This window comes from Scomber scombrus, chromosome 8, assembly GCF_963691925.1.
Source record: "Scomber scombrus chromosome 8, fScoSco1.1, whole genome shotgun sequence".
In the NCBI taxonomy this organism is placed as follows: domain Eukaryota; kingdom Metazoa; phylum Chordata; class Actinopteri; order Scombriformes; family Scombridae; genus Scomber; species Scomber scombrus.
The window spans coordinates 19,262,753-19,334,841 of record NC_084977.1 but is presented as its reverse complement, the minus strand read 5'-3'; the positions used below and the strand labels follow the sequence as shown (position 1 = coordinate 19,334,841).

The 72,089-nt window shown below is 41.1% G+C and overlaps 1 protein-coding gene across 1 annotated transcript; it reads right to left on the bottom strand.

Moving 5' to 3' along the window:
• Positions 1 to 27,771: 27,771 nt before the first annotated feature.
• On the bottom strand, positions 27,772 to 57,227 carry LOC133985218 (ephrin type-B receptor 3-like). Its single transcript, XM_062424814.1, has 16 exons — positions 57,216 to 57,227; positions 54,903 to 54,965; positions 49,772 to 50,444; positions 45,574 to 45,729; positions 44,299 to 44,634; positions 41,727 to 41,861; positions 40,947 to 41,102; positions 40,309 to 40,417; positions 38,730 to 38,782; positions 38,360 to 38,482; positions 35,959 to 36,206; positions 35,239 to 35,454; positions 34,100 to 34,249; positions 33,489 to 33,688; positions 30,169 to 30,324; positions 27,772 to 28,041 (listed from the first exon to the last, which is right to left on the bottom strand). Exons 2-16 carry the CDS (start codon positions 54,957 to 54,959, stop codon positions 27,933 to 27,935), a joined length of 2,877 nt encoding a protein of 958 aa, XP_062280798.1. The 5' UTR covers positions 54,960 to 54,965; positions 57,216 to 57,227; the 3' UTR covers positions 27,772 to 27,932.
• Between the last annotated feature and the right edge of the window lie 14,862 nt (positions 57,228 to 72,089).

Sequence of the window (72,089 nt, the reverse complement as noted above, 5' to 3'; positions counted from 1 at the left end):
GCAAGGACACATTTAATATTCAATAATTATTGCTTTCAATGTTGTGGCACAAAAGACATTTTACATGTCAATAAAATCAATGGGTCTCATGCAAGACCTACTCGTATGAACAGATTTGCTCTTAAATGGCACAGATGAGTGTTTTAAGAGAATTTGTGGCATTCACAAATTTTGGTCCGGACCTGTCGTAAAAATGTACCAAGAACAGTCAGTCTGCCATTCTTCACAGAGCAAAGAGCTCCCACGCATTTGACCTGAAATCATAACCCAGACAGAAAAAGGTTAATTCAATATTGAATTATGTTCATAAATTTCGCTATATTGTTGAGGTTGAGAAATCTTCTTCACATTTGCAGCACAGTTTATGTACTTAAAAAGGGTCATGTTTTCAACATTGAAATACAACCATTTAGTCAATATTGTCTCAAAGTGTCCACTGTCAATTTTCTTGCCTTCTTCTTTTAATTAAATGGGTGAGGAACAACTATTTAAGGGGTTTGTGGAGGATATGTATTTTTAATAAAGCACTTCCTAACTGTGATGCATACACTCTGTTTGGATTTAGACAAAAAAATAGCTATTTTTAACTGCTCAAACTTCCACCTGCCCAATGTTTTGATCATCATTCATGATCCTGTGGAAAATTTAAATATTTCTTCTAAGAAAACAATACAAAATCAACTCATAGCTGCATTATCTTCTATGCAAAATGGTCCATCCATAGAAAGTCTAATTAAGTAAAAAGCTGCCTAAAGGCTGGGTGCGGTGCTCTACTTATAATAATTTTAATGTTATCTAAACTTGAAAATGAAAATGAAAATGCCATCTGCATCTTAACCCGTTGTGCTACAATGTACAAAGGCATGGTCATTTTCCCTTTCATCTTCTCTACAGTCATAGCAGGCTTACTTTGTTTTCGATTTAAATGCCAAGTGAACCAGAAGTCACATTTACTCAAGATGAATAAAAATACTTTCCACTTGACATAAATATGCAAGTTGAAATTAACTGCTCATATGAACCAGAGAGAAACACCATAAACCCATTGCTGATGTTGAGTTTTACTATATTTACTTTTGACCACTTATCCACACTGTGTACTAAATAATCAACAGAATCTGAACCACAAAAATAATTATGCTACAAAAACAAATTTCCTGAACAACTCACACATCCCATAACATTTTAGTCAACAATGGGAACATAGGAAGAGTTCTGGATAGTGGCTCTGGCATGACAGCATCAGCAGAATGGTAAATATAGGTAATTAACTATCCTGTAAACCTGTATGAATATGATTGGATCTTAGTGAGCTTGTAACCAATGATGAGGAATAATGAAAGAGTGCATAGCTGAGCAGCAAATGCAAGCGCAGCTTCAGTGCTCTGCCTGAGAACAATGCTCCATTTGTTTTCAATATTAATACAAAAAGGTAACACTGAATGCTATGATAAGCACCATCTGTAGGATTAACCAACATTCTCTCTGGATGCTGGATGAGAACCCCCTCCTCCATTAGTGAGGTCGACTGAAAGCACATAGCTCACTCCACTGCTGCCAGTTAAAGTTGTAAAACCCAGACAGAGGGTCTCACAGCTTTCCTCACCAAATTGCCTTCAATCAGAAAACAAATTTGTGATGTAGGCTGCTTAATTATATATTGCAGGGATTGACATGTTTAATATAAGAGGAATAGCAAATACACATGATATATCCTAAGGTGGTGCACCAGGAGGGTGACTGCACCTTCTAGCCAAAGTCTCCAACTTGTTCTGCCAACCTGCTGTTAGAAAAAAAAGTCATGACTTCAAACACTACATACACACAGCATGTCAGACATTTAAGGTGTGTATTTGCCTGTAAATATATATAACTAAACTTGCAGGTTTATGATAGCGATTGTGCCAAAACATTGTACCCGTAGACTTTTACACAGCAGCTGCTGCCTTTCTCACCACCTGCAACAGAAAAGAGAAACACATGAGTACTTCTCTTACAGTGCATACAAGAAGTAAAAGAACACTATGGCTTTTGTGAAAGAGTGTGTGTTTGCGTTTGAGTTCTCCATGTACATTCCACTGTGTGATATTGTGGTGTGAACACATGTGTGTGCACACTTCTTTATCTGTTTGTTTGATTGATTATCCAGCAGCCTTTCAACACCTTTATACTTTACTATCTATCACTCATGCTTTTCTTTACACACACACACACACACACACACACACACACACACACACACACACACACACACACACACACACACACACACACACACACACACACACACACACACACAAACACACACACACACACATGCACACAGATGCATATGTACACAAGCCATATAGGGGGTGAAGGAAGCCCTGCTAACAGCATATTAGCCACCTGTGGGCCAGCCAAGTGCTGTGTAAATACCCAGGGGAGAGAGGGGATGAGCCGTGGCGCCCTGTCAGCCCTAATCTAGGAAGACACCTAATCTCCACAGTCCCCCATGGTGCCTTCTCCATCACTCCCAGATGGATAGGAATAGTACCTGAAGCACTGCTATGACAAGATCACTGCAGGGAATCCTAGAAAATTACCTGGTCCATAACAGGCCACCAAGACAAGACACGTGGATCAATTAAGATCATCAATTGGTGTCAGTTTCTCTGCTTTAGATTATGTTGTAATGAGTCTCGCTTTTGAAAAGCAACATTAATCAGTAATGTGGAAGGTCTACACATTTAGCTGTAAGGGCAGATCTTCCTTTGTTTCATGAAAAGGTGGAATACTTGTTTGCTGTTAAACCATATCAACAATCAGCATATTCCTATCACATTGTGGTGATCAAGATCAAGCGCATTTTAGCAAATGTAATACAATATTGTATCAGTGTTCTGCCCTCATTTTCACAAACAACAGTTGCATGTGCTAATATGTTTCCATGTATATGAAACATATATCATACAATAAATTGACTGGTATAGTCCTTCAGACTTGTCTGTCCGATGGTCAAATAACTTCAGAAACATCACACCAGCACCGCCAGATGTGCAATAATGTTTGTATTTCTATGATAATGTTGCCCTCTGTATGATGTACGATCAGTAAGGTCAAAAGTCCCATAATATACAATAACTTGATAATTTTGTGACACTTAGTATTAGTAGTTGGGATCAGTCTAGGCTACTGCATTGTAATTCATTTAAAGACATGATCAGGACAGTAAAATATGGATCCTACCTCTGTGTTTACAAATCTCTTCTCACGTGATGTCTTTCTAGCCAATCAGACTACTCTCACGCACAATATAACAATGTCAGCAATTATTTATTTATTTATTTTAAAAATGTGACTAGATTTGTTGGTGGTGTCAAAAAGTCATTAATCTCAAAAAATGCATGTTTTCTGAAAATGACGCCCATTTGTTTTCTTGGTTATGTGCTATAATTTTCGTCAAAATATGATAATTTTAAGGCTGGTATGATACTGTATTTCCCATCTGGCAATCCTGATTCACATGCACTTCAAGCATTAATTGACCAGCTGTGCATAGGTGAGAAAGGAGCCAGGGTTTTAACTTCTCTCACTAGCTCTTCCTTCTCATTCACTACAAAAACTATTTGTCACTTTTTTAGTAAGTAAGGAACATCTATGATCTAAGTAAGTTGAATAAATGAATGCCGGTTTTTTTTTCAGTAGCAGATGTTGAAAATTCAGCTAACATGCTCCTGTCTTACTACACTGTTCCATCAGCATGTTGCATTTAATGCCAGCATGTCGTATTTAATACGCTAAATATAATGCACCTAGTGTATGATGCATTTGGATGTATCCCATTGAGATAAAATGATAAAGATGCAGTGAAATATAAATATATGTAATATCATTTCCAGAATGCACTGCTGTCACAGCTAAGGACTCTAACTGCTGTAGGTTGTATAGTTTCCAGTTGATATCTGTCTGAAATAGGGAAATTATGCCCTTGACAGATCCTTGCATTTCTGTAAGGTAAAGGTAGTGTTAGAGCCGATAAATAATACATTCCTCTGAATCTGATCCTTGCATAGTCATGTCTCCAAAACTTATTGGCACTTCAGTTGGCTGCTACTGAAGGACATCTAAACACACCCATTTGGTTTGAACATCTGTTGAAATGACTGGCCAGAAGCAAGGACTGGAATTGGGTCTGAGCTGAATCTCTACCGAAATCCACTCATTCACACCCAAATGTTACAAATAGCATGGCTGCACTTCAAATAGCACTTGAAAGGTGATTGGGGGAGGGGAGAAAAAACAACAACCAATTTGCATTTTTCAAGTACCGCTCTGGCAGGTGGAGTGCTAATGAACAATTCTATGATGCATTAATCGGGATCTCGTTTGCACATGGCCTTCATCACAAAGTGGCACTTGAGTTTGCGTGGCTCCATCAGAAGGGCTAATGGAGACAATGGTATTAATGAGTCCAAAGCAAACAGCTCTTCTCCTGTTGAAGTTCACCAGTTGCCAATCAGGTACATAATAGCCAATTAGGTGCCTGGTTTAAATGTATCATTGTGCATCAATATCATGAAAATGGTCTTATTTGCAATGCTTAATATGCTTAAAGGGGCTAAAGAGAGTGATGAAAGGAAATTTGATAACCCTATGACTCCCATAATTATCTAATGAGGTTGCATAAGTTTGTTGTGAATAGCCCCCCTCAGGGATGACATACATACCACTTGAGGGATAATACATACATACACTGTAAGTCCTGTGTAAAAAGAAAAGAAAAACACTTTAAAAAATTTTTTTATTTTATTTTACTAAAGTCAACCAGGCCTCATTTTTACCTGGTCATTATACACTGTCGAATCTGTGATCATATTTTCATCCATCATACATAAACAAATTACATAATCTAACAGTTCAGTGCAAACATTCCTTCTCTTCCTTCCCTGTTCTCATGGGATGGTACATTGAAAATTAGACTGAACTATATCTATTCTCTGCTGGCTATGTAGGACACCTTTTAACCACTACTGAGGATTGAGATGTCAGAAAGGATTACAAGGTGAGCTGACAATGGCGATGCAAAGCAGGAGACACACACCTAGGTGTCTTGTTGCTAAACATAAAGAGAGAGAGCTGATACATGCCGACCCAGCCTTGACCTTATTCGGTAACCTCTAGTCAAGAGCCGGATGGCAGGAGGTAAAAAAGAAGGTGACTGGTAAAAAGCATGGTGACTAGTGATGTGTAATAAAATAAACTGCTCTTTGCTCTGTAGCAGATCAAGATCAGGAAAAACTAAAGGAAAGGACGTCTTTATTAGTAACAGTAAAGTCCTTCCATACAGCTAATAATTTGCTCCCACACAAAAACAACTCTGTCTATGCAGAGTATACATTCATAATAGATGCAGTTGGTTCAAAGGGTATTTTTTTACCATGGTAACCGATAAAATGTTGTATGCCTCATTTATATGACAACATTACATTCTTTTTCAGCATCACTTAAAGGGAACCCACTCTCCACAATTACTGTAGATGATCAAATTAGATGGAAATACTTATATTATCAAGTAGTTTACCCTTTACCCTGCTATAAACTTCACCCTGTTTCAAATGTTAGTGTAACAAAGAATGAAATCATTTGAAATAGTTTTAAAAAACAAATCAATTCAATTAGACAGAGTCAGTCAAAGAAATATGGTGAAAACAACCATTAAGCTTTGTAAATTTGCTTGGCAATGCAACGTTATCATTGTAATTGCACTATAGTCATTGCACGCTGCATGCATTTCCACCTCATACAGCGAACCATACATTTATGTCAGAGCCATAATATAAACACTTGACAGGGGGTAAACTCTAATGAGTCACCATGGAGAGCTGTTAACTGTGCAGTCATAAATGATTTATAGCCAGTTAACTTAGAGAATCAAAACTGTTACTATCATTTACTAGACATGTAATCTAGTTTCTAAGATCATGAATTTGTTTGTCACATTTTCTTTCCTGATCTTTTTTGTTTCATCTGTATTTCCCTGTATTTTCCTGTTTTCATCACTTTATGTACGTCATTACAGTAAAACTATTCACAGCTCTTCTCAATAGCAAGCTATATAGTGTAGTAATAAACAATTAATAAATTAGCAAACAAAATAATGATAATAATAAACTGATCATGACACCACAGAGAAAATAGGCAGTATGCATAAAAGGAACGTGACAAAACGATCCTAGGGCGATGGATACAAATTTCCCCATAAAGAATTAAAACAACATCAATGCCCCATGTGAACAGACTAGATTTTCTGCTTCACTGTCCCACCTCTCCTCTCTGTGGTAAATACTTGAATGAGATCCCAGTGTTAGTCATGTGTCCCCTCCAACTGATGCGCAGTGATATGCAAAATGGCACGGATCTACTCAAGAGACAAAAAAGGAGACAAAGAAAATGTCAAACTGAGTATGCCTGAACTGGGACTGGGGATGGAGGGGTGGGGGCATGTTGGTGCCGTGGGGAGGTTATGCTAAATGTGTGTGTCTGTGTTTGTGTTGGCTGGCAAGGGCTTAAGTGTGCAAGCAGATGTACATAAAACACTTAAGAGTATTTATGCATGTGTGTCTGTGCGTATGTGTTTGTATTTGCAATTATCAGCTTCATCAGACATTACCATGTCACATCTATCTCCCCTGTCACCAAACCAAGGCATGATACTTAATGCATGGGGGAAGGAGGTGTCTGGTGTTACTGTGGGGCCCTAAGCCGGTTAATGACGCTGGGCACCAGAAGCCCCACAGATGGCTAATCTAACCATTGTCTTCGCCACCCAGCCCCTTCGAGCAAACTCCCATCCCATTGGCCCCCCATGCAGCATGCTACTGTTTACCCCCATTCTAACCAATTCTAATCCTGTTTAGCTACATTCTCAGAACTCTGAATGGCCTTTCCCCCCTGCCCACTCCGCTCTCCTTTCTCTCCTCCCTCGCCTTTTGTTTTTTCAAATGATAAAACGGGACGGCTGGGTAAAGAAGGGCTACAGTTATCTTCAGTTGTGTAAAAGGGGAGGCTGGGCCACTGGGGAAGAGGGGTGGGGGGAATGAAAGCACAAGGGAGGGTGGGAAGACCTTGGAATGTTCAGGGTTTCTTTCAAAGCGAGTTCATGCCCCGGCTAATTAACGATTATGCTTCATAGTTCTTGCATTCACTAATATGCAGGGATGATGGATATGGTGCTGACATCTTCAGCCTCCTGATGCTGCTCCCGGAGCCTCCCTCTCTCTTTCCTCGCATCGTCTGTCACTCTAAATCCACTGTGTCAATCTGGGCCCCAATCTGGCTGACTGATACTCCCAGAATTCCTTTCCCTCTCTCTGGAGGGAGGTGTCTGAGTGTGAGGAAGGCATTGTATGTGCCATATAAAAAGACCTCATGTCTAAATCCATTCCTCCTATGTGCACATATGCATATCTAGACAACTACATGCACACACACACACACACAAACAGACACACACTAGCTGTCTGTAACCTCCAGCAAAGCGGGAATGTCACAAAGAAGCCTAGAGAGGATCAGTGGATTGGGCCTGTGTGTTCACGTTGCCCTGTCTACTAGTCTTTTCACTTTTGTTTCTATACATATCAAAGCATTTTTCAGTTCTTTTGCTCTGCCTGCTAATATGACACATTGCCATACTGATTTGAATAAGTGGATAAGGGGCACAAAAGCCCACACAGAATAGGGAATGACTTCAAACTCTTTCATCGCCCGCTGAAAAGGACATTGTTACTGTCCGACCTCACTGCCGATTTCCAGAGGCGTTTCAACAGCACAGGGAGATTACAGGCGACGAAAGAATCCACTTAACACGTTTTGTTTTGTATTTCTATCTTTTCTTCTCCTCCTATTTGCTCAGTGGTGGACATATGAAAAAGAGGAATTATACGCAAATGGGATTGCTGTCTATCTGTTGCACCCAGGTATTGGCACACTATGACTTCAAAGGCCAGAAGAGTGCTTTGAAGTGTAGCTTAAAGAGAGTGTAGAGAGACACCTGTTCTTTTCTTGTTGTAATAATTGTTCAGCACACCGATACTTAACACCCTACCGTATGACAGGCTTGGATTCTGTGAACATGACTATTGGAACTTCAAATGATACCCAATTTGAACAGGCAAATCCTCAACCACTGGCCAATGTATTGTCGTTAAATATGAGCTCAGCTATAAACAAGGTTCAACTCTTATTTACTGTTTAGATAGATTTGATGCACTGGCACATCGTTTATTCAGTGGTCATATATACTAATGTAGTGGCATCAGCCGCCTTCTGCTACCATTTTCCCTTCAAAAGCATTGTAAGAAGTAGTTCAGGTAATTAAAAAAAACTACTATCAGCCTCCAAGGCTGCTGTCCGTGCTTTTTTTTTTTTTAGGTGGGGGTTGTTTTTCATTTTACTTTTAGATGTTCAAGATGTCTTTAGGCAACTTTGTTGTTAAAAGGCTTTTCTATGTGAAGATGTTGGGAAGGTCTTGGTTATGGGGAGGGCCCAGTAAAGCGGGTCTGCCTCAGTTAATCTGCTGCCATACCTGTGACTTCTCAGCCTCGCTTGTGAAGATGAAAATAAAAAGGTATTATGTTCCTGACCTCAAGCCAACCATAAGCATTCCCCCATACCCCCTCTCCTCTCAATTTAAAACTCTCAAAGCATTTCTCACATTCCTTCTTCTATCACCTAGTGTCATCTTCTTTTCATATGGTGTATGCTTTTATCCAAAGGACCTTACAGTACTAAAAGTGCATGCATATTTAGCATGGGTGGCACGTGTTCAAATTGAAACTCTGCTGTAAATAAAACCATCTTCCCCTTTATTTCTTCTTTGCTAAACCATACAGGCGAAATCAGATAGACTTTTCCCAAAACAGTCTTCTGAATCAACTTTAAATTTGTCATGGCTAATGTGTTCCCAAACAGTTGCTGAATGAAATGATTTCACATCCAGCAGAGCAGTTTAAGCATTCAAATGGAGTCATGGCCACCATTGTTATTACTTTTATTTTAGCTCTGTTTTGTTATCAACCAAATACATAGTATAGGTCTGTAGAAGCTCAATGTGTTCAATGTGCTTGATGTGTTCACCAGATATGTCTCTGGGGATGTAGCCTATAGTGAGTTTATCCATTTTTTTTTCATTACAAATTGTATAGAAATGTATAGGAGTTGATATAATCACTGACTGACTACCACCAACAATGAACTTAGGTGATAATTATTTCTTATTTTGGCACCATAAGCAACACATTTCACATAAATGTTAAACTGTAAAAAACAACTTAAAAGTTGTTTTGTTTTTATTTATTTTTTTGTTGGTTTTTTTTAACAAAAATTACAAAAACTTGCATTTAATCAGAAAACAAGTTTTATTTCTGTTGCTGCTTTCAGATAACATTGGGGAACAAGAAATTACTCATGTCTGCCTTATAAGATTCCATTATGATATGCTCCTAGCGCTAACTCTTCAACGCATTTCCACATTTTCCTATCACACATTTGTGCTGTACATAAATGGAAATTATCAGGAGGAATCAGAATGGGTGCCAGTGGATGATAACATTAATTTTCTTAATTTTGTGACTCCTCTCCTGATAAGGCATTGACTTTGTCACATTTTTTTACACACGTTTTGTTAAACAATGATTTTTTAATGTTACCATTTTGGCAAACAGCTCTTTGCATAAACTTAAATCCATGATCAAAGTTGAAGGTAAATATACTGGAGATATTTTATTTTAACCTTCATTGAAGTTCAGTATACAATACTCTCTTTGCGACCTACCTCTGTGATTTTTAATTTAGAAGTTATGTGTATGTGTGTTTCTAATTTTTCGTGCACAGGGCATATTTATATGTTAAGACATTCTGCTCATTCAGAAATTTCATGAGACCATTCTGCCATTACCTGAGACCTGTAAAAGAGAATGGCAGGCCAGCAGCATTAGCAGCATGAACCTACAATGTGGTTTCCAAGCTGAGCAATGGGAAGCCTCCGACACAAAGAGAAGCTCTGTTTCCCTACTGATGAGCCAGCACAAACTGCCAGCCTCCTCACTGAATCATTCTCCTAGTAAATGTCCTTCACCATCGGCTTTTATGCAGCACAGCTCCCTCGCCCAGACTTCAGGCACTGTAAACGGCAAGCAGGGTCAGAGTAATTGAAATCATTAATCGTATTTTATTCCACTTTGGGGCAAAGTAAGCTTGAATTGGAAAGAGGTAGGTAATGGGTTTGGATAATGTACCAGTCTTTGAGGGAAGCGAATGAAACAATATTGAGTTGACTATTGAGTTTCAAAGGTGGAATAGTTGTAGATCATGTATTATTATGCTGTCATAATAAAACCACTGATTTATCTTTTGAAATTAGTCAGACAGACACAAAAACACACATTAACATACCACACGCGTCGGTATCTCCAAGTTAGTAAAAAGCAGAGGCAAAAAAGTAATTTGTGTATATTATATACTAATAACTGAATCACCATATTGAACATATGATCACAATCTCATCAAAATCAACAAATCATTACCATCTGTTTAACTACAGCAGTATCATATGTGTGAAGCAGACAGGGCTTAAGTGCAAAGGTGAGTGTCTGGTTGATTGCACGCGTAGAACAGAACACCTATAGGGGTGCAAGGGCACAATAAGTCCTGTAGCCCCAGCCTAATGGCATGCTGACCCCTGGTGCCACACTCCCAGTTTGGCTATGACCTTGTGATGTTACCCCACTGCTTCAGACAAGCCAACAATTTAAGCATGTGCTTGACCTGTCTTCACCCCAGACAGCTCCAGTTTCAACACTGATGTAAGAAACCTCGACTGAGGACTCATATTATGGTGGTTTACTTGTTCTCAAACAAGAATGCTCCCCCTCTACAAAAAAAAGTTTATGTCCCCAACCATAGCACAAGCTCATTATCATTTTTTCTTCTGAATGTGTGTGACGCTCAGCAAATTATATTTGTAGTTTTACAGCCATATATGTTGTAATGCTTTACTACAACAAGTATTTCAAAACATTGAACTGCAGATTCTCTGGGCTTGATTTTGACCAGCATAATGTAGGAGCTCTGGGAGTAGAAGATGCAAGAAATGGCACAATAGTGACAGCTACCTTATAGTCAGCTGTACTGTAACCCCCACAAGTCAGCCTGGCTTGGTCACATGTGTTATGCAGGTGGATAATATGATTATCTGAGGTGTGTTTCACTGCATATTGATTCTAAATGTGTTTCTTTTAGACATGTGACTAACATTTTTGCATATCTTCCTTATTTTCATTTGACCCTTTTGTTTTCTAGATGAGGGACAAAGGTATCTAACACTTTCTGTTGCCTCCACAGCACTAAAATCAGTAGATGACTCCATTTGGTCTCAAGTATTCTATATAATATTATATTGGTTTTGTTTGTTTTCTTTTTGTTTTGTTTTTTCTTTTGTTGCTGTTGTTTAATTAATAATCACTAACTGAATACAATTGGGCTATGCAATACATCCGTTTTGCAGTGTCTCTAATCTTTAATTACAACAAAACAATGGCAATGTTGCTTACAAAAAATAAACAGCTTTGCAGTGAGGTTTGGTGTGCTTTGATTAGTGGTTGGAGGAAGAGGGAGGATGTGGCTCCATCCTTCTGTTCCAAAGCAGGTTAATTGCCTCAGGACAGGGCAAAACATGCAGGTACACTGACTGTACGGCATGGCTGGGCAAGCTTTAAGTGCTAACTGGAGATAGGATTACTTCCCACCCATCATGCCAGCTGGCACACCTGCCCTGATCTAGGTGGTAAGTGGCTTAGGACAGGTTAAATTGTGTTCATTCACTGACACACAGGGGTGATAAACAGCAAAAGTAGGGGGGGGGGCCCGACGACAACAACATTTGTTTCTATGGAGCCGTTTGTTTTTTCAGTTGTTCAGACTTTTTTTTTTAATTCTGTTTTGTGGTTTGTTGTTTGTTAGATTTTTTGTATATATTTGCCAAATGGCCTATTTAAGTATTTAGGTCATGGATATTTTCCACAAACGTGTTTATTGATAGTTTCATTTTTTTTTAAATCAATTGAAAACATAAATTTTGCTCTAGCAGCCAATTTAAGAACATGGCAAAAATAAGCACTCTATCCCACCTACTTATTCTGCTCAATGTAACAACAACTCCCAGCATCCATTGCCTTGAATGGTATATGCAAAACTAGGTAGGAACTATACCTGTGCTCATATAGATCTAGGATATAATGTGTCACCTGTGTTATGTGATTTTTGTTTGTGGCAAATCTGAAGTTGTTAGTCACTGCTGTGGTTTTGTTGTATTGCACTTTCCAGAGATCACTTGTCTGTGATCTGTGGATGTGTGGGTGGTGCTAAGAAATCATCAGTTGGCTCTTGATGAGTTTTTGACTTTCTGTTTTCTTCTGCTTGTATTAAGTGTGATGGTATCTTTTCTGATGAGCTGAAAACTGCTTAAGAAATATTATGTATACTACTGTACCATATTGATGTGCATATTTTTTTACAGATTGTTCACAAAGTGCTGCTCACAGATTTGTTTTCTTTAATCCAGACTTAGCTGGTTGAAAATATCAACAGATTGATGATAAATGTTCTGATTTTCCAGATCCTCGGCCAGCAAAGTACTAAATAACCTCAAACATTTTCAAAACTCACATTAATTAAATTTAACTTTTACTGATCTTAGATGGATATAAATTATTTTTAAATTGTATTCAAAAAGACATTCAATCTTTCACAAGGTTAAATGTATTTTTATGCATGTGACTGATGAACCCCATCATATTGTAATGACTTCCCTACAAAGTAATCCGAATAGCTTTTCTTCCTAACAGCAATTATCTGACTAAACCCTTTCCAAGAGGTGTATGAACCCATTTTGTGGCCTGATTGAAAGCTATTCATCACAGCTGGCAGTATCCTCACTTCTGTATTGTGCATGTACATGTGTTACATCTCAGTCCTCAAAAAGCTTTTTAGATTTCAAATGAAAACATAAAAGACTTTGCCTGTATTACTACTCAAGCCAACTTAAAGGCCTTTTATTTTTAATGTGATAAACACTCAGTACACAGAAAAATAATACAAACTAAGTGATTTTGGATGTATTGATGGTGGCAGTGGAAATGTTAAGCTGTAGCTCTCTCTTCTTCATATACACTACTCATTCCATTCCATTCTCATTCCCAGGTCATCAAATATCGACACTTTGCATTTCATAGCACAGGGTTCCCTTTGGTATGTGTATAGTGACGCACCTAACCTGACATGCCAGATGGTTTGTTACACAGAACCATCTAAGAAGCCATCCTTGGAAACTGTTTGGAAAAGGGCAGGCCCTTTCATAAAATACTTGGCAGGTGATTGGATGAACCATCTGTCTATCACTATCAATCACAGTGATAACCTCAACCAACTTGACCCAATCAGATCAGTGGACCTTATGTGGGAAAGGGCCCAGAGGGAAACACAAAAAGTCTGAGGAACTCTGAAATCTAGCAAGCAAGTCTGTGTATTTTGCCATGTAGTCACATAAATACTTTCCAGTTCTGATTTAATTGACTTATAATTGACAACTTGACGCTTGACAAGATGGTTTCTTGTGTGATCTTGTGAATAGAGCTACATCGCAAGGAAACAATTCACCGGGCTTTCAACTAAGTCCGATGTAAACTGATAAATAATTAAAACTGATGGCCATACCATTAGCTTATTGTATTGTTGAATTATCAAGGAGACTTTTGTGTTTTTGTACTGAGAAATGTTGAGGATATTATTGAAAGAAAACCTAAACATGTGAATTGATAGTGAGGAAAATACTTCTGAACGGTGGGTCCTCAGTTCTTATGTGTCTACATTGGATTTAGGTAAAAGCCCGGTGCATCGCTGCACAGATGCCAAAGGGAACCCTATGGATCTGCATTGGGGGCAGAGGGATGTGACAAAGCATAAGTATTTGATGATCTGGGAAAGATAATGGGTTGACCATTACATACATCATGTTGTAGCCTTTACTGTACAGTACATGCTTATTGTGGTTAAGGTACATTTTACATTATGATCAACAAGCCAAAAAGAGGTTCAGCTGAAGATAAAACAGAAGCAGTTATGCCAGTATAAGCTTCACTGTAAGTACAGCAACAGCAAGCTGTATGGAAAAAAAAACTGTTTATGTGCATATATATTACCAGTAAATAAGAAACTATATAAAATAAAATGTAATCATTCAGGTGAGCATACTGTCATATTGCAATGAAATGCATGGTGTGTGGGACCAATGTGGCCAACAGCCAACATGAACAGTGTGTTGCTTATAGGCTCCATTGATAGCACGCGCACTTAATTTCCTCAGTCATGAGTTTGTGTCTGCAGGGAGGATGGAGGAGGATAACAGAGGAGCAGAGAGTTTGTGCAGGAAGCAAAATATGATTGAGGGAAGGAACAGCATGGCTTTGTATAAAACCTACAGTATGTCATGATTTCTCACCAGATCTGAACTCAATTTAGCAAACATGACCACTCTTTGACCCTCAGAGCAGGGGGCAGATGGTGGTGAGGATTAAAATGAAGGAAACAGACGAAGGAGGACATGGTGGATGAAAGAGGAAGCAACAAAAGAGGATAGTAGTGAGAAATTTGTGTCCCTTTTAGAGCCTAGCTGTGTTTTTTCAAGTTTCTATATGCTATAACAAAGACATATTACCATAATCACAGTTTGTCTCCACTATCACCAAATCGATTCAATTCCCCTCCACTGTTCTCAAAGTCCTTTGGGAAAAACATCGGTACCTGTGTGTTCAAGGTGAACCGCGTACACTCTTGTGTGCAGGCATGCATGCTTGTGCATGCGCATAATGTGTTTGTGTGTGTGTGTGTGTGTGTATGTGTGTGTGTGTGTGTGTGTGTGTGTGTGTGTGTGTGTGTGTGTGTGTGTGTGTGTGTGTGTGTGTGTGTGTGTGTGTGTGTGTGTGTGTGTGTGTGTGTGTGTGTAGAAAGAGAATGTTCACTGGCAAAGGCAATAAAAGTCTGGCAATAATCACCAGTCCAGTGAGAGGCTGTATGTCCTGAGGAAAAATCAGCTAAGCCACAGTGGTAAGTTAACAGAAAGAGAATTGAGCTTTTGACCAGAGGGTTGGCAGATCAAACTAATTTGGAAAGTCTAAACAGGAAGGTGTACGAGATGTCTGTTTCCCACTAAAACTCACCCAGTAATTACTATTTTTCTGCCCTTGAGCAAGGAGATGTGACCCCCTAAGTGCTATAAGGGGAGCAATTTAGCAGCCAGAGGCACAAAAATAATGCACGTGGGTCAGCTAATGGGTGTATAAAATTTACTACTTAAAGAAAACTGAAGACTGTAAGATGAGCTACCATTCACTTCAAAGAAACATTTCATAGACCATAAGCAGTAAGCACCAAGTAAACATTTTGGTGTCAAAGAACATATAAGCATCCATCCATTTTTGTGCTTATCCTCTAGACGGTCATGGAGGAGCCGGAGCCAATCTCAGCTGACATTGGGCAAGAGGCGGGGCACACTCTGGACAGGTCGCCAGTCAGTCACAGGGCTAATATATAAAATAGCTAGAGACAACCACTCACTCTAACATTCACACCTACAGGCAATTTAGAATAATCAATTAACCTAAAATGCCTGTTTTTGGTCTGTGGGAGGAAGACAGAGTACACAGAGAGAACCCACACAGACACAAGACCAGAGGAACATGATCTTCGTTTGTACTTACATGTTCCACTCGACAATAACACTGTCTCCATTTATTAAGACCTAAACAGACCAAAATGCATTGCAGTGCACAGTAAGTTGTCTTTTGACTAATGGATTCAACTCAAGCATTTGATGTTGGTGTCCTATGTTACTCTCTACTTGCATGTATATCCCACACCTGATTGTAATGAGTGTACATGAGCTGAGCACTGTCCCTCTCAAAATCACTACCTGTAGTAGCAGTTGTGGGTTGCAGGTTGTGGACAAGTGGTAGTAAGTTCTAAAAAAAATAATTTACTTAATCGGTTGTTTCACTAAAACACTGTGAGAGAGTCCAAATTTCCCTACAAAAGCAATGTGCTGTGTCATTAGGGAGAGGTTAGAACACTTGGAAACAAAAATCAAGGCAAAATATAAAACACCACACTTTCTTACATACTCTCCATGGAAATAAAGTGAATTGGATAATGTGTCATCTTTACATTTGATTTTGTGCTATTTAGAATATAACGTGCAGGTGCTGCTTCTTTACAGCACAGTGTGTGCCAGGAGTAGTGATAGCTATTGGATTTTGCTGTGCCTGTGCATGTCTTCCAACTGGCTGCCATGCCTCTCAGCTTACAGTATGTAATGGTTTTCATCACATCACACAAGACCACTGTAGCATGTGTGGTAGGAGGTGTGCTTGTATTGTTGTTGTCAAGCATGTCTAGATTTTTTTAAAACCTGCCGCTAATCCTTTTTTCTGCTCCCCGTCTGGCTGGGAGGGAGTTCATATGTCAACACAGCAAAACCGTCTCCTCTGAAGACACGCACAATTTTGCAGCTGAGTATGAAGACATGAAAGTAAGCATGAACAGCCAGGGGTAAAACCACACACAGTCTCAGGTGCAGACAGACACACTGTGGTCACCAATCCGGTAATAGTGCAACCATCCGAAGGATGCAAAAATCACAATCTGTGTAGTTGATACTTGAGTTGAGAGCAGATGCAGTCAAAACTGAACTGTGAGTTACTAAAAACATTGTAGTTACTAAACTCCTAACACATCACATTGACCGCTGCAAAAAGCTGCAACCACTGAATATCCTTGGCTTTGTATTTAAAGCTTCTTCTCTAATTGCACACCAATATACTGTAAACATCAAGTACAGGATTAAGGGGGTAAGGATTAAGGGTAGAATAGAAGAGCAGAACAAACAGGACATCACTGGTGTTAAATTGCTCTTTAAGCCATTTTCCCTTAAAGTCTGAAATTTCTTTCCTCTTCTTTCAACTCTTGCAATGAAGTACTAGATAATACTGCTTCACAAATTAGCACATTCTAATCTTATTATAGCAACTGAGTTTATTTGCAGCCTTTGATGTGTGGAGCATCGCTTTTATTTCACAATTTCCATGTGTTTAATATGACGGCTCTAACGATCTAGAATGTAATGAGAGGTAATTGCCGGCGCTAACTATGCCTCTATCGAAAGCCTTTATTGTTCTTTATTGGACACCATTTACACCCTGATAGTGCACTCTGCTAAATTAGGCTTGATGCAAATCTTTGTTAATGAGCGATATGTGAGCAGTGTGTGTTTAAGCTTGTCTCAATACAGCTATTAAACACAACGCTCACTGGTGTAGTATGAGGGCAACAACTATCCTGAAAGCATGAATGTGTGATTAGTTTCTTCAAATCTGTGTCTAGTTTAACAGAATGATGGCTTCTCTTTTTACCAGCTGTCCTACATTTTTGCTTTCACAACTGCGCTCCTTTTTCTTGGAAAAAGAGGATACATTTTACCCAAGATGCATCACGATCTGGCCTTTGTATGACCCTATCCGCCATGATGCCAGTGTCTGGCCGCGGGCAGGGTCACATATCGGTCATTTTTGCCCAATCAGAATCCTCCGCTTTGACTGAATGCCTGTGACTGGTGCTGCATCTGAGCCTGGTGACGCGATTTTAGTTGCGTCGACGAGCGTGTGCCAAAAAAACAAAAAACAAACAAAACAAAAAACAACGGCAAAATAATTTACGGAAATATGGCCAAATATAGGCAGTCTCTTAATCTGTGAAATCGGACAGTGTCCCACTTCTCATCATTCATCGTATTTTGCTGTAGAGCGGCACTTCGGCTTTCCTGCTGCGTTTGCCTCATACTCAAGCGGCACTTTTTTACCATTGCCTTTGTTTCCTGGCAACTCCAGGCAACTCGTACTGTTTACAGGTCATTGGCAACGCAGAGAGGTGAAGTGGAGTTCATAATGAGTTAACACTTGGTTCCACATAAAAACACCTCACTAGCCTTCAAACCCACACAGCTGCAAAGCCCAGAAGAATGTTAGCACATTATCCATCGACCTCCTGTGGCCTCACCTTTGTCTAGCTGCCACCTGACATTAGACTGCTTCACTTTGGCCTTGTTAGCAGTTTTTAGTGAGGTCAAGGGGTAAGACTGGACACCTGATGATAAACATAAATGACTATAACTAGTGTGTGAACAAGAAATGTATTTTCCCACATGAGCTGGTTTTTATAATCATTTATCTACTATAGAGGAAGTCTGTCAAAATACTACATATATATATATATATATATATATATATATATATATATATATATATATATATATATATATATATATATATATATATATATATATGTGTGTGTATATATATATATATATATATATATATTTATGTGTAGTTTATACTAAACACAGTTGAGTGGCAGGTTTCTATTTTCCATTATTCGTACCAATATTTTACATTTTCTCTTTTGTTGATGCAATGGTGTGTCTGCGTTAAGTATTCTTCCCTCTGTGTGAATTCACTTATGACATTTGCTTGCTCCCTGAGACAATCAGCCTCTAAGAGTCTCCTCGGGTGGCCCAGAGGATGACATGCTTGAATAATGAATATCTTAAAAGAACAAAATTGAACAGGATGTAATATCAGGGGCAATCTCATCTTCTCATTTTTTAATTTACTTTTTTTTTTTTTTTAAGTATCAGCATTTTTGATCTATTATTAATATTTGTATCATTCTTTTTTATATTTCCCCATTTATTTCCCTAGTGAACACACTAGTAAAGTGATGCAATTGTCAAAAATTATAATTTAATATTGGTTGTTTCTGTTATATCCAGTTTTCAATTAATAATTATGTCTGGCACACCAAAATAGAATTAACACAAATTACCATTTTGAAATCTTCTTTAAGTTTCACAGACAAAAGGAACATGTGTTTTTATGGGGAAAAATGTTCCCAGGAAGAATCTCATCTGCATTTCAAGTCAAATGTAATTAAACAATGGCCAGGACGTGCTGCATTTCTGAGACTTGACAGTTGTGTAAACCCCATATTTGCTGTGGACACTCAATTGTACAAACACTTCACTGAATTTTCAAGAGAGAAAACAAAAATGATATAATTGTTGTCAAGCTTGGATGCATTTTATGTTGCAAATCATGTTTGCAAAAAGGATAGATAAGGAGGAAGGAAGTGGGAATGTACTCTTTTCAGTTCCACTGTCTCTTTATGCTGCCCTCTCAAACTTCCTCAACCATGTCAGACTGTTTTTCCCTCTGTAAATCAAGGACAGTGGGGAGGACGAGGTGTGATTGCTTTCACACCCAGAAAGTAATCACACCGGACCTGCCACAGCTCTGATTAAGACTGATAAATATCGACGAGCAGTTAATGAGATGTCAGGCAGGAACAAGGCCCTTCCCTTCATGCCAACTGATGACACCAATGGAGAGGAAAAATGACCTCGACTTGGCAATGTCATGACCGTCTTTCATAAGTGCAAAGCACAAGCCATTAATTATCCTTTAGTTGGTGAGCAACATAATCAATGGTGCAGCTGGATTATTAACAACAAAGCAATAGTGGCCAGCAGATGCTTGTTGGAATATTATACTTCATAATTACGTCAGCTAAACAGAGAATGATTATTGTTAATTTTCATTCAACAGCATGATTTTTATCAGTTAACAGGTTCAGACAAAAAACAAAAGACTCCTGCAGGCAGGTCAATTAGCTGATTAAAATATTATATGTTTGTCTCCTATTGACTTTACTGCTTGTACAACTCCCATCAATAAAATTAAAGTAGGTAAACACTAACATTTCCATACAGAGATTATTTATGTATCAATTTGCATATGTGACACTATTTTTTCTATAAGGTAAATATGCCTGCAGCCTATTGTTAACACTGCAGTGCATACAACTCAGACTCCACAATGACACATAAACAAGTCTACTAGACATCAGCTGAACTATGATGAGGACATGAGTTTAGCAGGGGGCACATGTATGCACTGCTCTGTTCACTGGAATAGTAGTCCCACATCAGTGCTGCTTCATGCTATGCCATGTGATTTGTGCATCATGGTAGAGGTATTATGCCCTATTTACAGTAAATTAAGGCTCTATCTTGATAACTGCAGCAATGAGGACATGTTATCTTCCCACAGCTGCATTTTGATATGCTTGTTCAGTGGCTTCACCATACCTGAAGGTCTGCCATACCTCTCACATGTGATGTATTTCAACCAACTGTCATACTGCCATTGACCATGAACTCCAGGTCACCCTATGGTACAAGGATGAAACCCTGTCAAATATTGTTTCACTGGCAGACATACTCAGCCCATCAGACAGAAAGACCATGCAGCTGCACCCAAACACTCAACAATAGGATGCTTGTTCTGGGGCAGAAATGGCCTGGTCCCTTTTTTGGGGAAGGGGTGATGTGAGCGGGTGGTCAAATATTTCAGGGGTTTTGCAATAGGATAATCTTATGTGACGTTCCTTTGAATGGAAGTGATTGTCGGCAGATTTGTGAGAATTCATCAAAAAGAACAACTCCCTGCCACGACAGGCATCATTATTTAATGTATATAGCAATTAAATATGAAGCATTGCAATGTTTCACAAAAAAGGGGGACAAAGATGTATTTATTTATAGTCATTGCTGGCTAAAAGGCCAAGTCAAATTAACCTAGAAACACGGTGCAACATAATTAATGTATTGTTAAAGTAACAGACAAATGCCAAAAACTCTGGGATGTGACAATCAGTTCAATCAGGTCTATAAATGAGTGCATGTGTGGGAAAGATGGTGAGAGGGAGAGCGAGAGAGAGAGAGGGTGAGTGGGAGGGAGAGAGAGAGAGAATACCAAAAGCATGATGCATGGAAAAAGTCTTTCAGTTTGGACTATACTAAGCTAATCAAAATGGCGCATTGTCATGGCAGACAGCAACAAGGACTACAGTGAGTAACTTTGTGAAACTGACACTTTACAGATAATTACTGGAAATGCAATTTAGGGAAATTAATGACACATTTTGAAACTGCTGTAGTCAACTCATATCATGCATATTGCATATTTTATGCATTTATTTTTAATGTATTATTATTTTGATCATTATTATTATTATTATAATTATAATTATAATTATTATTATTATTATTAGTAGTAGTATTATTATTATTTATCTATTTATTTTGAATTACACAGGGCCCTTAACTGAAGGAAGGAAACAAATGTGCACACACACATTCACACACACACACACACACACACACACACACACACACACACACACACACACACACACACACACACACACACACACACACATTCACACAGACACGCATATACAGTACTCCTTTGTTGGAAGTATTTGCCAATTAGCAAGTTGTGGAGTTGGAGTGGTAATTAAGCTTTCCAGTCGGCTGGTGTCTGTGTACAGCTTAGCTGAGACAGGTCCGAAGCTAAACGCCTCGCTATTTGTCCAGCAATTATGTCAGGTCCCCATGTCACAGTGCAGACGTGACCAATTAGCTGTGCCAAGCTAAAGTGAAAGAGAGGGATTATGGCAGGAAAGAAGGGAGAGGGTGAAAAAGTAGACAGAACGGGTGTGGGGTGTTGTGGGGAGCTCGTAAGCGGGAGTGTGAGGGATTGTCTGTAGGGAATAAGACAGAATAAAGGGAGACAGAGTTTGGCTTTGGAAATGAGGGGAAGAAGTGGGTAAGGAGGGTGTAGGGGGGAGGATTTATTTTTTTCTATAGCTGTGTGATCATGTTTTGCATTGATCCTCGTCCTGACCGACATGTGGCTGAGACATGCTAATGCAGAGTGATATTTATGCTAATACCGCCTCACTGACCGGGTGGGGATAAGGAATTAATCTTTATTGACGTCTCAATAATTCTCCCTTGCATTATATGACATATTTTGATGAAACAGGCCTGCACACAATCAATATTCTCCAGCTTGGAGTAATGTGACACTATGTCAATAGCCGTAGGAAAGTATACAGTCCACTAGTTCATCTTGGCACTGGTCCATATTTACTTCAAACTGACAGATTATATGTCATATGGATCACTGATGGAATACTAGCTATTTGGGCAAGTAAAAACAACTCAAAGTCTATGATAAGGTCGGTATATCTCAGGAAAGGCATGGTTCAATTACTTCTCCCTCACATGGAGTGTAAGTTTTGTCTGCCAAAGTAGAGGGTTGTTGTTCCAAATGATGCAATAGAGAAAAATGCAGATCCCGTGTCCATGAAATGCTGCTGGCCCTTTAATATGTGGCCAGTGGTCCAACTCAGTCCATTACCTGAGAACAACACTGGAGAATGAGAAGTTGAGGAGGTCTGAGATAAAATGTATTCTGCCTGCTGCAACACAAAAAGAACCCACATAATCCTTAGTTGAAACTTCTCCGAGCACATCTAGGGGGGAGCGTTTCGAAAATATCTGCTCTATCCACCGAGACCGCCCGATCCAAGGCTCTGTATTTAATTGGACAGAGAGAGGGAGAAGAGGGGAGCCAGGGGACAAGACGAGGGGCGGATGAGGTAGAATCTATGATCTGAGCATCTTTCCCTTTTTTGCTGGAAAACAAGACTGTTGGCTCACTGCCTGCAGAGATGAGTGGAGCTCATATTAATTAGCTGGTTTGAAACACAATATGGGGAGCTTTTGTGCTGCAAGTTACTGACATAGCTTTATTGTGGATTGCAAACTTTTTGATTTGATTGTGACAACATGTCTTGCAACTTGTTTGCCTGACAGAAAAATTAACTCTGTTGTGATAGTAACTTTTGAGACATCATATCTGATTTGGAATGATTCTGCTATATTTTGGCATTCTTTTGGACAGATTAAACATGTGGTTTTTGACAGCCTAATTAGGCAAACTGCTTTAGAATTGTGGTATTTAACTCTCAGTAAAAACTTAAATGATGGAAAGGAACTTGGCAACTAAAGGAGCATTAGAAATAGATGAACTCTGGGTAACTTCTCCCAAGGATCAATATCCACTCATCAGGTGCCTGTAGCTATAAAGATGAAAGATAGCGTTACAAAACATTTTTTTTTTACAGACAGTGTTACTCTTAATGTCCTCAGGCCTTTCCACAGCAAGGAGAATAATGCAGCCTAAACCTGTCTGAAACAAAACACATCAAATCAGAGAGCTTAGTTTCGATGAAAAATGAACAATTCCTGCTTACAGGTAGACTGAGTGCATTAATAGCAATGTGAAGAGTTAAATCTGGGAGTGCAGTATGTTTATCTAAAGAAGATAGTTATCTGAATAGCTTTGATGCCACTATATCAAACAAAAACGGTTATTGTGAAAGCCACATGAAGTTCTGGTAATGATTATAGGAGTGAGAGACGGCCATAAATGATAAGCAGTGAAATTGAATGTGTTTGTTTTGGGCAATTACTTGACTTGGAGAACGTGTGTGATTATGAGTTGGCATGGCACCTCTTAGAAGAGCATGTTAAGTCCACATTAATTAATTATCAGTTCAAAAACACAACACAAAGACTCAGTCAGGATATCAGGTCACATTTCTTAAAATAATTTAATTGCAAAAGGGTCTTTTAAAAATATTTCTACAAGAATGCATCATTTTTTTAGTAATTTGTTGTGTATGTCTGCACCATTAAATACATCTCAATGCTTTTCAAAGAGGAATTAACAATTGCATTTCTCAGCGCTTTATTCCATCTCACCCCCCATTTCACTATACATGTACAGAATACTCTCACTTCCTTTTGTGAAGCAGGGCTCTTCAAAAGTGACTAAAAGACAGATGTGGAGTGAGCTTGTTAGAAGACAAAAGGCAAGAACAGTACTGTATATATGCATTTAAAACAGACAACTGAAGCAAGGAAAGTCATAAAGTTGTAAGTGAAGGGGTTGCAGGGAGGGCAGCTGTGTGTGCTGGAAGATTAATTGGGGGATGAAAAATACAGAAAGAAAGATGGAAGGAATGTTGGGATAGTTTGAATCCTATTGGCACACGAAGAGATAACCCTATCTGACAAAGCCTAGATTCTGCTGATCAAAATGTTTCTATATAAAATGGCAATCCTGTTCTTCTACATACTCACACAAACACACACACACACACACACGCTCACACACAAACATAACAGTCCATCTTAAATTTCAGCAAAGTGTAGTCAGGAGGATGAACAAAAAACACGAGTCAGTTTCTTTCCTCTCTGTGAACGTAAAATATTAAACACACCCATGAATGTGTGAAAAATCCACTCAAAGATTAATTGTTTGCACTTGATGTGGTGGCAGTTTAATCACTTTAAGATGTGAAACAGCGCCAGTTGAGCTCATCACTCACGGTCGGTTGAGTTTGGTGAACACAACTCCAGAACCCAGCACACCATGTGCACCTCATCAATAGTTAATGCAAGCTCTAAAGCGCTGCTATTTTTCATGAGTGGGCATGTCTGCCATCTGATTGTGTTTAGCCTCCATATGCCCCCCTTCTCTATTTTTATGCTCATCAACTGTGTCTTGTTTGGTGCCACATGCGAGTTTGCAACAGTGGGGCTTAGCTGATTGAACGATTGAGCTGAGTGAAAGAAGGGATAGTGATATTGTTTATTCCCGGGAGACTTTCACTAAGAGTGAGCTTCTGATGTCATTACTTCTCCTCTTCTGTCGTCTCCAAATGTGGACTGTATCATGTTTTTCCAATCAAAATGCTGTTTCATTTTGAGATAAACTAACGTATTCTGCAGAATAGTACCTAGAAAATCTGTTTGCTGATCTAACAGGCACTTTCAACACTTTCTAATCATGTCAACAAACCATTTCTTCTCCCATACCAATGCCTCAGATTCTCCGACACGGGATCAAAACTGACAAGTTGATGAAAACCATTTGGGATTTGAGACTTATTTACTGTATAGTTTAACGGTAAGTACACAACTATTGGTATCATTACTTGATTGTGTACTACAACTGTAACAGTTTAGTAAGCCCTTTACAGAATGTATTAGCAGTAGTGAAAACGTCTGTATGTGGAAAAAGATGAAACAATATAAAATAAGAAACACATTGTTGTTTTGCATAATATCCTCCATGTCTTTTGAAGAGACTTTAAAGAGGCTGACAAAAGTAATATGGCAAGACATACTGCATGGCCACTAACATCACGCTATCAGTACACACCTAACTAATAATATTCACATATTGCATTGATAAGCCCCAACCCAAACAATATGGTAACTGTCTGGAAGATCACACCAGTGATGCAGCCATATTCCTTAATCCCATACCATCAAACACTCCTCTATGAGAAACGCAAATAGTATGGTCTTCGTGATGCAGCTGCTATCATTTAGGTTGAGGGGGCCTGCAGATTTTGGTAGTGTGCATGCCAGGGCTGTTGATCTTGCACTGTACTAATCATGCAGCAGGCTGAGCTCAGACAGGATGATTGCAGGCCAGACAGGAAATGAAGAGAGATAATGACAGGTCATCCCGCCGTATGTCTGCGCTCGCTGCATGCTCGTATCTTTGCAAAGCCAGATTGGCTGCTGCATTAATCGACCTGACAGACAAAGACCAGTAAGTTTCTCTTCTGACAGCTCTGTTTCAGGGAAGTAAACTGCAGGTCCTGTGTTGGAGCTCTGCCTCTGGGATGATTGAAATAATTGGCAGTTAGGCTGACTAGACCATCTCTTTAACAATTACTTAAAAAGTCCTACATATAATGGGTTGGGAGGATCCCATTGTTGAAGGTGATGGTCAATTAGTAAAATTAAAACAAATGTAAACCACAGGGACGCATTTGAGTTGTTTGCAGGAGGTTTTGGAGTTGAAAAATGCTCCTGGAAGACAATTAGTAACAGCTCAGTGCTTTACAAATGCTCTTTATATTGAGAGTGGGAATGGATTGGGGAACCTTAATATTCAACTTGCTTAAACACGCCTTCACAGACACTCACACAACAATGGACAAGGAGCAAAAGGGCATCATGTGGCTGTAGGTCTGATTTAAACACTATTACCCGTTGTCTAACCATTGCTATTATACTACTCTTCTATACTCTCTCTCTCTCTCTTTCTTCTTCCTTTGCACTGTTCATTTTTACTGTGACCAAACATTTCACAACAACACTTCCATTTTGTCAAAACACCATTTTTCTTTTGTTATTTCTCGTATTTTTGCTACAAAACATGTACAGGCTGTTTAGAACAACAACAAAAATACAATATCCAATTTATATGCAATTTATTTTGTTTAATAATCATCAATTCATTAGCTGAATCCTCTTGGAGTTTCTCTTCCATTTGATTGTTCCAAGTCCACTGTCCCAAATGGTCTATCGTCCATCTTGGTGGGGGCTGGGGGGTTGGCGGGCGAGGTACAAATAAATACATAGGGCAGGATGTCAAGAAATTAAAACAAGAATTTTAATTATTTCTAAATCCAGATAATAGTAAGTAGAAATTAAGGTGTCCGTCAAGGGTTTCTGCTTGATGCATACATATATATACATATATATGTATGTCCAGTTCATTTTTTGGATTCAATAAAAAATAATGTTTAACAGTTGTCCACAGAATATAGCGTAATTGTTTCAGATATATTTGCTCCTTGTCACGGTTCAGTTCATGCGTTAATTCTCCACGGTGGCAAATAGCGGAAGCTGTATTGTACAGTATACTTGTGTGCAACTTCACACACCCGCACGTCCAAACACACTTAATCACACATACACGCACACATGCGCACACGCACATACAAATACGCACACAAAAGGCCAAGTGGTCTTTCTATTGTGTTGCCACAGTCCTTGTCTCCCCTATATCACATGAAGCGTCCAGTAGGGGTACTTAGGTTTGACCGGCCATTTTGAAACCACAATTTCCCCCAAAAAGTGTAAGAAAGCCAAGAAAAGTAAAAAAAGAAAGAAAGAAAAAGAAAAAAACAGGTGTGTGGACTAATAACAAAAGAAAAAAAACATGATGTGTAAAAACAGTTGATGAGCAGGTGATCCCAATCTGTGAAACTATCCTGAGACACTTCAGGTCATGGTGAAGAGGTCATCTGGTGACCTGTTGAGGATTTAGCAGCCAAAACAAGTGTCCAAAAATGTTGCTGCCCCCTGTCATCCTCTTGACTTTTGACCTCAGCCCATGTATCCTTTTTTACCACCTCACCCTTCTTCAGCAAGTGCCCTTTAGATAACACACCTTCAATATGAAGATGGAGAACAACACACACGTGCACAGTTAAACAACTTCAGGGAAAAATGTCCTCGGTCTCCTGTGGGTCCAAAACACCTCTGTTTTTGTTTTGTTTTTTATACGCATGAACATTTGTTCAGTGTTTTTATATTAGAGTGTTCATTCTTTACTATTTATTATGTCCATCACAGCTGGGTTGAGGGGTCCAGGGAAGGGGCTCTTGCATGAGGATCAGAGTGTGACGTTTCAGTTACAAGGCTGAAGTCAACCTCACTAAAATAACACATGCATGCAAATGTCAACCCGCACCAGAGCTGGTGAGGCACGCATGGGATATAAAGGGGTTAACTCATACTCCTCTTTCAAAAACACACAAATTCTGGTTCAATGAAAAAAGAAACAATGATGAAAAACAAAAAACAGGAACAAGAAATGGAAGTTGTAGTGAAAAAAGAATGAAAAATAAACTAGTCAGAGGCACTGCAAGCCAGTTTGATAGCGTGTAATTGGCAGAGATGGGTCAGGCAGCTAGGGTTTTCCAATGGCTCTCTCTGGCACAGTTCCTCCCCCTTTTTTCTTCTGTCTTGCTGTCCTTCGACTGCATCAGTCTGTGTGTCCTGTTGTTCAGACCTGGACAGGAAGTGTTTGGTTCATCTGTAGTCTCATGTCCTGAATGCTACCAAGAATCTTCTTCTGGTGGCCAGCCAACGTTACCCCTATCCGCAGCAAGTCCCTGTGAAGTAAGAAAAAAGGAGAAGAAAAATAAGAACAGGTGGCTCAGTCATAGAAAAAAAAAAGTAGGCAAACATCGCATGTATGAAGTTAAAGTGCAAATTTCACTTTCAGCCACAAGTAAACACCATCTCTGATAGAGATGGTGGGAACAGGGACAGGCAAGAACCTTGGCAATCACCCATAAAATGGCTTCCTCGGGGTATGTCAACAAAATGGGGACACTCATCCAGGTATAGCGAATGCTGGTTCTAATGTGACATACTTCTGTTGCCTGGCAGGTGGGCAAGAAGAGGGGACTCAAACAGCCATAATGTGATAGTTAATGATTACAGAGCAAATTTAGCTACTGTTCAGCAGCTGCTAGACTTCACAGAGTCCATAAAAGCCTGGCGCTTAGTTAGAGAGTCAGGAGAGTTTTCTTTGTGTGTAAAATATAATACAGATTACCCAGTTAGTAGACTGTCATTCATACTTAGAATGAGCCTGTGTGTCAGTAAACACACAACATTCCTCCAAATTATCCAAGAAACATTGCAGCAAATAAGACTACAAAGTATAAATGAGTCTTACCCAAGGGATCAGACCAGCTGCAGCTTGAACTTTAGATTAAGTAGAGGGCATGTATGTTGACATACAGTTGACATTACTACACCCTTAAAAAGGCCTGGGAGAGCACACCTGCTTTAGCCGTCATTAGTCAGATGCCATAATCTAATCATTGTGGCCATGTTGGTTTAACACTGTACAATAATATCACGAGAACCTCCCGTTTCCGCTCGCCTGTTTGATTTCCCCAGTCGATAACTGAGGAGAGCGGACGGCGTCTGGGGCAGCGATTAGCTGACTGTTGGGGCTCTGCCACAGTCTGCGTCCTCTCCATTCAGTCATGCACGCGCACACACAAACACACACTCGCACACAGACACACAAACACACACGCACACACACACAAATACTGGATAATCTAATAGTACACACAGACACTATACTCTCTGCTTGTCTAAATGACTTTGTGGTCCTATCTATTTGAGTACAAAAGTGTGTGCATAAACCAAAATGTGAACAAAAGGCGCGCACGCACACGCACACGCACACACACACACACACACACACACACACACACACACACACACACACACACAAATCCACACAGCACATTCATCCTCTCCAAAGCTAAATAAGGGTGCATCACTGATATTTCACACAAATAAATGGTGTGGTTTTTTTTTTCATATTTCGCCATCCCTATCAGCGCAGCGACGGAGGATGAAATGATAATAAATGGGAACCATTAGAGGAATTACTGGCCATTAAGGGCAACAGAGAGCCACAGTACACCACACCTGTCAGCCTGACCAAATTGAAACAAATTACCCCCACCTCCATTGCCATTATGCAGCTAATGAGAATGATTTATTTATCATTATAATCCTAATTCATTTATTTGATCATCACTGGCCTCCAATTTCCATGATTTCCATTACATCATTTCCTGTTTGTAAACAGGGCTGGAAGTGGATGAGTCTTCAAGGTCAACTGGAGATTGTAGTTAAGAAACCTGCTACAAGTGCATATTGAAAAATTGTACTGCTGTATTACAAGGGTGTACTTGTGGATTATGTACCTGATTTGTCCACTTCTGACCCACATAACTGTTTTGAGTACCGTCCTGACAAAATAATCCTTGCCACCCAACAGCAAACCAATCCTGATTGGTCAATTACATACCAAATTACAAGGAAAGCATAGAGGATTTTCTGTTTTCTCTTCATTAGTGTTCTTTACACTATAGTATGAGTATAATACACTCATTTATATTATAAATATTGGACCACATCACAGCATACTGTATGTCTTCAAGGTGTGATTTAGGTTTGTTTCTTAAACACTTGCAAAATGAACCAATATAATGTACAATTTGCCCTATTTCCATTCTTTATGTTTGTTACTAAGTTGATGTCTGGACCTACTCTGTACACACTTTTCCACATCACATGTTTAATTTAGCCATGAGACTATTTTTATTCCCTCAAGGTCAATGTGTATAACGTTAATTTGACTCTCAAACTCAGTCCAGTCAATCACTTTAGGCCTGATTAGCAGAATCTACTCCCGCTCCACTCACTCTGCTGTCATCTGGGCCACCAGGTCAAAGGAAGCAAATCCGGCGTTGACAAAGTTGTCACGGTAGCGGCTCATCTTGATGGCGTCCAGCCAGTCTCCCACAGTGGTGAAAGTGGTATAGTCTGGCACACATCGGTCAAGCAAGGGCTGGGATACCCTACATGGGGGAGGGGAGGGAGGATGGAGACAGAGAAACAGAGAGAGAGAGAGGGTTAAGGTCGTCACTCTACTGCCTCTACCGGCCAACCTCACCCCCCAAACGCCCCCCGCTGAGCGCCACCTCTCCATCTCTCTTTTCCCCTCTCCTCTTTCTCCTCCACATATAAGGAGCTGTGTGCAGGGGGAATGGGGGTTTGTTGGGGGGGCACTTTTATGAGTGGAGAAACTGGCTGGAGGCATGGGTGGTGGATGCTGGGGTGCAGCTGGTGAGGCAACATGTGTATTCAGAGAGCAGATGAACCCGATATACTTTTCAAAACTTTTCTTGAAATTGAAATTCACATGGAACCTGATCATATTTGTACATAAAGTCGGCATTTTTTTAGTCAAGACAGCATTTATCTGGCAGCATCAGCAATGTAAGAATGTAGCATTTGCCATGTTTCCTATTTAATCTCTCATGAAATCCTGGACATTTCTGGATCACTCTCTTCCTGTTATGTTATGTTTCTTCTTGTTGCAATGAGATGTCACCATGTTGCATGGAAACTGACAGGAAAAAAACAACACAAAAAAACTTCAAATATAATGTTAGTTGTTGCTTGGAGTTGCACTTTAAAACCACCAACAAATGTGGTTTAAATCGGATCTGGGAAGACTGGATTTCGTGCCTCTTTGCTGGTCAGCTGAAATCAGGTTCAGGTTGCTTATGTTCACACTACTTAACTTGTAGGCAAATAGGCCGTGTGATGTATGGTACATAGTTATTGCATTTACAGTACATAGTGTCAAGGTGTGTATGTTCTTTCTGGCATGTCATTCAAGGTTAGCTTAACAAAAGGATGCATGCAACACAATCCCACAGAGGTGGAAGACATTTTGGGAAACAACAGGAATAACAGCAGAGAAATATCTGTGGAATGTAAACACAGATGTCGCTTACATGTGTGTGTGGCTGCATATTTTGACTGACTCATAAACCTGTTTTCAAAACATGGAAGGAGTGACTCCTGAACCTGCAAGTGTGATCGACTGTCTTCTATTTGCATATAAATGTATTTAACAGTGTGACCATTCCTTTAATCAGTGTGTCTGTGTGTGTATCCCTGGAAATGCGTTTTTGTGTGTTTTTCATGTTTCTACACAACTGCTGTCAGCCCAAAAAGGCAGATTTAAAGAAGAGCCTAACCCCCTGTGCCGATCAGTGCTGCAGATAGAGAGGCCACCTTGGGAGTTTTAATAAAACTGTGCTACAACTCTGAGCAAAGTGGAGCGGATGAACAAGAGAAGAGGTGGAGGTGGAGGGGGATGACAGGGAGGTGTGGGGAGGTGAAGGAGGAGAAACACACGAGGGAGCAAGCAAAAAGAAAGAGCACCACTGTCTCCCCTCCTCTCTGCTCTGTTGATCCCTGTCATCCATTTTGATGGCATTAGATTCATTAACAATTAAAAGAGGAATGGATGGAGAAAGGGGGAAAAAAGGGAAAAAAAGGCAAATAGAGGGAGTTAATAACAGTGATACAGAGGCTCCATTGAGTGGTGTAGATGGAGTGATTTTTAATAAGGCCTGTGCTTCAGAGCCTAAGGCCTCAGGCCGTTGTTAACGCCAGACGCTGGCTTCTCTTAATGGGGCATTGTTAGTCCTCCTTCTCTCAAGTTGGCTTCAAAAGGACCAGACTGTTGCTGACCACATGTGAGCCACAAGCAGAAACACAGCAGGGAAGTTGGGTAATATTGTAAGCTAGCTACATAGTGATACAGCTACATGATTCAATGTCAATGGTTGGGTCTTTCACAACGTCACTACTTTGCTTTTTTCAGCTGTGGGTGTTGGTTATTTCTGAAGTGTGTCTTTAGGAGAATAACGGAGAAGTAACTGTTGAGAGATATACAAAGAAAAGACCCATGCTACTGGTACCAGAAGCCTAACGACACCAAAGACCTACTGCTCATTACACTTTACACCTATAGTGCATTACGCAGTCATGTCAAGTACACATAGCTAAAAGAACTTTTAATCCCAGACAGTGTTAGCTAACCTCCAGCCACCCTTCAATGCCGACTAGGACGATAGTATCATCCCTCACACCTCCCTTGTTAGGTTTCTCGGCAGGAGGCCACCTCTCCACTGGCCCGTTTAAAATCTCGTTAGTGGCTAATTAAAAGGCGCTCCCATCTCTTTTTTGCATCGCCTTAATCGAGCTAATTAACCGCAAGCTTAATCTTCTAAGAACGTCACTCCGGTGGCCAACCGAGACCCTGGTTTCCCCCATGAGCCCAACCCAGGATTGTCTGCGGCCCTCCCTCAAGACAGAAAGACCCTGATGCAGGGATAGATAGGTAGGTCAACCCCCTCCCAGTCGCTCCAACTCTGCCACCCTCTATCCTCTGAATTCTTTCCAAGAAACAGGTTGCAGAGAAAGGTAGTGCAGCTAAATGTAGATGTGACATCATTGATTGAGCTCCCCGTTGGCAGAGCAGTAGCTTTAAGGGCTGTATTGAGCGATGGTAATTTGGATTTGCATAAGGGCCTGGGCTACATTTGTGAGAACTGCAGAGTTGTAATAGGAAAAATCTGCACTTTATAGGAGTTAAGAGATTGTTACGGCTGAGTCCGAGTGACTCTCATACACAGTATCAACTTGGATAAGGAACATTTGCACAGTGGAAATTATTACTGTGGTTGCTTTGGCTCAGGTTCAAATGAAATGGCTCGGTCAGTACTCTCACGTCTGAAAAGTCAAGTGACTTCATTCAATAAACTCACGTCCTGTTAATGCAATCTATCAGCAGAGTATAACAGGTCTCCTCTCCTCAAAGATATGACAAGAAAATCTGAGAGGATTTTTGGAAATCAATCTGCACTTAAGCAAGACCATAAATACACATTATATCCTTTATCAAGACCACTAATCCACCTAATACAGACTTCCAGGAACAGCATAAAATGTATTTCTATAATTACTGGCATGATAGAACTTTTGATCATCTATACGTTATTGTCTATAGAAGACATGATTTAATTGGGATTTTCCACATTCTCCACTACCTAACAAGATATACTGTATATATTTGCTTTAAGTCTTTGCTTGACAGAACTTTCAAACTAATGTTTAACTTAACGTGACAACATACTTTTTATATCATAATATTTCAACTTACCCAGTGGACTGTGTGCTGTTGGTGACCACCTTGAGGCTGGCAGCATTGCGGATGAGCTTATCCAGCGTGGCCACAATCTGGGTGAATTTGGGTCGCAGGTTCCTCTCTTTGACCCAGCAGTCCAACATGAGCTGGTGCAGCGCTGTGGGGCAGTCCATAGGTGGGGGCAGTCGATAATCCTGCTCCACGGCGTTTATCACCTGAGGAACAGTAAAAGAGGAGTCACAATCACTTGTAATCACCAAGTAAGGTGTAGAGGGAGGACAGACAAGAGAAGGAGAGAGATGGGTCGATGAAAAGAGCAACTAAGGGAAGACAGAATAGAATGAATGAAGAAAATGATGAGAAAGTCAGAGATAAACAGAAAAAAAGGCTTTAAGCTATACATAGAAATGAGGGCCAGAGAAAGATTAGCTGTGAGTGGTGGTTGTAGGCGGGTATGTAGAGAGTCAAAATGTTTTTTTTTAGACAGTGGTTGAAAACTACTGCAATTTTGTGAGACAGCCAACATTTTAAGGTATAGGGTAATAGCTTATGCAACAGAAAATCTTAGTTAACATATTATTATTGTATAAGAAACATACAATATGCATGTCACTTTCTGAACTTACATCCTGATTGCTCATGTCCCAGTACGGCCGCTCTCCGTACGACATCACTTCCCACATGACGATGCCGTAACTCCACACATCACTGGCTGAGGTGAACTTCCTGTAGGCAATCGCCTCAGGAGCCGTCCAGCGAATGGGGATCTTTCCCCCCTGTGGATATGCGAATGAGTAGGTGAGCATGAAATACTGGAGGGATGGAACACAAACACAGGATCACACACATACAAGAGGGAGAGAGATGGTGAGAAAAACAGTCTGAGGAAACATTGATGCACAACACAAGGGTGCATGCTGTACAACCCCAAGACCACATACACACAAGATTAGTCACACAGTTACAGAAAATGATATGTACAAACACATGAAGTTAATGCAACAATATTAAATGTGCTACAGGTATTTTTCAACATCAATATATCAAATTCATATCAGAATCCTGTCATGTAACTATCAAACAAATTGCACTGCAGGAGAGTTGATTGGTATCTCATGCTAGCAGTGTCTCTCAAAATTAAGAATTCACTCCCTAATTAACATCAGTGATTCCTGTCAGAGGACTTGCCACTCTTCTAACATTGCTCTGGGTGTTTCTGCTCTTTCTTTGGCCTTAAAGAATAGGATATACATGTTGAAACCATTTTTCAAACAGCCTTGTTTCATAGTTTGTCATTTTAACTCAGAGTGCAAAGCTTCTGCAGCCATTCCAGGTTAAGCATTCAAAAATCTTAAAAATCCAACAAGATATCCCTGCTTCTGCTCTTTTGTGGATATCAATAACCTAGATAGAGAGATAAGCAGTCATTCAGTTGGAATAATTTAAAATTTAAAATATTTTGTTTGACTGTACTTTGTTCCTGCCTGAACCTGTCTTTCAGCAGTATTACCATTTTTAGTGCAAGTAAAAACAAACAAACAAACAAACAAAAAAACCTCCCTGTCTTCCCACAATGGTCATATCATGTGGGAACAGACTTGACACAGATCTATTTTTTTATATACTCATTGTTGTAAAATCCATTTGTGAACAAGACTAAAATTAACATAATCATGATATATTGATGTTCAAATGTTCCATGTAGCACCTTTAAACATTGATTTCAAACATGAATACACAAGCACATGCAGGCAGTTAGACTCACCAGTGAGCTTGTATAGGTGGGATCTGAAGGGTCATCTTCGAGGAAACGAGATAGGCCAAAGTCTGATACCTTGCACACCAGATTACTGTTGACCAAGATGTTACGGGCAGCCAAGTCTCTGTGCACGTAGTTCATGTCTGACAGGTACTTCATGCCTGCTGCGATGCCGCGCAGCATGCCAACCAGCTGGATCACTGTGAACTGCCCATCATTGAGCTGGCAAAGGAAATGAGAGAATGACAAGGATAAATTAGATTGTAGATCAAGGTTGCATGTTCAAAGGAATGTATGTTTGTCTTCCCTTTACCTGTATTTGTCCTGCCTGTCTTTCTGTTTTCAATGCCTCTTACCGTCTTTGCATCATCTCTTTTTACTCCAATCTTTTCACATTGTAACATATTTCTAATTTTTGGCTAACCACCCTAACTTGTCTATACTGTATCTCCTTGTAAAACTCCCCTTTCTCTGTCAGACAGTATACTATATGATGGGACTTTGAGGCAGAGATTCATTAGAAACTGAGCTCTTTATAAATGTCACCAATTGCCTGAATGCAGCATTTGTCAGATGTTCATTGTGGGCTTTGCATCAGAGTTTAAGAAGACCTTTGATGGCTTCAAAGAAATGGAGATAACTAAAAGCAAAGTCAAGAGGATTTGGAACAATACATTAACCTTTATTGTGTGTGATGTGTTTGTGTGTGCTTGCGTTTTTGCTTACCCTTAGGAAAGAGTCCAGTGCCCCATTTTCCATGAACTCGGTCACAATCATCACTGGTCGACTTTTGGTGACCACACCCTCCAGACGAATGATGTTGGGGTGGTCAAACTGGCCCATGATGGATGCCTCTGACAGGAAGTCTCGCCTCTGGCGATCAGTGTAGCCCACCTTGAGAGTCTTGATGGCTACGATGATCTCCCGGCGCCCAGGCAGCTTGAGGCGACCACGGCACACCTCCCCAAACTCTCCTGTGAGAGCCCAGGTGAGATAGCCAGAGAAACAGCAAAGATGGAAAGAGAGAGAGAGAAAGAGGGAGGGGAGAGAGGCATGACGGAAGAGTGGAGGAGAGTGGGGGAAAAGAGGGGAGAGGGGACAGTTAACTGGTTAGAACCAAGGAGCCAGGGAAGGGTAGCAGGAGGGGTGGGACAGGGGGAACTGCGAGAGAAGCCAGGACTCTAGGCCAGTGTCAAGGGATGGTGGTGATGGGGGAGCATACAGTGACTTTGTGCTGTTAAGCTACAGATGAAAAGTAACAGCATGGTGAATGTGAGGCATGGTAATGGAATATGAACAGATGTAGAGTAGAAACAAATGCATGTTGAAATAACAAAAAAAAAATGGGTCAATGAGGGTGATAGGGTGATAGGAGTTGAAGGGGACAGAGAAGGTAGGGGGACAGGAAAAGGGGGGGGGGGGGGGTGCTAAGCTTCAGAGGGATCAGTGAAGCGGGCACAGGAGGAGGAGATGGGTGGAGACAGAAGCTTAGGGGTTCTGGGGGTTGCCGACGCTTTACGTTTAGAGTCTACACCAAGCGTGTGCATAAGTGCAAGAACAATTAGGCGATGACAACAATGTGTTTCAACATGGGTGCAAAGGTGACAGAATGAGGGAAGTATTGGGATAGAGGGCAGGGGATGGAGGAATGGAGGGATGGATTGAGTAAGGGGGAGAGGAGAGGGGGGGACAGGGAAAACAGGGGTTGAGGGTTTGTCACTTTTAAGGCGAATGCTGGGAAGCGACGGGTTTCAAGTAGTAGCCTCAGCAGTAGAAGAGCTGTCGTAGTAGTAGTAGCAGTAGTAATGGTAGTAGCAGAAGCAGTAGTAGGGATTCCCATCTCTGCCATCACAACGTCCTCCATTTTGGCTCAGATACAATGCTAAGAAAACTCAACCTCACTTGGCACAATCCTGCAGCTTTTGGGCAGAGATATTACTATCAAGTATATCAAATACATGAAATACTTTACTATCTACAACATCAAATGTCAGGGAGGGTTTCTAAAGGAGGAAACACACATCAGTGCAAGGAACAGGGGTCAAATATAGTGATAGTGAAAGCCATCTTGAAGGAAGAGGTCACTTAAAAATAAGTGGGGTCAAAAACAGCCAATCCTGGACAAGAAACATTGTAATATTTTATGCCTCATCCAGACAGGATTCATATTTCAGCGGGATGCGGAAAGCAAATATTAGCATGCTCTTTAACAAGTAGATGGCAAATCACTGGAATTACTTTGCAACTGGAAGGCCAACACATTCACCAGGCTAAAACACTTTGAAACAATTTAATGTAAGAGAGCCATAACCTATTTGATAAGCTTGTGGGGTCTGACGCTCCACATGTATGTCAGTAAAAATTGGTTTGTATGAAAATCTTTCATTTTACCCCATATAATTCAAAAGTGTGCACACTGACGATATTCAAAAGTAGGAAACAGAGAACTATAAATACTCAGGTTATACTGTCAAAGCATAAAGTATCTGGACAGGAAGTACCTGATCCCAACAAAATACAGCAAACATTTTATAATTTGCCAGTGATCAATATTGGAAGGATGTAAAAAAAATCACACACATGTGCAAGATTAAGCGCTTCCCCAGAGAAATGAATCCTGTCTGTATGGTGCTGAAATCATTTATTGTCCAAAATCTGCTTTCATTAGATTAAAGAAGATGCTTTATCAGTTAGAGTTAGTTTACTGCTATAGCATACTAATATACAATTATTATTATTATAATTTTGCACAGCAGCTCTCCTGTTCCAGGATTGGGCTCAAAATGTATTTAAGGACACAGGTTTAACAATAATCCACTACACAAAAAGTGTTACAACTACTCGCACATGGTATAGAAAACAACGCAAGGGTGCTAGGACTGTGCATCAAGCTAACTTAAAGAAAGAGAACATAACTAGTACTGATTTTAACACAGGAGAGTGCTGGAGATATCTATAAGACTTGAAAAGGGTTCCTAAGAGGTGACGAGTGAGGTAGGGGAGGGAGCAAGGAGAGGGCTAGCGATGAATTGAGTGAAAGTACCGCTTGGTGTGAAGTCCTCTAACGGTATGGCCTGGAGGTGACTAGCAGCCTTCCCCCTGTAGCTCAGGAGCTTTGGTGGGTTACCTGCGCCAATGACCTCCTCGATCTTCACGCAGGAGACGTCGATCTCCTTGGCAAACTCGCGCACCGCCTCGTTGGGGTCCTCATAGGTGAAGGGGTCAATGTAGACCTTCATTCCTGGCGTGACTATAGGGGATTCAGTGGCAAGAACGGGAAAGTGAATCTTTGCTGCCAAAACATCTTCTATAATAACCAAGTAAAAATCCTTTATAAAACTTCATTACTGTACTATACCGTCAAACAAATTCATGTTATGTGAGCTATTCTTTAGTGGTTGGGGATGCTATATCATTGCTAAGTAGAAACAGAAATATTGCTGTTGGTGGAATGTGGATAATTCAAAAAGGAGATTCGTCTCAGAAATGTCACTTACTGTACTGCTGCAGTTTCTCCGTGTACTCCGATTCTGAACCATTTCTCTGCTTTCTGTTGAGGAAGATGAAAACACAAACTGAGTCATGTGGACTGCACACAGTAGGGTGCAAATACTGGAAAGGAACAAAGACATGAAGAGAAAGTGGATCCCTAATAATGTCTGCTGAGATGCAGCCACACCACAATGTTGCTTGGTGAAAATGTTTTGTGTTTTTTGCATTGGAAGCAGCACACTGTATATAAAGATGTATCAATGCCTGGCAGTGAAGTTATTCATACTTGGGGACTGTAACACAAGTCTAAACAAAAGGACATCATACCATTGTCTGAAGCAGCAAGTGAAAGACATTCACTCTCGGTAACCCCGAGACAAAAGAAGACTCAAACAGCAAGCTCAGCTGTCTCGCCCTACAGACTGTTCATTTCAATTCAATCTGTGTCTTATTTTCTCCTCATGGACTCTTGCTCTCTTGCTGTCACTCTCTCTTTCCTTCTCTCTGTTTCTGTGTCCTCATCTTTCTTAATGTGTGCCTTCTGCCGGGGGGGGGGCTGTTACTTTTCGATGACAGAGCAAGGGGGCTGGGTTGTTGAAATTACATGTTAATGTGCTTCCTTTGTTGTCTAACCAGTAACCAGGGCAATAATACCCAATGGTGATTTGCATCTTATTTCAAATTCTAATTTGGTTCCGGAATATGCCGAAGCCTTGTGTTTTGTGTTATTACAATTTCTCCTTCTTCTTCTGTGGCACTCAGAGCAGCGGTTAAGCCAAGACCCTGAGAGAGACACAATGTAGCGGTGTGAAAATAGAGGAGAGCAAACAGGCAGTAGGAAGAACGAGAGGAGGGGGAGCCAGGGAGATTATTATTTAGTCTAGCGTGACCGATGCCCACGCTTGTCAGCCGCTGCCTGAACTGGCTTGTGGAGGGAACCCAGTGGGCGCCAGTCAGTGGTGGGTGCCAACCTTTCACACATGTATATACACATACACACACTGTATTTGCTGCTTGACAAATGAGTGGTATAAGGATAAACGAGTATGGTTAGATGCAGTTGATGCAGTGTCAGACTTTTTGAAAGGTGTGACCAGCCACTCGCATCTTCCCAGTCAATTGGGCCCAGCAGACAAGGGCGCATCTGGGCTCTTTGTGGTCGGGCAACCACACAGTTGATTCTGAGTGAGGCCATGAGGGCAGGCCTATCAGGCCCAACAGCTGCTCCATCATGCTGTGTCCAGTGAGCAAAGTAACATTTTAGCCAAGGCTGTTTACTATTCACAGATTCAGAAGGCTAATCTGGCATTCAGTTGCCTCACAGGTGGCACAGCAATCCGCTGAGACTGTTCTGGGGTGGTTTGGAGGACATACAAACAAAGTTGACATTTGAAGCTATCTCAGTTTTTTCAACTTGAAGTAAACATGTCTTGTACAAATGTTTCTTGAAGTCCTTGCTGTTTGAACATATTCTAGAAGCCTGGGAAAAGTACATGAGTAAGAGTAAAGTCTCCCATATTGCTCATTCTCATTTTTCAAATGTTTTAACTTTTTGATAGGCTAAAAGAAGAATTATATTCTGACCTGAGGCAGACAATAGCGATGACTACAACTGCAATGATGAAGACCAAGGTGGCAGTGGCTGATCCCACGATAAGTGGTAGCTGCTCCTGCCATGACTTCGGAGGGTCAGCTAAAGGGTCAAAGAAAGAAAATAGTTACTTAGAGAGCTTGTCACAAACACCCACGTTAGCTGTAGTCCATTTCTATTGCCTAAGTCTAACTAAAGATTTATACAATATGTTTCTCACTCCTACATTGAAATTGTATTCTTACATAAGTAAAGCCATACCTTTGTGTTCTTCCAGCCATATGAAGCAGAATAGAGTACAACCTCTGACTAATAAATGCATATATTAAGACTGCAAGATAGACTACTGAGTTCTTTTGCTTTGTCTGATTAATGAAAAGCACAAGAGAGCAAGACGCTGATACCCTGCCTGATTGCTCGAAAATGGTAGATTTTCACCAAATCATAAGTCATGAATTTTCAACAAGGATTTCAGTTCATTGAAAAATAGGTAAAGTAGCTTCTAGCTCTATAAGCTTTTGAGCCTCCATTATGTTGATAAGCTTAAGCACAGAACTATTACAGATATTGCTGTGGAGCGAGATAGCCCAATATATCCTTAAGTAATAAAGTAGATATTGGAGTGACATACTTTGCAGGTTGGTACTGAAGTCAGCTGGACTGCTGTAACGACCGTAGCCGGCCACTGTTCGGGCGCGGACCTGCACTACATAAGGCGTACCAGCCTTGAGACCTTCAATGCGGGCATTGCTCCGTTGGGCAGTCATGGTATGGGCGATGGCCTCACCTTGATCCTGCAGACAGACACGATCACCGATGAAAACAAAATGAAATATAATTCATTCATCATTATCCCCTCTCTGATTCTCTAACCTTCCTGACATGGCTGATCAATTTAACCATGCAGGAAGGTGATAAAAGGAAAGCGAAAGAAACAGAAATTGAGATAGACAGATTGTAGCTGGTGTATTAATCTGACGGGAGAAGGACAAGACAACAAGATATATACTGAGTGCCTTTGTTCTCTCCCAGAGGCACGTCCAGTCACAACTTTATGGTTCCCTGGAAAATACAAAAACTTTCAAATGAATGGATTGATAGAGGACAGGGGGTAAGAGGGAGGGCAAGAGTAAGAGATGGAATTAGGGGCACAAAAAAAGAGTATAACGGAAATATGGGGGAGGGTTGGGAAGAGAGAAAGAGAAAAATGAAGGAGGGATAGAGGGATGGAAAGAGGGGAATAAGTAGGGAAGGATGATCACACAAGCAAAGATTGGAAATTGTGTCTTGCCTCACTGCAACCATGTGTTTATCAGCAGAGACATTGTCTTCCATATTTACAGAAACACAGATGAAACAGAGACCATGAGAGTCAATGGAATTGGATTGAATTAGAGGCATTGACTTACACTGCCGCTTACCTTCTCATGGTACTTAATCTCATAATCCAGAATGATTCCGTTGGGTTTCTCTGGAGGCAGCCAGGACAGGCTCATGGTGCTCGCTGTGGCCGCCATCAGGTGAACTGTGGGCACTGCAGACGGAGCTACACAGGGAAAAACAAATAAAGAGAAAATCCGCCTTTTTTAACGTTTTCTGTGTTATGTCTTTTCAAGTTCTATGCCCTTTGTGTGTCCACACAAGCCTAAATACGAAGACTTAGGCTGCAGGCTTTGTGAAAAGCTTTGGCCAGTGGTTAGTATGCAGAACCATTCCTCACTAATGCTCAAATTCTCCCTCTCTGAGTCCTTGGGGAGGGAGAGGGTATGTCTGATTCTCCTGTGACAGGGGAGTCAAACTACAAAACTGATGGATAAGTCTCTGGTATATGCAGTTCCCTCTGCCATATAACCTTAGGATAGTGTAGGAACAAGTATACACACATAGTGTACATACAGATGTAGACATTTCATACATTCAAGTACATACTGAACCACTACTACATTTTTGGTCCTTCAGTTGTGTTTTTCTCTTTTTAGCCCTAATAAGAAATTGTATGTATTATGCACTGTGCATACATACAATGTTTCATCCAAAGTGCGATACACATGAAAGTTAATACAACAATCAAGGATCTAGTCAGGAAATAACAACTTAAGTAAGCGCCAAAATGCGAAGTATATACTTACAAATACACATAAATGAACACATACCATATCGATTACTTAATTTATACAATGTGTGCACAGACAAATACACACATTGCCAGGGATATGGTATCAAACACACCAGCACTCCACCCACATGGGCTTTCCGTGCTCTGTTCACATGTGCCTATTAACGGGCAAGTATTGTCTGCCTCCCTGTCTCTCTTTCCTCTCTTCTAGGCTCAGAACTGTTACATACCTCTGACTCATTCTCCCCTCTCTGTCTACTTCATTGTTTTTGTTTCATAACTGTCTCTCTCCAGTGGTACCTTCTCTTAAAAATGATGTTACTTTTTTCCTATACTACAGCTTCTTTCATTTCCTCATTGTTTGCTGTCCTCCACAGCTCCTCACTTTTCATCTTCCTTTTCAGCACTACAGACCAGCATCCCCTCTCTGTCTCCAACTCTCTTCCATTCTTCAGCCCTTCCTCCACAGTCTCTTCATTTTGGTTAAAAACTTTTTAATCCCCAGTTTTTCTTCTTTGATCCCTCCTCCCCCTTGCATTTCCTTTCTCCTTCTGCTGCTTGTATTTGTGGCCAGACATCCTTCTGTTTCTATTTTTCTCTCTTTGCTCTCCAACCCTTCCCTGCTTCTCTCCCTCCCCTGCCAGCCCCATCCACCCCAGCCCTCAATGTCTCTCTTTCTCTCCCAGAAGACAATACTTCTTAGGCAGATCCCCTGGTTACTCTAGCCAGGGGATTAGGGGCCCTCCTCGGGGAGAAGATGTTGAAGTAACCATGGAGGTGGCCCTTGGGGCTTATCACCACCCTAGTATTTATTTTGGTTGTTAAAAGGTGAATGCGCGTGCAGGGATGGTCTTGGGACTACACTAGGGGATAATCTGATCACAGTTGATGCTCTCTTGGCCCCTCCTTTCCCTTCTCTTTTCTGCATCCAACTGACCCTGGGCAACCATGGATGGACACTGGTCCCTGTCAGCCCAGTGCCAGACCCCTCATAAAACAATGAGGGTCTCACATGGGGCCGTGTGGGGCTTTGGGTCCTAGACCCACAAACAGAAGGCAATCCTTCAGGAGCAGGAGTGCAAGGGTAGAGGTGAGGATGACAAGGCCATAGAAAGAAGAGGGAAATGATGGGGGATGGGGCAAAGGATAATCCTTGGTGCTGTCTAAGCCTGCCCAAAGAGCAAATTTAACATAGAGACTAAACACATCCAAAGCACAACTTAAGAGCCCTGGGAGAACCAAAACAAAGACACCATCTCATGAGAACATAAGTGTAGAGTAAGCTCAACTATACTCCACAGAACAACACATCTACATATCTACCATGACATTCAATTTATATGGCAAAAAAGCCAAAACAGTATCCAAAAAAGGAATACACACTATATCTTATCGTTACTACCATGAATTATTCTGTATATACATCAACTGAGTTGAAATTGTCTATATATAAAAAGGGGAAAAAAGAATATATGCAGCCCTGATTGCTTCATTGGCCTAGTTACTGTTGTTGCTGTGGGCTGTAGGAGCGGTGGGTTGGAAGCAGTGGGCAGCTAGAATACTGAAGGTTCAACACTTTGAATACACACTGCCTCGCTATTGCTATTTGCAGCGGCGTTAGTACAGAGCATGATGTGGGCGTGTGAAAAAGGTCCCTTTCTAAGCTCATTCAGAAGAATGTCTTCCTTCTTTATCCCTGTTCAAAGGGAAAATATGTAACATACTCCTACATGCAAAAAAGAAATTGATCACTATTTCTTAAGTAGAGAAAGTATTCTTTGACATTCTTTTGTCTTTTTTTAGCAGTGCCCACAAGTTCAATATTGATCTTTGACAGGTAGTCATCAGAATCCAGTGCTGTACCTACCAGCCTGATTTGTGGTGATGTTCACTGCAGAAAAATGAGGTGTATAGGGGCTCTTGTTGGAAACGCCGTTGACTGCCTGAATCTCAAAGCTGTACTGTGTGTGGGCTTGAAGGTTACGGACAGCCACGCGGCGCTGGGTCAGGCCCAGGTGGCGTGGTGAGATTTCTACGTTGTCGTCACACCGTGAGCACATTCCCCGTTCAGGCAGGCACTTTTTACAGATGACATTGTAGAAGATGTCGTCACGACCGCCCAAGTCACGTGGGTCACTCCATTCCAGCACAAGCGAGGTTTCATTCACAATGGAGATGACACTGCGTGGTGCAGAGGGAACAGCTGCAAAAGGGAGGTAAAGCACAGATGAGATGATGAAAAAGGGTTTGGAATGAGAATTAATTTTAATTTCCATGCACAATAGTTGTAAAGAATTTTGCCTTTGTGACAATGCAGAGACATACTGACAATAGACAGAAATTCATATTGCAAAGTACAGTTTACATATCATTACAATTCATAAACCAAAAAGTTGTGCTGTGGTATTACTATATTTTTCACACTAGAATTTTTTTTCTTTCTCTTTTGTCTTTCACATAATAAGCGACTCTTCCAGCAGTTCTTCTGAAAAAAAGAGGACAGGAGTTCAAATTTGAATTGCATGCTCACTTCCACTATGGGTATGCATGTGTGTGTGTGAAGTGCTGGGGGGGACGAGCGCGAGACAAACTATTGGCAGAGGCTTGGCAATTCTTATCCAATTACCAGAGCCTTATCTCTCACTGCGCTGTGGGAGAATCAGCCCCCCACCCCAGCAACAGAAAAAAAGGATATTCTTCTCTCTTCACCAGTGAATGAATTAGCTCCTACATGGGCATGTTTGCTTTTAATGAAGGCACTGCACTGCTACTAGAAAAAATCCTCCGCTTTCTGTCTGTGAAGAGATGGCAGCATTGAGTATAGAGGAAGGGGGGGAGGTGTTGGATGATAAAGTTTTGGATAACGTTGAGAAAGCAAGCAGAATTGTTTGCTGTCTGTGTGCCGTGGTGGGAAAGCGCTCCTGACAACTGATAAATGTGACTGAGGTCACAATTCAGAAAGGGAAGTTCAGGATAATGTTTACCTCTCATTCAGGATTTATTTTTTATGGATACCAGTACATCTGATCTGTCTGTATTTTTTTTGTCTTGTTTTTGACTGAAGTGCTTGAATAGCACTATATGTCATGACTTTGAAAGATGAGAATGCTATCTCGGTCACATAAAGGCTGTCTTCACTTACTTGTGCAGGGGGAATCAGGAGAGTCTGTGTCTGAGCGATAGAAACCATTTCGACAAGAGCAAACGCTGGCTGCTCCTGAGCTGGCACGACTGTTGGCTGGGCAGGGCAAACAGAAGCTGTCTCCCTGCTTGGATTTGAATGTGCCAGGGTTGCAAGCTAATGGGAAAAGAGAGCAAGATGTTAAAATAAAGGGGCGAATAACAACTTTTTAAGATACTAAAATTAATGGTTTAGAAAGTAGCCATGGAGCAGTTGAAGGACTGTGTACAATAATGTTCAGTGAAACATCTGTGTGGAGTGTTGGTAACAGAATGTAATATCTTAAATATACTGCAACTCATACGATTTCAAACACTGTTCCAGCTTAACTGTAAAATGACATGTCTTATTTGATATAATTAGCAAGTGTTTTTTCAATGTAAATGTGTGCGCATGCATTAGGATTGGGTTCTATCACAGCATTGCGGTATACCAGGGTATTTTTAAATCCCGAAAGTACTATTTTCAATACTGTCAAAAACAGACTTCAAGGAAACCTGAAGTTTACAAGAAGCACTAGAAGGCAGCATGCAATGCCCCCTCCGACCACAATGTAAGTCACAATGGGAGAGTGGCGCTGTCCGTACTTCCGCTCGTTGAATCCGCAGGACGTGAAGACCGCAGATGAAATGATTCAAAGTTTCTAATTTAGCTGAAAACTTTAGCCAAAATATGAGTTATTCGGGGGTTGTTATATTTGTGGTCAAAGAAACTCGTCAGCCTTTTCTATGTCTGAGCTGATATTCATCCTGTGGCCTTCAGTAACTTTATTCCTGATATTTATCCAGCAGTCTCTCCGCCGCAGTCCCGGATAAACAGGTAGGACACAGTGTCAATTGTTTTCTGTCTGAAGATTTGCCTTGTACCTCTACCTAAGTGCTCATATTCATAATGTATTTTGTGTGCAGCTGGCAAATACCGTCATATTACTGTACACCCAGTAAAATGTCAGGAAGGTATGCAAAAAATAGATGCCACTCAAGCCCAACATGCACATGATTTGTTCTTGTCCCTTCAAACCCTCAGGTCTCTGTATGCCTCACTTATGAAGAGTGCATCTTCGTCAAACTTTTTTGAAAAGGGGAGGTTTTTTTTTTAGCAGCATGTCACTGTTTACCCATGCTCACACGAAAAGACTGTCAACTCAAATTACATACAATACCTTCACAGCCAAGTGATGGCACGGGGCTCTGAATTTTGCCTTATGTGAAATATATATCAACATACAAAGAGAATCAGAATGGCACACATACCACATGCTGCTGTGTACACAAACATGGGTCTCCAAATATACACACACACGCACACCATTCTGGCCTTGAGTCACTTCAATGCACTCATTGCTAAGAGGCTTTCCTCTTAGCAAAGTATGTCTGGATTTTTCTACCTTTCATGCCACTTCAATTTACTGAAACGGATCCAAAAACAAACTACGTTCAACATATTTCAAAACAACAAAACTGCATACTGAATAGGTGAAGCCAAAGTTCATTAGATTAAAAAACAGAGCTAGCTGTTGTAAAGACCCAATCTCCATTTATAGCAGCCGTTTGGAAGTTTATAACTCAGGTGATAAGTTGTAGACGTGAAGGGAAACACTGATAGCGGCACTGTGATCCAGAACACTTTGGCAGGCTCCATATCTTTGATGAACTGTCTCATTAAAAGATGAATGAGTTTGCTGTGGTGCTTAATAAAAAAAACGAGAGCAGGTAAGAGAGGCAAAGTTTACAGGGGCCAGTTGATTAGCCGACCCACTAGCGCGTTTGCTCATCAATGTCAAGGACACACTGCTATGTCTGTCCCCCTGAATGATAATAACCACCATAGATTCTGAGTTTGTTTTTCTACTCTCTTGGAAACAACCAAGGTTGAAGGTCAAATCTGCAGCCGACCACTTCCTGCTCCTGCTATTTTCCCGGTTTTGAAAGTTCAATATTAGCACATAACCACTAGTTGTGTGAACCGTGTACATTAGCACTGAGTGTATTTGTTCTTCCACCATTAATCAGAGCCAGCCACACCACTGGCTAACAGGAAGCACTGCTTGATTAACAGATAAAAAAATGACCTTGAGTTTAGCCAGGTGGGAGAACAACTTTGATTTGATATGACCCATGCAAATTCATTTAAGTTCATCCAATACAAAGTAAACTACAAACAATTTCTCAACTCACAAGGGATGAGAGTATTGGTTTTTGAACATGTTAGCCTAACGAAAGATGTTGAAGGAGCATTCCCATTAAAAGAGGCATTTTTTCCATGGAAGGGTTGAAAGTGCTGATCAATCACTTCCAGTGAGTAAAGGGGTCATCCTCTTCCTTTCATCCAATTTCCCCGTAGAGGAACCGCTAAAGAATGAGGAAGAAAGACAGACAAGGGGGTAGAAAAAAAGGGAGGGAGAGGTGGAAGAGGTGGAGGCATAGAAAATGCTAATCCTGCAGGCGCTTTTTTCCCCCTCTTCCCCACTCCCCTGTGTCTTATCCTCTCATGCAGAACATAGAGCTTAAGGAACTGATTAAAATGTATGCTTAAATTGGAAAGTGTGAAGCATGAAGAAAAAAAGTAAAGAATATTGTGGGCGAAAAATGTGCAGCAAACGAGTGGAAAGGCAAAAAAAAAAAAAAAAAAGCGTCATCGATTAATATTAATGGGGACATCCTTACTCTAACTCAGGTGGGGTATTAATGAGAGCAACGGCCTTCAGATTAGGAAGGAGTGCAAGAAAGAGAGGTAGATGCTAATACAGAAAAAGTGGGGGAGCGAAACTGCGATGGAGCTGGAGGAGATACAGTATGTTGGAACGTAGACAGAAAAACAGAGAGAAGAGTCTGTGAGAGGATGATTAGAAACAAGTAAGATCGTGGGAGAGGATGGTGGACCAGAGGACAGGCAATGTGAGAAGAGGAGAAGAGAAGATTTATCCCTTGTTTCAAGTGAATCTTGATTAAAGAACGTTGTATCAGGGCCCAGTCACAAGGGCTTTAACCTTGAGCTGCCAGGAACAAACAAATGAGTTTTCACATACACCATGCTTAAATTTACTATACTATGGATGGTCTGCCAGCACCGGCCAGTTTAAAGGATAAACTCTCGTCCATATGGGTATTGAACAAAAGGTCTTTTCAGCTTTATATCTATTTACTATAAGACATATGAGCCCTCTGAACCCAGGCAGCAAGAATGGCATGCAAAATGTGCACACACTGTACACACACAGGCAAGTTGCAATCAACCCTGCTCATCAATAACCTTGCTAGCTCCCCCCTCTCTCTCTCATTCTGCTGGCTCCATTTGACCTATGCAACCTAAGCCTAATTTTACGCTCACATACCCCTCAACACACACACTTTCCATTTATCCTCCGTTCTCCTCCCGCTGTCACCTGTACTCCATTTCAGCCGGGACCTTGCTGTTTAAATTCACCTTGCTCTAAACCTCTGTGAACCTGTCATGTTTTTCATCAGACCTGAAACCATCACAGAGCCTCCCAGCTCTCATAAACAGACACCCTCCCTTACATTTCCATTTATTTAGCAACCAGCTGTCAAGCAAAACTGAGGTCAGAGGAGTGAACAGCCACCTGCTGACAGTGTCATCTAGTGTATATTATTCTATCTTGTAGTCATTGGATTAATGTGTCAAAAGAAACAAGGCAAATAAATGGCTCATAATAATATGGCAGCTGGCCAGTCTAGTGATAGGGGCTGCAACCTGTAACCAAAACAACACAGATTCAATCTTTGCAGCAATCTGTGTGTCCACAACAGTCATGTATCTAGATGAAGTGTCCTCCAGCAACACCTTGACCCCTTGCTACTAACTCATTGCAATTCACTCTGCATAGACACATCAGGTAATATGTCACTAAAATGCAAATATAGCTTTTCTCAGATATAATAATTTGATACATTATTGATTGCCATAGAGAAGTTGCCCCAACCTCACCATCCTCCAGACAGCTAAGCTTATAATATGCTAAAACAAACAGCACACTGTTGTGTAGCTTTTGTAGAGATTCAGTGACAGCTTCCTGTCTAACAACATAGGACTTGAACATTTAGTACCCCATTTGTAGTATGTCTCTCTAAACCCTAGATTAATCCAGCATCACAAACATTAAATAACAAACTAAAATGTCTGTTATGAAAACACTTACCTTGACACTGAGTATCCTTCATGGCTGGTTCAAAACCGGCCGAGCAGGTGCAGGCTCCCACGGGAACCATCCACTCCCCATCTCCATTGCAATAAAGCTTCAGTGGCACGGACACCTCCAGGGCATTGGGGACACAAGTTCCTGGTGCAATGACCAAGGACGTTGCCTCAGCCCCAGTTGCAGTCTCTGGGAAAACTGCAAAGTTGGCAATGGTGGTAGAGCACTTCTTGTAAAACACCCTCACTGAGATGAGTGACATGCAAGCACCAAGGTCCTGGAAGGCCAAATAGAACCCAGCTTTGGACAGCGGCCCGAAACTTCGGACTTTTGTGTTTACTCGTCCAGATTCAAGCATGGAAAAGCTCTCATCTGGGGCGATAGTGTCCACCTTTACATAAGGGTTTTCCATCCAGAAAGGGCTGGTGGCTGTGGCTGAGTCTGAGTCAGACTCATAGTAGAAGAGGTTGAAGGTCTCTTTGCAGGAACCTGGGATATTAGGAATGCTGTTGCAATCACGCACTGTGAATTTCATCTCCACATATACACGTAGCACATCCTTTCGTGGGATGAAGTCACTGCGTAGCCAGTTATTCTGGTTGAGCTCACGCACATTACAGACTTGGTAAGTCCGGATGGGATTCATGGCATCATCATAGCCACTCACTTCTTCCCACTACAAAGAAAGAAGAAGAGTAACATTAACAAGTTAGAAGATGTTCATGTTTCTTGATATGTTTGACAAATACTCAGACAATTTGGGAAATACTGAGACTGATTTCTGGAATTTATATTCCCTCAATCTTGGTACATCTTGTATTAAAACTTAAAACTTAAAACTTGTATTAAAACACGCATTGCATCATGAAGCAGGAATGAAATTACCAGGGCAGAGGTTAGGACCTGGAGAGACAGACGTGACGTACACACACACACACACACACACACACACACACACATACATATTATTTTATTTATTTATGTATTTTTCCTCGGGTATTTTCAGTTATATTCCCTTGCCTTTGCCATACTATGCCTTTCATCTTAGGTTAGTGTAGCGAAGAAAAGCCAGGGACAAGGACAAATTCATCACAATTACAGCAACCTGTCACCTCCTCGCCATAGAGCCACCACAGCATGTTTACCTCATATCTCTTTGGAAGCAAAAGCCACATTGCTTCACAACCAATTACGCTTCAATTATCGAGCAATGATCACAACGTCCTCTACATAAAGACGAGGAAAAGGCACCAGTTAACCTTCATGCTTTTCTGTTTTTACACTCCTCTACATCTATCAATGCTTCTAAGGTACCCAGGGGGTAAATTACTGAGGATAAAATTGGATTACATTTTCTAAACTTTGATTACCAGCTTCATTAGTGCAAGCAAACTAGACTGTAAAAGCTTTGGTATGAGACATTGTAATCTAATGCATTTTTCAACCACACCACAATTAAGTCATCTCACTTCAAATAGGGATTATTGTGTGTATAGTATGTCTATTTGCATGTGTGTGTTGATGGACCTGCCCTCCTTTCCAATCAGAGTGCATTTATTTTTTCAAGCTAAGCCAAGGCCTAGCAAGTTTGTTTGCATGGCACCTTTCGAATATAAGGGCAATTCAAAGTGTTTTGCATTAGGCTAGAGTTAAAACTGATCATTAGAGATCGAGAACATTGCTGACTGATTAGTCCACAAGGCTGTCATTGGACTTGCTATCTGAATCCATTCAGATTGAACCTGTGACTGTCTGAGTACAGGATGGTCTTTTTAATCACTCAACCCCCATGCTGTCCTACTAGAATAAAACACTTCCGTCTTAAACGTTAAGACTCATCTATAACAAAATTAGATGTCTATGGTTGCACTCTAGGGACAGAAGTTTGCCTGAGAACATTTGAAACTCTGGAAAGGCACCAATTTGTTCTCCAGAGCCAGTTGTTTCCATCTGAGCATCTTAATTAAGGCTGTGATATGGATGTGATGGAGACAAGGCTATTCATCTGAGACACTGGAGGCCATGAGGGAGAGGGAGAATGCACGTAGCTCGGCTTTGGCATTAAACGATGGCCTGACGGGAGGCAAGGAGAAGGAAGAAGCAACTAGAGGGAATCGATAATCACCGGCTGGGTCAATGGGATGGCTAAAAGCATGAAGTGTCAATGGATATTTAGTTCAGTGTAATAAATCACCTAATGCAAAAGAGCGGTACAGCCAAGTGTTTGTGGGTGTGTGTCTGCGGGTGTGTGTGTTTGCACTTAGTCTGTGTGTTTGCACAAATGTATGTATGTCTGTCTGTTTGTGTATGCATGTGTGTTTAGAGAGAGGTCATCCCCGCGGGACACGCACCAGTGGCCAAACACTTTCAGCGCCTGCTTACCAAGTCTGAATGAATTAAGTAGGTCATGTGAAAAAGGGTCAAGTTTCTTGGCATCGATTTTAAACAAGATGAATTGTTATGTAAGATTTGCGATCCACTCCATTTTCCCCTTGTCCTCTCCAATCAAAGCTTTAAATTTTACTTTCAGATGACAATGAGCAATGCATTGGTGACGCACTATCGTCCTCCTTGAAGGTCCAAAACTCCACTGGAAGAAACATATTTCACAATATTTTGGCAAAGGTATGTCTGTTAGAAACACACTGGGGATAGAAATAGAGTATATCTTAGGTTGTGCAACATTAGAGTTTGAAGAAGTTCCTATAAAAAAATTTTGTCCTGTTAATACTATTGTAACTTGAACTATTTCAAACTAAACATAGCAGCTTTCTCTGTGGAAACTATAAACTTTCATACCAGGGTGTGAGAGTTTGATACAAAGATTTACAATGGAACAAAGGTTTTTGGTGAACCATCCTTTTAAATATCAGTAACCTTGATGCCCACTTACATAAACATGTATTATTAGCTTAAATGCTGTAGCGTACATTTTTGTGATTAGTTTGTTGTTGTTAATGTGAATATTATATAAACAAAGATATTTTAGCTTGTTTATGACATGTTTTGGCATGCTGAGAGTGATATCCTAGCTATAGCTTTTGGTATATTGTTAATATTGTCCTTCGGTGTTATTCCAGATCTCAGGAGAGCCCTGCTATGAAGTGGAATTCCCCCTTCATCTGCCATCTGTTTTGGAGAATAAATGATACAGTACGTTGACAAACACACACACACACACACACACACACAAACACACACACACACACACACACACAATACAGGGAGACATACATACACACAGAAATGCATGATGCACAGATGCTACAGGCAACACAGACAGGGGCAGACCAAAATGCAGACAGTGAAAGAATCAAGTGAAAGAAAACATGTACACATACGTACACACACGTACACACACAATGTGGTATGAGCAGACGCTGCATTGCACATATAAATATTTAAAAGTGTGTTCACTCCCATATGAATGGCTTTCACACTTAGCTTTTACACCAAGCTTGGTGCCATGAATAGTAGCGCCTTTATGTCTCTCATTCACTGTCACAAATGGACACTGCTTATATTTTGTCTGTGTAATATTTTGTATGTGTTGTGCAACACTGTGAAACAAGACAGAAATGCTGTGACTCAGACTTGGCTGTTTGTGAGTAAGTCTATTTTTAAGATTTGTTTTCTTAAATACTGTTTTTTTCCCTTTTACATGCTGTCTATGTCTCTTGCACTGCCTGTATGGAAATTTCTCTGGATTTTACTTAATCTCAGGCTCAACTACCCCACCCCACCCCCACCCCCCCTACTTTGCAACTCCCTCAGTTTGCAGCTTTTTTTGTCCTCTCAGTCACTGTATCGACTCTTGAGTGCTCATCACCCGTAAAAAAAACAGGCTGCGACGTTACCATTGCAAGGCCGCAAAAGTATACAAATAAACACACGTACAACACATTGTGCATGAAGACACAAGCAAGACAGCAGTGAGGATTGATTTCTGAGTGTGTCTGTGTGTAAGAGAACAATAAAAGTAGGAAAAAAATACAAAAAGGAAAAGATGACTTAGCGACATGCACATTCTGCTGCAAAATAAAAACAAAGAAGGCAGGGGAGAAATTTATCTCCAGTCTTTCTGTTAGTAATGTGGGAAATCTGGAGTGCAGAAGGCTCTCCACTGTATGTATCTCTTGAAAAGGACAATCTGTTGTGGGTTTGGTTAGAAAAGTAATGGGGAGGGTTTTTTTCTAGGTTCTTATCCCATTTTGCATAGGACCGGTGGGCGCATTGCTGCCACATTGCAGCTTTACGAGGGGGAGGGGGGCAGAGGGATGGAAAGGAAGATGGACAGATGGGAGGAGGGAAGGAGGAAGGGGAAGGAGGGCACGAGAGGCTGTGAGGGGGTTTGCCCTACTGATTGTTTCAGCTGAGGTGGCCAGTGTGTCTTGCTTCATTAGTGCTTAGTTACTTGGAAGTAAAAGAAGGGAAGAATAAGGAGGGTGGGTGACTTCGAACAGCTGGGGTGGAATCTCTCTGCCAGTGTGTTGGGGTACAAACAAAATATAAAAAATGGGGGCCCACTTTTCAAAACACAAGGGCCAAGTCAGAGGGCCACACAAAGGCAAGGGGAGGAGTGCTGGCAGTCTTTGAAGTATAGCTGAGGAGGGGTCAAGACTCTTTTTGCTCCTCTTTAGCCCATTGTGGAGACCACATGGGAATAGAAGATGAGGCTGTCACTGGCACTTTGTGTGTGGTAGATTTGGAAGCCTAGACATGAAATGGGTCAACGCCAAGAGATATTTCAGTGTTAAGAGGTTAGCTAATGAGGAAACTGACGTTTTTCACATGTTTTAAGTGAACTGTAGCGAGGAGAAGGGAACATCTGTGACTGGGCGGGTCAGTGAAATTGGATTGCAGTCTATCTTTTTCTGCTCACTAAAAAGCGCATCCTGTTGAATGCTAAAACATGACGTGATTTGCTGATAAAGGTGTGTAGGACTGTTCAACTTCAAATGCATGCAGATATACTGTATGTATAGGCATAACTGTGCACACACACACACACATACACTTAACACAGAATATACAATACAAACAAGGTATTTATTTAATCAATTTTACTCTTCATAAACACACACACTCACAGACACATAGACACACACACACACACGTTGCACAGTAAACTCACCCCTGTCTCAGGGTGCGCAGTCCAGGCTAATTCTGTCGTGGCCCACTTTGTGTCCATCAACGTCTCTGTAAACGGAAACAGAAAGAAACAAACCAGATCAGACAAAGAGGAACAGAAAATAGATCAATAGAACTTTCAATTATTTTCCAGCAATGTGATGAAATAATCCATGGAAGAGATAAGATTGCCGCTTTGACCATAGTTCCTCTCAGATAACTGGGTGAATAATAGCTTAGAGCAATATTAGAATCAGTTAGACAAAGAAGTTATGTGTGTGTGGGCTTGAAGGCGTGACAGGAAGACCTGCAGACAGCAGGAGAGTAAGACAGAGATCTAGGTGGGTGATCAGTGAAGTATTGTGACATTTTATTGCGGATCCTTGTCTAGCTAATTAGCCTCAATTAGATGTTTGCTTTTATACAGGGGAAAGGAAACAACGGTGAATCTCACTAACAAACAGTTCCGCTTCCCACAGGGCACAGCGACACCCACACACAATAACATACACGCACGCACACACACACACACAAACACACACACACACACACACACACACACACACACACACACACACACACACACACACACACACACACACACACACACACACACACACACACACACACACACACACACTTCACACACTTGATAACATACACACATACAGTGAGTAACAGGTTGTAGAACTCCACAAAATATATAACCCAACAGAAGGCTTGAATGGACCAGGGGGTAATAAACTTAGGTCACAAAAGAGGAGTTCTTGACCGGAACAGAGGTCAATACGCTTGAATTGGTTTCACTTTCTGTCAATACTTGAAAATGTACAGACTTTTACACCCGCCTTTTGGCACTCACAGACGAACACACATTATATACACACAAACACACAAAATGGTGGACAGGGATCTCTCCTGCAAATCCCTTCTCTCCTCTCCACTTTCCACACTCTTGTTTCTACTGGCAAAGGTGCCGGCTTTGTGAGAGCAGGGAAGGAAGACTATAAATGTCGAGTCTTTTACTACCTGGCGCTCAAGGCGCAGTATGCAGCCACCGTTATTATCTCAACCGCTGCGCTGTTCTACAAGATAGTAAAAGATGATGAAACGGCACTGAACGAAAGTGAGCTCTCACTGTCCTTGGTCATGGAAGGAAGTGCGAGATTTTCAATTTTTCCTGTCTCTTTTTTTTTCGTTTTCCTCACTTGCAGGGGATGAACCTAAAGAAGTCTCTCAGCTCACTTTGCTGCTCTACCATCATCTCTGAGTTTTTCTCTACCTCTTTCATCTTTGTTTCCAGGTAAGCTGACAGGAAACAGGACTTGGTAGCAAAGTAAAGAGTGTAACCCCAGGATTTCACCATCCCTTCTCTAAATACCTGCTGCCTCTACTGCTGCATTCAGGAGCACCAGTGGTGACAAACGCAAACATCCTCAAACTCAAAGATCCAATGTGAATTATGTCTAGTTCTGTAGAGATGGCATGCACCTACAGCTGGGAATTCCCATTGAATTCCACCCCCTCATGCTCTGAGTGACAGTGTCTCTGACATGACTATGTGCATATTACACTGGTGAGGAAACACAACTCACAACAGTTACAGACAAAGCAACGTATCTTCCTGTGCCAAAAATGGCAAACAATCACATTTCAAAAGTAGCTTTGGCATGTTTCCCTTAGGCAATATGGTCTGCAACTGTGAGCCATTTGATGCTGTGAGAACTGCCTTTCTAGGAGTTTTTCTGGAAACTGAAGTGAATGACATACTCGCAGCCGCACAAGGTAAAATCTGGCTCATAACCTTTGTCACAAACCATTTTCTCCTCTCAGCTATCAGTCTCTAAAGTTATCTGTGCTGCCATGCTTTAAAACCGATAACAAATGCAGTCTGTTTTGCCGAGAGCTCTCTTTGTAACCAGATGCAATGAGCTACATTTGTCATTTGAGCAAGTAAGGGCCTACTTGTGTTTTCATCTCAGAAACTGTGTCAGTGCCTATTAGCTGCAGGGCTTCCCTTGACTCATACCGTGACAGTGTGTGATTTGGGACCTGTTACCGATAGCTACACAGGTAGGTAAGCTGGTGTGGTGGAAATGATACACCTCTGCAGCCTGGTGTTTATTATTATGTCTGGGCCGTGTGTATGCTACGTTGGCTTGTCATTAGAGCTGACCTTGCTGAAAATGACAACATGGTGAAGCACAATGACAGACATGGAGAGTAAGAGAGGGAAGAGGAGGGGGAGGCAGAGATGAGGGAGAAAGAACGAGATGTGGAAAACAGAAAGAGAGATATGCAAAACACACACACACACCTGTGCAGTCTGACTCAGTGGTTTGGACAGTGGATCATTGGGGTGTGCATGTGCAGCAGTAACTCTTCCCTTCTCGATGCATCTGCATTGTTTTACCTAACCAGGCCTGAGCTTGTGTGTGCGCATGACTGTGTGTATGTGTCTGTGTGGGCGGGTGTGTATTTGGTGCAAAGCTCTGTATTGTGCCCAAAGTGGAGCACCAATCCTGAGTCAATGGGCCAGAGCAAAAGCACTGGGTGACCCCGACCTAACCCGGCCGCTCCCTCCCTTTCAGTGTGAGCTCAGTGTGAGCATGCATGTGCGTATCGGTTGCTATTATGCTGATTTGTTTGTGCACACAATGTTTGTGTGTGTGCATGTGTGTGTGCGTGTGCGTGTGTGTGAATAACACTTCGGGCAATACGGGGAAACACACTGCAATATTCATGACCGTACAGCAAATTCAGACACATGCACAGTCACAGAAAACACAGACACATAATAACAGAAACAAAACAAACCTGAAAATAAAGTGCTATATACCCATGCATAACAAAACTGTTTCTCTGTCTCAAAACATCAAATTTGTGCCATATCCATGATAAAGAATGAGAGGCAGAGTAAAACAGATAAAAGAGAGAAAGTCAAAGTCGTTTTTTAAAGCAAACAACCTCTGAAAGCTTCTAAGACCATGCTGGCGGTTTGCCTAATGGGCCTGGCTGAGAAAAAGAAAAGAAAAATAGGCAGCAAGAAAACCAGAAGGACAAGTTCAGAGAGAGAAACAACCCAAGTGTAACTATAAGACCCTCCCCTGTACACAAAAACTACTCTCATTTGCCTTTTAGTGCTATATGTTTCACTTTGCTCTTTCAAATTCTTGAAATATAAAATGAGAGAAGGATAGATTGTAGATTGAAGTAAATAAGGCAAACGAACATGCAAATTTACCGACATAAAACACACACACACACACACACAGATTGAGAGTGAAGCATGCAGATGTGGGAGGTGGCACAGGGTACAGATGCAAGGTTGGTTAATCCATATTCCTTGCACACGATCTTTTCTTAATCATTTCTTCCTTATTATCTCTGTGAAATGACAGCAACCATTTTCCATTTTTACAGTTTACCATCTCTTTCTCTTCATCACCTTTTTTTTTACCCCTCGCTTTCTCTCACTGGTTTCTCTCTCTTTCCTTAACTGGGAAGTGATAGGTCTGACCTCTTTTCATTTGTCTTTTTTCTTTGTCTCCCATCCTCCCTTATGCAAATCTCTAGATCTGTGCTTGGGTTTTCACGCTGCGCTGTGATGGATGTGACTTGCGGTGTACAGGGGAATGTTTTTTAATCTCCTACTGCTTACGAAGACTATTCAATTAGTGAGTCACTGTTTGAGTAACCTGAGGTAAAGTGTTATTTATGATAGAGGTCAAATGCACCTGGGATTAGCATAACAAACATGGGGGAAAATGGCAATGACATTTGTTTTCTCTGCATGCTCTGATTGTGTGAGAAAAATTGCAGAAATAGAAACAGGCCTGGAGAGATCATATACAGGCAAATACACGTATGCACGCACACACACACACACACACACATACATGCACACACGCAAAGCCAACCCCTACGCTCTAATCCCGTAATGACAGGGCAGGCCTAATAACAGGGGAGGGCACTGAAGCATTCGTCCCTATGGCCGCATCCAACACACACACACACACACACACACACACACATACATATACACACGCGCAGTCCCATGCACGCACTTAAACACACAAGGCACCCAGAGTTACAAGCCTCTTAAATATTTCTTTGTTCCAACAAGCAGACTTCTTAAAAGATAGAAAAAAGAGAAGGGTCGAAGGAGGAAAAGGGAAGAAAGACTATTATTGAGAGAAAGGAATGTGTAGTCGTTTCACAGGGCTAAGTCCCCGGGTCGCTAGGAGTAGACAGGTGAGGGATTTAGCTTGGATCTTGCCGCAACCACTTTGAGCATTTTAGCATGCTAGACTTTGTTAGCGTGACCTCTCCAGATGACAAATAAAAGATAACTGAACCAAACTCTGTGGGAGCTAAAAGATGTTTCAACAACCTTTGAGATATGCGTGTTACAGACAGGGAAGCAGAGCAGTGTTAACCAAAGGCTATTTGACGACATGATAGTAAAGTGCAAAACAAAATGGCACCGCTTCATGATAGCATTAATTCTCATATTAATATAACAAGATGACGACAGATTTAGTTTTCAGCCAGAAAAAGTAATGAAAAAAAGCCTTCAAACCCCCTAATGACTCCTTCCCCGAATTCCTTCCCTTCAGGCTTCTCCACTGGTTAATTATCTTCTCCCAAGTTGCTTTTGTTGTGTTCCTCTACATTCAAACAGACCAAGCACATGGCAACCTGGCATGGGGTAGCCACTCCATTAAAATACTATGCCGTCTGGTTGCCAAACACTTGAGCCTCTGTTTAGTCGCAGAAACAGTGAAATGTGTCAACATTGAGAGCGAGGACCCCACGCTCAACTTATTAGCGCTATTAGCCTGATTGCTTTGTGTGCTATCTTTGTTGGCTCTGCTTTTGTCATCCAATGCGAAGCTGTGGCAGAGAAAGAGGAAGAGAGACACAGAAAAAAAAGAGAGCAGGAGGAGAGTTGCTATTCAAATTCAAATTGTCCAAGCAGTCTTTTTGCCTTTGTGCAGAGCCAGAGTGCGATGATTAGGAGAAGTCCCCTCCATTTTATGGCGAGACCTCCCCTTCAGCACCCACACACACACTCACAGTCACGGTAATTGGTTGCTGTGACATGGACAGGCCAAGGAGGTGATTCCTCTGTGGAATTCCTGAACGGACTTGCCTCGCATGACAAACCCCCCACCCTCCATCAGCACACACACACACACACACACACACATGCTTCACCCTGCCAATCACTGTCAGTTATCCCACAATGGCTGTCACACAAGAGGTTTGTCCCGTGTATGTGTGCTAACAGGGTTACACTGTTGACGCCTAACAAATAAGCTCTCTTTCTACCTTTCTGTCTGTACTTCTGTCTTTCTGTCTCCTATTTTTTTCTCCAGACTCTAACGCTTGTATCATCTCTCCCCATGGGGAAGTCTAATGAACGTGGGTCTTTGCCCTCTGCATTTGTCACTGGGCCCCTGCCCTCAATTATTTTCCCCTCATCAAAAGATACCTTGGGGCAGAATACTATTTGAGCTGTAACAGCTCGCTTTTCTTTTCCTGTTTTTCTTGCCCGATGATGCTGGGACTATGAGATAAATAAACAAAAACAAACAGAATGATGTTCTTTTCTTTCAGAGGCTTTGAGGGAGCACAGAAGAGCAGAGCAGTTGAAATGGAAAAAGAGCTTTGATCGCTGCAAAGGAGGACATTGTGAGCTATTGCAGCTGCTTTTTGAAATTACATATATGTGTGGGGGTGTATGCTGCACACACACAGTATTGCCTTTTTCAAGAGCTCATGAAGTCTAGTCTAGTTCCTGTACTGCCGATGGAATGGGCCTCTTTGTCTTAACCCCCTTCCCTCTTTTCTTTTTCTCTCACTCCCCCTGTCTTTCCCTCATCTCTTTCTCTCTCTACCCCTCCCTATCCCCTTCTCTCACTAACCCTCTAATTACAAAGCACAGAGGATCTGACGAACAGGTAGCCCTCAGGGCAGCTGTCTACAAAACCAGGTGTGCCTCTTTGTGTGTGAATATGTGTGCATCATATGTGTGTGTTCAATGAGTCTGGGATTGTACGTGTGCCTGTCTGAGTCACTGATGTATGTATAAATGTAAATGGTTGAAACTGGAGCTTATGATTTCTTTATTGCATTACCACTGTGGCTTTTACCATTGCACCTCTTATGATTGGGTGCTATTATACCAGCCACTAACTGCAGCTTCCCCCCAAACTCCTTTTCTCTGCCTCCTTATTGTGTGTGTGTGTGTGTGTCTCTTCCTTCTTTTCCCCAGCTTCCTAGTTAACCACCCAACCCCTCACCCTGCCCAAGACCCAGCATTCACAGCTGTCTGTATTGTCCCGTGGGTTCATTGAACAGCTCTGTGTTCAGTTGCTATTGAATAAGTCACAGCACCTTCATCAACAGTAGTGACAACATCACACACACACACACACACACACACACACACGCAAACACACACATTCACGGTTGGGGTGAACCATTTGCACATGCTTTATTGGCTACTTGCTCTCTACATAAGCATGTTAGATTGCCTTCAAAATCCAATTTTAGAAAGATTCAATGTGAATCCTCAATAATGTGTGTGTCTGCATTTCACCACAAGTGCTATCTCCACTTCTAGTACTGTTCCTTGATCTTATCATCAAAAATGTTTGTCATTCTTACTTGTAAATGAAAATACAGACGTAATAACAGCATGGCAGTTTCACTTACAGCTGACTGACGTGTTTTCAGCTCAATACTTGAGCTAGCTTTGAACCTGTAACCTTGTAGTTACCGCTTCATTTCCCATACTGTGAGAGATGCACTTAACATTTTGCTCTCAGAAGGGAATGCGAGAGCTTTTGTTCACTGTCCATAACTCACCTCCCTCATCATGAAGATTGTGAAAAGCAACATCACTAATGTCACAGCCGCACAAATGGACACACTTTAGTTTTCTACAGTCATAATTCATGGGGAACCAGTACATCAGTACAAATACCTGACTACTGTCATCAATGACATGCTGCATTTTGAAGCCAGCATCATCAAGAAGTGCCAACAGCGTCAATATTTCTTGAAAAGGGTAAAACTCCAAGCAGGGATATCCTCACCGCATTTTATAACTCCTTCTTCAAAAGCATAAAGACCTTCTCATTCATTTGCTGGTTCCACTCTCTCACAATCTAAATCAAGAAGCATCTCCAGAGTAAAGTGAACACCTGCTCCAAAATCCTCCAGACCTGACCTGACCCTCCAGAAAGCCCACTACATCCAACAGGATCCCACCCATGTCTTACACAGGACCTTTTAATTGCAAGCATTGTCTAATGCGTCTTACGTTTTTTTTACTTTGCCTGTGTCAAAGTTTTCCCCTCAGGGATGAACATTTTTCTTTATTGAACTGAATGAATAACATTCCACATTTATCTTTGTCTACCTTTACCTTTATCTCTGTCTGTCTCTACCTGCCCCTTTACTGAATGTGTTCTTAATTATCCTCACATGTGCGCTGCTTTGTCTGTTGATGCTGACTGTTGTGACTCAGTAACAAAGTTCTGAGTCTTTCTGAGAAGACCTCATCACATTTGTTTTTTTAGGTTGTAGGTTTGTTTTTTTACAGTCATGCCTCACTGCAGGATATAAAGTTTACCGGGCTTCATTCCATACCGAAGTATTCTTTAAGGAGTCATCTCAGCCCATGCTGATTTACGACACTGAGATGTTTAGCCTTGTCATCTGGAATCTAATTAGGGTGCATTAACTCATCTTTCACTGGAAACTAAGCATGGGGCCACATATTTGAATCCAAATCCTTAATTTACAGTAAATTAGGAGATTTGCACTGCAAACCTCAACTTCGCATTTCTAACTTTTAAACAACTAAATCAACAGAGGTCCTACGATTAATCAGACTTGAGTAATAAACTACCATGTATGTTTCTAGTAATCCTTTTCTAAGGTTTCATTTTTACCACTTACATCTTATCTTGGAAAGGCATGTTTCTCATTTGCCAATGATTATGTTAAGGGCATCAGGTCTGCCTGTGTTTAACCACCTCCAGGAAATGGGAACAGGACCAGATTTCTGAAGGAACATGGGATGTTTACATCACCCAACATGGAAACTCTTGCCTCAACCTTTGCCATAAATGAAGCAATTTTTCACTTACTACCCTTCCTGGAAATTCTCCACTTCTCTTTCTATATATTTTACAACATTTCATAATTCAGTCTGGGTTTCGACTCCCCCTACCCCATAAAATTCAACATCAAACACTGACAGTAAACACTGCTTTATTGTAATGCTGAATTAGAATTGCTGAATCCAAGCACAGGGTGACTTGTACAGTGTGTGCCTCTGCGTGAGATGCCTAGATGCCATCATCTGATTTCCTGGCAAATGACTCAGCCAACCACAACTGAAAAATGCAAACAAGCAAGCAAGGAGCATGGTCGCCTTCACCCTGAGGATCTGCATATGGAAATACGGATCTCCTTGTCGAATTTTGTGGTTATTTGTGCGTGTGTGTGTGTATGTTTGTATTAGTCAGAGTGAGAAAGGAAGCGAGACAGAGTAATTTGGCTGTCACTACAGCTGTTGATTTCATTCCGTTTCACCTCACACTCCCTGGGGGGCAGCAATACCTGGAATACGATTCATATTTAAAACACAATGTAGTGCAACTGCAACCTCAGCAAGCTCTGATTGATTTACTAGTCCGCCACGCAGATGAAAGACAAACAAATACAGCACACACACACATGAACACATGTAGGTGCACATTTCAAACTTCTATAAAGAGACTTCTTTGACACATACCAAAATAACAAGCCGGCAACACGCCTCCTAACATCAGCTCCATTATTACCTATCTTTCAACTACAACTATTTATAATGTGTACAGTAAAAACTATGTTCTCTGTCTTTTATTTAGGGATGGTTTTCATAAGTGCATTTTTGTAAGGTATGTGGGAGATCAAAGCCTTGCTCAAGGGCTCCTTAGTAAAAAGAGAGGTAAAATTCTGATTCCGCTGGTCTGCAGACAAATCACTATACAAAGTATGATACAGACTGAAAATAACAGTATCTATAGATAAAGGACATTATTGTGCAAAAAATACATTTCTCTTTTTTCTATTTAGCAGGGTGTTTTGCATTACGGCAATGGAAAAAGACAGTAAGGCTACTTGGTCAACAGGTTAGCCAATGTGAAAAAAACAACTTTTACATCTTCTAAAACAGATATTTGACTTTATGTATCTATCTCATATCCCATGTACCCCAGTACTTTGGCACTTACATAAAGCTCATTACTGATGTTCAAACAATTGCCTCATTATATGTTCATACAGACATAAAAAGAGGTGCGGTGGAGTAATTTACTCAATGAGATAAAGCAGTGCCGGTGTTCTTTGATTTGCTGCATTGTCTGGCCAAACCTACGGATGGTTCTGATGGCTCCTCAGTGAATAACGCTCAGTTTGCAGGCCTGATAAGAATCATGATAGGTAGCATAGACACTAATAAATATGAAGTGCCTTAAAGGTAAAACTGGAAGAGGGAAAGATATATGATGTAATTAGTCTTGAAATAAGCCTAAATCTTGCATATAAATATCCATCTATCTGTCTATCTGCGTGCCTATCTATCTATCTTCAATGAAGACAGCGTTGTATGAGCCTGTGAGTGTGTGTCTGTCTCTGAGCAGAAATTCACCTGGCGCCTCTGCCTCTCTGAGGGATTTTGGGCATTAGTGGTGCAGGCTAACATTGTGACAGGAGAGTGTCAGGACTTGCTAACCCCATTCCCGTCACATTTAGCATATCAACTCTGCCAGTAGGGTTTTGGCAGCCAACATCTGCCCTTATACTTCACCTTCAACGACCCTAGTCACATTTCCACACATTCTACATGTCATTTTGTGAGGAAAAAAAGAAAAAAGCCATTAGTAGAGTAGCCTTGTAGAAATCCTGCTGGAAATAAAGTGTCACAGTTTCATTTGCCAGGGTTAGTGCATGTCCATCAATAGACAGTCTAAATGTACTTGGGAAAGAAAATGAAACTTCATTTGCTCAGTAATTGTAAGTCACTTTGGATCAGAGAACTGAGTAAATCTGAATTACTGTTAAAGGTAAAATTTAAATATTGGAACATCTATGCCAGACACAAAAGGCAATGAATGAAGAATGAACCAATGTGGAAACAAAAATAGAATATATGCCAAAACGCTTCTGCATTTGCAATAGGTTGCTTCCAAGCCTGATACAGCACAAAGAAAATAACTACTGCATATGGCTTTATTTAATGAGATAATCAAGGGAGAGATGAATGGAGAGAGAAAGAAAATAAGAAAAAACAAGAAATTCCCAGCTTTGGGTGTGGCGGCTTATGAGAAAAAAAAGTCATCCAGTACACACTCATTTATACCAATGCTGGGTGTAAGTCTCCATTATTTCAGTAAAAGCTGAATGAGGAAAAGGAGAAGTGTAGACAGGGGGAGAGAAATGGGGAACATGAGATGGGAATGTAAAAGAAGAGGAGATATTCAATGTAAAGGCAACAAGAAAGGGGAACAAAACAAAGAAAGAGATGGGAATGAAAGGCAGAGGGGGGGCAATAAGGTAACAAAGGGGAGCATGAGGGAGGAGAGAACACAGGAGAGCTGGTAAATGCTTGCTTGTATTCCCCACAGCCCCTGCGCTTCTTTCATTGCCACCGTGTTTTTGGCATGCTGACATGCTGCAGCCTTCAGTGACCATGTGTGAAAATGTGTGAGTTGATGTCTACAATGTCCTGTGTGATTGTGTGTTCACCTGAACTGTCTGTGTTTAACATGCAGTCTGATGGGAGTTGATTTTGCTCATTGCTTTACTTCACTGCTGTTCTTTTCTCTGTTCTTCTACTCTCCAGCCCTTTTCTGTCCTTTCCCCTCCTCTACTTTCCTTGTATTCTCCTACTCTGCTCCAGTGCCCCTGTGCCAACCAGGGTGTCCATTCATAACAGCTTGATAGCTCATGCACTAGACTGTGTAGTAGATAGTAGCACAGATTCCTAGACCAAATACAGTGCATGAAAATGTGATAGCAGCAATGTGTCCTTGGGGAGAGATGCGTGATTTTTTCATGGAAACATTTCATTGGTGCAGAGTAAGGTATTTGTGTGTGTGTTCACAGTTTTGTCTGTATGGGTGGAAGCTGGTGATGATTTGAATGTCTCAGAGGCACTAAAAGCATAAACATGCACAAATACACTCACAAACACACACACACACACACACACACACACACACACACACACACACACACACACACACACACACACACTTTTGTTCAATGGGAGGTGGGCTATTGTGCTGCCTGTGCAGCCAGATTGCAAGCAGTTACCTCACAGCTCTAATAGCAGGTTTCAGACAATTTTGTGTCAGCAGTGACTGAATCAACAAACAGAACTCAATCACATGGGAACACAAACCCTTACTGTACACTTACATAATGCTAATGCATACACATTATTCACAATACATTATTTAAACAATAATAACACCAACACACATACAAATAGAGAATGAGACATGTTATTAAGACTCTCTCACACACGCACACATACAAATCCTGTTTGTTCACTGGGGGTGTAGCCTAGAAAGAGCTAGAACTGGGCATTGAATAAAAGCCATGGCTTTTTGAATGGCTGAGCACCACAAGAAAAGGGCTTAGCACCCAGCTTTGCTATTCTGTTTCAATAGCCTCTCTCTCTCTCTCTCTCTCTCTCTCTCTCTCTCTCTCTCTCTCTCTCTGACTGTCTCTCACTCTGCCATTGTTTCTCTTAACACAGTCTCTCCTAATATAGTCATCTGCCAACATATCAGATCTTCTTACAGTGCACTTCGAACACACAGTATAATGGTCGTCAAGTCAAATCAATTTTATTTATATAGTGCCAAATCACAACAGATCTCAGGGCACTTTTCACATTGAGTAGGTCTATACCACACTTTTCATTTTGTGTTTTTTATTTTGTGTTGAATCTAATTAGAGATTGGCTACTTCCTGGTACACCCGGAACAGCTGCCTGTGAGTCTGCAGTGAGGGGCAAAGCCCCAATGCGGTCGGCATTTTCCGCATGCCAGTGGCTTCCAATTACTTTAAAACAGTTTAAAAAATGGTGGTGGTAGAGACCAAAAGTCTTTGAGGTTTGCTTGTTTCTCTTCTGCTTCTCCTCGGAAACTTGCACAGACAGAATAAACAAAAAACAGAACCAAAATAGGCGCTGGGGACTACCCTATTAACGTGGTTTCCAACTAAACATACTAAAAGCTGTCTTTTGACTCATCAAGCAACCGCCAATGATTTATGAAAGTGTTGCAGGGTAATTATCAAGTCAATTATCACCGTCTGTCATGTTCATTTCCCAGGTATGGCCTCGTTTACCTGTGAGGAAAAAAACACAGAAGGGTGGGAGAGTGACAGGAAGAAAAAAATGGCAGATGGGGAATTTTAGAATATGAGTAATTACACTCTACCTTCACCACCACCTCACATTGTCACACCCCTATTCCTCTGTCCTCTCTTTTTAAAAGGAAGGATAAGGAGGAACCAGTGACATGCAAACCCTGCAGGCAGACAGGAGCTTCTTGCATCAGCTCGTTAAGGATGCAGAGAGCTTGTTACAGTTTACCTGCTTGCCCAGTCATTATCCATTCAGGTCAAAGACACGGAGAACAAAAGGGATCTTAGGGCAGTTAAAGTCAGGAATGCAACCCGCCAGGTCAGGACTCTGTAGGCTTGTGAGTGAGACACTCTCACACGCATACCCTTTACCTTTAACAGCCATTTAAATACATAAACCCGAAGATCATATAAAAGCATAGATATCTCTTTCTCTGTAACCTGACAAAGAAAGAGAGTGGGGAGTGGCCCTTTAGATTAAACAATAACATTGTAATGAGGGCAATGTAAACTAGGTATGTCACCTGGTTTTGTCCTTTTTCATTTATCAATGCTTCCTTCCGTTCTCTTTTGTTTTTTCTTTATCTCAACCTTTAGAAAAAGTTTGTCTTTCACATGTACAGCCACTCCTGTTTTCTCTTGCTTACTGTACATGTGTTTGCTGGCTATTTCTAACTAAGCTGCTTTGGAGTTTCAGAGTGAAGTAGTACACATTTCAGTTCACTGAAACCTTAGCAGCAGCACTGCCCTCTTGCATAGGTTAGATACACCCTCGTGTCTGCCTTTTTTATTCTTTGCACTTTTAGCAATGGTTAATGGTCTATAATGGCCAACATCTGCAAATTGATAACTAAAAGGGGTTTACATATTTATTTTGGGGACCAGGCTTTTATTTCATTTCTGAAGCCAGTAGTGGCAGATAAATGTGTTTGTTATTTGGCATCATTAACTTTAAGTAAGAGGTGCAAGGGAGAGATCATTATTATTAATGGCTATTTTTGTTTTTCGATACCACATACCCACAAATGGCTGGATGAGATTAATCATGTTGATCAGTTTTGGAGTGGAGGCTGTCTTATGCAGCGTCTGTGTCTCTCTCGCTTTCCACTCCCTTCGCTTCAACCGAGATCTTGTCGGATCCGCATTTTTAATCGCCACTGAGTTAATTAATCTCACACTTGGCTGCTGTAATAACTTGACTTGTTAGACCTCCTCTGTGCAAATGGACTTGCTTCTTTAGCAGCTAAGCACCAGTAATGAACCAGCCAAGAGAAAAGCATAGAGAGAGAGCTTCAGGAGCATCCATAAAAAGCTTAAAACATGGCCATGTCGGTGCTAATATCTGCTCGACCTTACACGTACATTACAGCCATTTAGCTTGCATTCCTGCAAAGAGGGTTCCTGTAAGTGTAGCAGTACAGAATAAGCTTCAGTTCCCAGATTGCCAACATTGTAAGCAACCAACTGTATGAGAAACTGTGAGCATTGGGTATAGCACTGTCGACAGATGCAACAAAACTTTCATATGACCCTAGAGGTAAGACTTTAAAATGAGCAAGGTGTTGTATCGCCTCAATACATTATTACCATGTTTATTTTAAGACATTAGTATAATTACCATAATAAACAAAATCACCCCCATGAAAATTGGCAATCTCAAGCTCCCACAATACAATTTGCGTTGTGTTAACACACTGTGATTCCAGGAGCCTGGCAATATAACTTTACAGAACAAAGGGATATTAAGTTTATGAAACAAACAGCAACTGGTTTTATATTGCACATAAAATGCAGCTATTCCAGTTTCATTATTTCAACAGCATTATTCCCATACAATGAAGGGGTTGTTTTTGGTTTTCATCCTATGTTTTTTCTCTCAAGAATAAGGTGAAAGTGGAAGTAGCAGGACCTACTTTTTTAAAGTGAACTTTAGCAAACATAAATTATTCTGTTCTTCTAGTCAGAATAATTCTACGCTATATAAAAAAAGAAAGAAGATGGGATATTTGGGAAAAGATTATGTGAATTAAATAGGAAAGACAGTGAGAAGATGTTACAGTCAGACTAGAGCCTGTAGCTTTTAGACTCTACCTGCAGCTCAGCTCAGCATTATCTGTTGGTCAGGGATTGGTGCGGTCCCAAGCCTTATTAGATATTAATGTATTTAACCTATGGAAAAACCACTCAATAGATAGTCACTGCACAGAATCCTGGCTCTGGGCAATTAAAAGAAATTGACGGATGGACAGACAGACATCCAAGGCTGCTGGGGTCCATATGGCAGGGGGCTTTCAGAGGCCCACTTCAATTACATAAAGACCTCTGTGCATTGGCATGACACACAGAGGGGCCCAGACAGCAACACCAGAGAAAGAAAGAATAAATCATACAGCAGTTAGTTACACACGCGCGCACACACACACATATGTGCACATGCACTGATGTAGGCAGACTGGCAGGGACACAAGTGCCAAAATGCAGAGGCTTCACACACACACACACACACACACACACACACACACACACACACACACACACACAATGCACTAACTGGGCACAGATACAGACAAAATACACTTTCTATCTTTCTGTAACACACACATACACAAACAGAACCTCATCATGTCATTGTCTTAGTGAAATGGATGTCTAAATAATCTACCATGATTGCAGAACAACGTGCATCGCTGATCCACGCTCAAGGACCCTCACACAATATGCAGCAAGTCCACTCAACTCAAAAACCAGCCAAGTGGCCTAGAGTTGTTATGCCTCACTCCACTTCCATCTGAAGGTGTCCTGTTGTCCTTAAAGCCCCTAAACGGCTACATAAATCTAAGTGAAAGAGGCAGAAGGGAAGGAACTCCATTCAAACAGGAAGTGATGTAGTTTGAAGTTTCATGGTTTGGCTGAATGATTAGGATGACAAATAGGTTTAGAGAGGGAAATGTGAGCTCTGGGTCAAATACCTTTTCTCTACTATCTTTTTTTCTGTATGCAAGATATATAGTGGATATATTTTTCATTTTGTCATCTGTCTACATCTCCATAACTCTGTCTTTCTCTTGGGATTTGTTGGAGGAATATGGGCTACCCTGGCTAATGTATTATTCACCCTTCATTGATGTGTAACTAAAGCTGGCAGTTTGGAGGGAGCCGGGTGTCACCAATTACCCTCACACCACTACTACCTACACACAGGCACACACACAAGGCTGCCAGGCACCCATTGATTTATGCGCTGACACACAGTGTATGTTGGTGCACATACATGCACACACACATTTATTTTCCTGTATCTAAAACATAGATTTCCATCTTGATGGAAATGTGTGTGTGTGTGTGCGTGTGTGTGTGTGTGTGTGTGTGTGTGTGTGGAGGGACCCAGACAGTCATCTCGGGATTTAAACCAGACCACAAAAGTATTATCACCGCCAAACACTGGTAACTGTGTGTGTGTGTGTGTGTGTGTGCGTGTGCGTGCGTGTGTGTGTGCATGTGTGCGTGCATGCACATGGCTTCAGGTGCGCATACGCATGTTCTAACTCGCTAAGATTCTTACGAAATACAGATACAGGGTCTGGGTAAAAGGGGAAATACATATAACAAATACATTTTTTATATCTATATAAATAGAAAGGGAGGCCAGTAAGCAAATCAAATGGACAGTTTTTTTGGTTTGTTTTGGGTTTTTTTAAACATACATTTGTAGAGGTCATCTGGTAAAAAGGTCAGGCTATATAGAGGAAGTCAGTCTATACATTAACCTTTGCTTGTTTGACAGCCTACTCTGTTTTCAATTAACATTATCTGGATAAGTCAACCACAGTGAGAAAGAGGGAAAATTACATTTCTTTTTCTTTCTTTTCTTCTTTTTTTTTTTTACACCTGTCTTTGCTTATTCACACATATATGGGCATATACAGTGCATGTTCACAAGTAAGTGGACTCTTGTTTTGTACTCAGATTGTCCAGGAGAAGCAAGGGTTTACTTTTTCATAGCTCACCCAGAAGTTTCGCCCACCTACCCACCTGCTTTATTGTGATCCTTATAATACAGCCTGTGGCAAACTTCGCTAGTTAAAAAATAACAATCACAATGTTTATGCCTAAGCTCACCCATTAGCACAAGTGTTCAGCTGGGTTCAGCTCTGTTGTGGCCAGTGGTGATAAAATCTGAAGGGAATAAACAACAACAAGGTGCAAGTTTGTTTTTCTCCCCCAGCAGGAAACATGGAAAATATGATGCACCAAAAATATCAGCATGTAGCCATCAAGCTCATATGTATTGCATCTACCTTCAACACATGCACTAAGAACACAAGCCAGACCTCGATGTGGTCCAAGTGAGCTAGGTGGGGTTGGTAATGCTCCAACCGCAGGGTGTGGATCAGCACTGACCTGATTAGTCATCGGCCCTGACCCTGAACCAACCAAAATGGGTAGAATACAAAATTAATCCCCAGGGCTGCTGGCCAGTAAATCTGACTTGTGACCAATGTTTATGGGATTCAAACTGCACCACAGAAGGCCACAGCGGATGGGCTAACTGACCCTGAACAGTGACTTCATCACTGAAAAGAAGGGAAAAAGGCTCTTGGGCAGGGTGTTTGCAGGACTGATTGGTAGTTATGGTAATTATAAGATTGGGGTTATAGGAATGATGTCATGTTACTGACATACTTCATTCAAAAAGGTGTTGTTAAGTCAACAGTCTACATTTGTTGTTTTCCATGCTAGTGACAAGCCC

Bases quoted from the DNA above. Each gene is read 5' to 3' on its own strand.
- LOC133985218 (XM_062424814.1), bottom strand. From the start codon at position 54,959: ATGGACACAAAGTGGGCCACGACAGAATTAGCCTGGACTGCGCACCCT. The intron at 40,418-40,946 runs GTATGTCACTCC...TTGACCCTTTAG, and splicing joins CTTCAGTACCAACCTGCAAA to CTGACCCTCCGAAGTCATGG. The intron at 38,483-38,729 runs GTAAGTGACATT...AATCCCCTATAG, and splicing joins GGAGAAACTGCAGCAGTACA to TCACGCCAGGAATGAAGGTC.